At 46.2% G+C, this 61598-nt stretch overlaps 2 protein-coding genes across 2 annotated transcripts; both read left to right on the forward strand.

Annotated features, from left to right (window-relative positions):
• Positions 1-11677: 11677 nt before the first annotated feature.
• On the forward strand, positions 11678-19466 carry LOC311116343 (LON peptidase N-terminal domain and RING finger protein 2-like). The gene is made up of 10 exons (XM_084191435.1): positions 11678-12692; positions 14021-14139; positions 14251-14373; positions 14491-14788; positions 14963-15080; positions 15175-15289; positions 15427-15548; positions 15697-15855; positions 16402-16714; positions 16973-19466. The coding sequence occupies exons 1-10, from the start codon at positions 11993-11995 to the stop codon at positions 17171-17173; spliced, it is 2268 nt and encodes a 755-aa protein (XP_084047561.1). The 5' UTR covers positions 11678-11992; the 3' UTR covers positions 17174-19466.
• A 714-nt stretch (positions 19467-20180) lies between these two features.
• Positions 20181-60588, forward strand: LOC311116344 (mitogen-activated protein kinase kinase kinase kinase 4-like; the record flags this gene model as incomplete). Its single annotated transcript, XM_084191436.1, has 28 exons — positions 20181-20601; positions 20964-21029; positions 38500-38556; positions 43429-43554; positions 43737-43847; positions 44092-44182; positions 44366-44496; positions 44708-44762; positions 44935-45013; positions 45523-45698; positions 46186-46258; positions 46563-46773; positions 47334-47495; positions 47603-47689; positions 52135-52290; positions 52984-53226; positions 53888-53994; positions 54114-54241; positions 54354-54451; positions 55231-55406; positions 55774-55885; positions 56125-56418; positions 57970-58087; positions 58353-58523; positions 59347-59490; positions 59738-59872; positions 59998-60098; positions 60184-60588. Exons 1-28 carry the CDS (start codon positions 20545-20547, stop codon positions 60586-60588), a joined length of 3870 nt encoding a protein of 1289 aa, XP_084047562.1. The 5' UTR covers positions 20181-20544.
• Positions 60589-61598: the final 1010 nt, after the last annotated feature.

Here is a 61598-nt window from a genome sequence, read left to right on the forward strand (position 1 = left end):
CCATCAGTGCCAACACTGACTCCTGTCCCGCCCATCAAAGTGCTAAGAGGAGCAGACAGTTCCAGTGTTTGTGTTCGTTATAATTTCTATGAGTTTCTAAGGTTGGTTATTATATATCATGGCAGTGCCTCATGTAAGAGCCCGGATAGCTCAGTCGGTAGAGCATCAGACTTTTAATCTGAGGGTCCAGGGTTCAAGTCCCTGTTCGGGCGATACCATTTTCTCTTCAGGGTTGCTAGAATCTTGTGACCCCTCATAATTGGTCATTCAATTACGCAAATCACGTGCCGTACAATTCTCAAAAGTCCCTGTTCGGGCGAAACCATTTTCTCTCCAGGAGTGTTAGAATCGTATAAACACTCATAATGGGTCGTTCAATTATGTAAATCACGTGCCGTGCTTGTGCATATCTGCCTCATTGCGGTAAGATAACGTGTTTTTGTAAAAGTACGGCATTATTATTATTATTATTATTATGGTATTTTTTTATTATTGTTTTTTACATCAACTTGCACCAATTCGCTTCATGGGTATTCTTAGCTGCACGTGCAGTCAAGGTGTGCAGACCAAAATAGCATTCATGGCCTTTACCATTTTACATTTACATCATTTAGCAGACGCTCTTATCCAGAGCGACTTACAAATTGGATACAATTCCTTTAACATTTAGACACAATACAGTATATTCCCCTTCAAATGGCAATAGTAATGCACGGAACAAATTTCACCAACAAATATTCATGAGTTCCATTGAAAATACACAGACACTATCCAAATTCATCCATACAGTGTTTTCAAATCATGAAAGGCCTTGATATGGGGCTGAAACATTAGGCCTGGATCCTGTCCTATATAAACCTTTCTTCTGGCATATCATTGTCATCAGTGCTACAGGGGATGTGCTTACTGAAATCTCATTTAGGAGTGCTCATGCAGCGTCATTGCATCTCTAGCGGTTTTCTTGATAACACAAACGCACAGGGTTCCCGGTGCACTAGGCTGAGAGGGGTTGAGGTGGGCCAGTGTGTGTGCACTTCCAAGGGGGAAAGAAGAGAGAGAGAGAGAGAGAGAGAGAGAGAGAGAGAGAGAGAGAGAGAGAGAGAGAGAGAGAGAGAGAGAGAGAGAGAGAGAGAGAGAAAGAGAGAGAGAGAGAGAGAGAGAGAGAGAGAGAGAGAGAGAGAGAGAGAGAGAGAGAGAGAGAGAGAGAGAGAGAGAGAGAGAGAGAGAGAGAGAGAGAGAGAGAGAGAGAGAGAGAGAGAGAAACTGTGCTCGTCAACTGGGTCATGTCACTGGAGCAAAACATTTAGCAACGGAAAACAAAACACTGGTAGTCCCAAAAAGGAATTCAATAATGGGTCAGTCTAATGTGCTCATAAACCAACAGTTACCTCCACTACCTGTACTACAGACTACAGTTGAGCCAACTTGAGGGAGTGGATATCCATCTAGCAGATTACATTGAACTATTTTCTAAGTCATGAACGGGTTTCAGTGCACACAGCTCAAAAGGGTACGATATCAAACACAAGGGCAATAAACAACAAATACACTTTGGGGATATTTTTTTTTATCTCTGGGGTTGAATACGTATCTAGTTAGTGGTGATTGGAGTAGATTTGTCATTCTGTAACATTCAGAGCAGTTAGTAACTAAACAGCCACAACCCCTGGGAGGATAAACACAACAGACTAAACCCAAATTAAACCAGTCTGTTTGTCAATGTAGCAGTATAAAATAACTGTCTGTCACACTACTCTCGCCTCGGCTGCGTCTCATTACTCTGAAGTGGCTTCCTCCCCTCGTCTCCTTTCCTTGATCTACAATGATGACTGGTAGGCTCCCCACCCCTTATTCCATCCTTTCAGACAAGGAAAGGAAGCAACTTTGTAGGACTGAGACGCACCCCTCACCATTATCTCTCCCTAATCAAATCAAATCCTAAAGCCTATAACAAACATCGTAGTAAACAAACAGGGACCACCCATACACAAAAAAATGTATGCATGCACGACTGTAAGTCGCTTTGGATAAAAGCGTCTGCTAAATGGCATATTATTATTATTATTATTATAGGTAAATACAAAAATAAGCATAAATATAATATTATCTTTGCCCGCTTAGCTGTACTAGCAGGTTCCAGCCAGCAGAGGGGGCTGGTCTGTGGTGTGTGTGTGTGTGGTTGGGTGGTCCTACAGGTCTTTGTTGAAGAAGACTGTAGCAGTGTGGGGACTGCTATGTCGTATCCTCTCCTGTAGATCTGGCTCCAGGCTGCTCACAGCCATAGAACTATTCTGTGGGAACAGGGCACAGCACAGAGGAGTGGCAAACACCAGGCACAGACCCACCAGTCCCACCTGTACTGGGGCGTTTAGGACTGGGAACCGCTGAGGAGAGAACAAAGTGAGAGAGAAAGTACCAGAATTGAAGGGCAACTCTTGCCATGTGGTTTTCATGTTTTGTAGCCCACTACTGCACCATTGAAATCTGCATTGCGTTGACCTTCCATTGTCTGTCCTTACTTGATGTGCGCCCTCTGCTGCCACTGGGGTTCACTGCAATTTTTATTTGAACGTGAGTGGAACGTCTATTTTAGGTCATGGCTAGAAGGGATCCAGCTTTTGTCAAATTAACGTCAGATTTGACTATTCGTAGCGGGTTAGGAGAACGTACTCAGCAGGGTAGGATAATTAACGTAGCAGGTTATGAAAATTAGGATAGGGTTAGCTAAAATACAAAACTCAACTTTTGATGTTAATTCGACAAAAGATGGAGCCCTTCTAGCCATGATCATTTATAGAAGGTTTATAGCAGTGGTTCTCAGTCCTGGTCCTGGGGACCCAAAGGGGTGCACATTTTTGTTTTTGCCCTAGCACTACACACCTGATTCAAATCAATCTGAGTGAGGAGTTGATGGTTTGAATCAGGTGTGTAGTGCTAGGGCAAAAACAAAAATGTGCACCCCTTTGGGTCCCCAGGACCAGGATTGAGAACCGCTGGGCTATAGTGTCATGTTTATGGTGTTGCAATAATCTTCAAATCAAAGTTTATTGGTCGAATACACAGATTTGCAGATGTTATCGCAGGTGCAGTGAAATGCTTGTGTTTCTAGCTCCAACAGTGCAGCAATACTTAGTAAAAAAAATACAATACACATGTAGTCCATACATTAAGAAATATCAGAAAGAGCAATGTCAGAGACTGGAATATAAATATACAGTGTACAAAACATTAAGGACACCTTCCTAGTATTAGGTTCTTGACACAAACCGGTGCGCCTGGCACCTACTACCATACCCTGTTCAGAAGCACTTACAGTGAGGGAAAAAAGTATTTGATCCCCTGCTGATTTTGTATGTTTGCCCACTGACAAAGAAATGATCAGTCTATAATTTTAATGGTAGGTTTATTTGAACAGTGAGAGACAAAATAACAACAAAGAATTCCAGAAAAACGCGTGTCAAAAATGTTATAAATTGATTTGCAATTTAATGAGGGAAATAAGTATTTAGGTTTTGGCAAACTCCAAGTGGGCTGTCATGTGCCTTTTACTAAGGAGTGGCTTCCCTCTGGCCACTCTACCATAAACACCTGATTGGTGGAGTGCTGCAGAGATGGGGTTGTCCTTCTGGAAGGTTCTCGAGCTCTGTCAGTGACCATCGGGTTCTTGATCTTCTCCCTGACCATGGCCCTTCTCCCCCGATTGCTCAATTTGGCCGGGCGGCCAGCTCTAGGAAGAGTCTTGGTGGTTCAAAACTTCTTCCATTTAAGAATGATGGAGGCCACTGTGTTCTTGGGGACCTTCAATGCTGCAGACATTTTTTTTTGGTACCCTTCCCCAGTGCATCGACACAATCCTGTCTTGGAGCTCTACAGACAATTCCTTCGACCTGATGGCTTGGTTTTTGCTCTGACATGTACTGTCAATTATGTGACCTTATATAGACAGGTGTGTGCCTTTCCATTCAATTGAATTTACCACAGGTGGACTCCAATCAAGTTGTAGAAACATCTCAAGGATGATCAATGGAAACAGAATGCACCTGAGCTCAATTTCGTGTTTTCGCTTTGTAATTATGTGGTATTGTATGTATATTGAGGATTTATTTATTGATTTAATCCATTTTAGAATAAGGCTGTAATGTAACAAAATGTGGAAAAGGTCAAGGCAAGGGGTCTGAATACGTTCCAAAGGCACTGTACATATAAAGTGGGTGAAGAAGTATGTAAACATTATTAAACTGACCAGTGTTCAATGTCTTTGTACATATGTATATCGTGTGAGTTTATTGACATGCACTGCCGTCTAGTATACAGATGCAGTATACCGTCTAGTAAACAGTTCCATAGGAACAGATGGTTCCCTGTCTCCAGAGCTTCGATGACAGGGCCTTCTCCGGTGTTGCTCTGGAACTCCCTCCAGCCATCCGTGACTCGAAGTCTTTCAGTCCCTCCTAAAGCCCCACCTCTTTGACAAGGCCCACCCTTAAGCCCCCACAAAACAATATCATGCCAACTGACCAGCCAGACCAGGTAAGACTACACCACCAGGTGGCAGGCCACTCAACACTAACGCCTGTCCTCCAGTCCCACCCATCAAAGTGCTGAGAGGAGCAGTCAGTTCCAGTGTTATGGTTGGTTATAATTTCTGACAAATAGCTATCATAGTTTCTAACACTGAACATTTATAATGGCAGTTTATAATGGCAGTTCCTCTTGCAGGGGAAAGAGCCCGGATAGCTCAGTCGGTAGAGCATCAGACTTTTAATCTGAGGGTCCAGGGTTCAAGTCCCTGTTCGGGCGATACAATTTTCTCTTCAGGGGTGCTAGAATCTTGCGTCCCCTCATAATGGGTAGTTCAATAACGCAAATCATTGCTGTACACTTTTCAGTGGAGTGACCTCGGTTGAACAAGTAGACCTGCAAAAGAGATTTTTGGACTGACAAAAACAAGATGTAATTTGTCCTAGGCTCTGAAGTTTATGCATTTGTTGTTGCATACTTTAAATTTGAAATGCATCCCGTAGCCTACCAACGTTTTTTTTAAGGGGTTGCTTGTCCGATGAAGGACAGGTATGCAATAGTAGGCCTATGGCGCTAATGGCTGACCTCAAATTGGGCCTATGGATCGAAGTCGGCTATGCTCGGCTATAAGCTGTTATTAAACTATCTGCTATTACACACAGAAAATAAGCGGATCATCACAAATAATATAGTAGTCAAGAATTGTATTTATGTACAATAAATTAAAGGTCATTAAGGAGTTGCAAGACTAGAATTCAGGAAAAACAGCACAGCTGGCTTGTGCATATTTGCATCCTGGTAGTAAGAAAAAAGTGTTTTTGTAAAAGTTGGGGAATATGTTTGTGTCTTTGTAATGGTGCAGATACATCAACCTGCACCAATTCGCTTCAGGGGTCACTTAGCTGTCCACCTGCAGTCCAGGTGTGCAGCCCAAAAAAAGCATGCATGGGCCAACTGTTGCTCGTTATGAGTCTCATGAAAATGGACATTGATTTTATGTAAAATATGTAGGCATATGTTTATTTAGGCTCACAAGCTTGTTTTTTTCAGAATTTTTTGGTTTATTAAAGACCATATTCTAATGTCTCTTTTTCTGCTCATATTGACAGATTGGCCTTGGCGAGAGAAGGCGAGGCTGTTGTGTTCAGCATTAGTAACTCTCACTCAAGACAGTATAAATGGTAAGCCATGCGGTTTTCATGTTTTGTGGGCCACCACTGCACCATTGAAATCTCCATTGCAATGACCCTCCATTGTCTATCCCATTGGTGCCCAGGAAGTCGACCGCGAACTTCTTTCTTGTAGACCGCATAAAAGTTTTCAAAATGTACGCAGTAAAAATATACATTTTGGCAATTCACAGTGTTACCATAGAGTCTGCTTAAAAATAATGAGGTCCACAGTTCTGAAGCACCGTATGCTTTGCTTACAGGTTAGGTTCTTTGTCGAATATTACTGCACAGCCAAAATATTTTTTTAAACTGCTTGATTGACATAAAATTGGACCAACCCGTGGCACTATAGTTGCTACACTTGTTTTCCAAACTGTCGCTACCACAGCAACCGTCTGCAGGTAGTACGTTTACATTTCCACGCTTGGGAGACCTGTTACAGAATATTCTTTGTTGTTCCAGTGGTAGTTGTTTTTTTTACAACGTTTTTTCTATGAAGTTGCGGTTACGTTTTTAATATGAGTGCTGGACCAAGCAGCAAGAAACCGAAAATCTACCACTTTCACAGTGAGTGGGAGGAAGATACTTTTTTCACCACAACAAATTCCAAATGTGTGTGTCTGATCTGCCATTCAACTGTGGTCGATATGTTGAACAGGTGAACAACATTATCGCAGACTTTGACTGATGCTTTCCAGACTTTGCGTAGAAGAGGGTGTAAAAAGTAGACTAAAGTCTGGGCACGCCTGGTCTAACCCATAGAGAATGATAGAGGACTCTAGTGCCCAAAAGCCAGTTTTAGCATGGGTGGTGCCATTGAGACTTTAACCATTTTAAAGTAGTAAACTGTGTGGTACTTCCTATGGGTTAAGGAAGGAACACATAATTCAATGTGAGTCATTCGGAGGGATCGTCCAATGAATTTATACTCGTGAGCAAACATTCCATAACTGCAGGTGGAGGTAAATCGCCAACCTTGGCTTTATACCTATTCAAACAGCACACTCCAGGTGACAGTATGTACCCTTTTAGTTTGTTTACCAACTCATAGAAGTAGTAGAAGAAGAAAATGGACTACTTCAAAATGGAGATGGACTCAATGGCGCTGTCCAAGGGGCCAGGGTTCCGATCTAGAGGCACGGTTTCCATTGTTCCTACAGATTTGCTTCGGTACTGCAGTTTAAGTGACCGCCCGGCCCAGAAAGACAAATTCCATAGAAGGCCACATAGAGAAGTCAGATTAAAAAATCTGAGTAATGGATCGACAGTTTTTAGTCATCACCTTTTTGCACAAAACATACAATGAATTATTCAAATAATTGTCCATGAGGCCGATATTTTTAATTTTTCATTACTCACAGCTGAAGATATTTACATGTTATATTCATCCAATGTCTGCCATGTTTTTGGATGACGTGATGATGTGATGTTGGTCCGTATAAACCGTTTGCAACACAGAAATAGAAGGCGCTGCCCTGCAATCACAGACACCATAATGGGACAGATACAATGATGAGTCCTCTGTCATTCTCTATGGTCTATCGTTGACGCGCTTCTCTGCTGCCACTGTGGGCTACTGCAAGTTTTACTTGAATGGGAGTGGAACATCTATTTTAGAAGAGCAATACAGTGTTTATGGTGTAACAAAGTTTATTGAAAGAGCGTTTGTCTTTACAAACCATGGTATTTACATGTGATCTTCAGGCCTCGTTGGCGCAGTAGGCAGCGCGTCAGTCTCATAATCTGAAGGTCGTGAGTTCGAGCCTCACACGGGGCAGAATGCTTTTCTTGTGATTTTACTGTTGAGACATGTTTTTATAAATTTTACAATATTTTATTTTGAATAATGTTTATGGAGAATCATCACTATGTATGCCTCTGTGTTTGACAGTAGTAGAGTAGTTGAAACTCGCATGCTGAATTATTCCTAAACACAGTGGAGGCCACTGAGGGCAGGACGGCTCATAATAATGGCTGGAACGGAGCCAATGGAATGGCATCAAACCATGTGTTTGATATATTTGATACCATTCCACTAATTCCCCTCCAGCCATTACCACGAGCCCGTCCTCCCCAGTTAAAGTGCCACCAACCTCTTGTGCTGGGATCCCATTTGGCTATTGCTATTTATGTTGTGCTGTCTTTTGTCCCAACTCTTCTTTGTGACCAGGCCCCACCCATACTCTTCTTTTATTATTGAAGTAGGAGTTACTGGCATGGCCAATAGTTTTAAGCTCTGAGGAAAGCGATGGTACTCAGTGCCCGGCTAGCTCAGTCGGTAGAGCATGAGACTCTTAATCTCAGGGTCGTGGGTTCGAGCCCCACGTTGGGCGCAAAGCTTTTTGTAGGGACAACGGCAGAGAGGAAGTGAACCTGGAATTTGTGTAACATGTATTTTACTAAAATGAAAGTATAATTGAGAGCACCCTTCACAGGAGCCATGGCAGACGCCAGTCTCCCGGCGCTCTCTGTTCTGGGTGCTGAGATTATGGTAGACGGAACAGCACTCATTCTGTCATGGCAGTAAATTACCGGTATATGTGTTTAGGGAAAGAGGTTTGCAAAAGCTTAGCTGAATCTCCAGCATGTTGTCACTGATTTTGTAAAAAATATTTGTAGGAGACAACTAAAAGATTTCGTCCCTGGGTGGGCTCGAACCACCAACCTTTAGATTAACAGTCTAACGCGCTAGCCGATTGCGCCACAGAGACGGTGAAACCACTTACAATAAATTCGTCCTAAAAATCTGCATCGTCTGAGGTCGGGTGACTTTGTCAGATCTTTGTTAGAGTTTAGAGAGCACCGGTAAGGGATGATTTGTATTTCAGGTAGTCTCAGGATGTTGACACTGATCTCTCATTAGCACAGCCAACTATGGGTGCTGCCGTGCTGGAGCAAGGCACTGAAAAGTGAAAAGCAGAGGCTCTGAAAAGATTGTTACTGGTGCAGGTCTTCTCAGAGCAGTGCATGTGTAGCAAAGGAAGTCACTTAGCGTTGAAAAGCACCCCAAGTCTGACAGAGTTGGTCTGGCACGAGGACAAGGACATTCTTAATAACGGTCACTTAACCTTGGTGGAATCGTCTCTGTGGCGCAATCGGCTAGCGCGTTAGACTGTTAATCTAAAGGTTGGTGGTTCGAGCCCACCCAGGGACGAAATTATAATTATTTTGCCCCCGAATAAATAGGTCCTTGCAATCCAGAATCCTTGGGACGTCCCAACACCATTAAACTTGAAATGTAAAATGGTTAAGGATAGGTAAGGGTTACGATTACGGTTAGGGTAGGGTTTAGGGTATGGACGTCCCAAGGATCTCGGATAGCACTAACCAAATTAAATAGGGTAGTGTTTCTAAACCTTTTTTGGTTACTGTACCACCAAATGAATTTTTCTGTCCGGAGTACCCCTGAAGTACCTCATGTGAGTTTTACCAGTAGGCCTATGGTCTCATGAGCCTTCTCAAATACCCCCTGTGGATAGGCCAATTACCCCCAGGGGTCCTAGTGCCCCTGGTTGGGAACCACTGGGGTAGATCTCTGACAGCAGCCTTTGTAGGGGCTGATTAGTTTCCTCGAGTTTGACGCTGTGATCTTGAATGCGCTCAGCCTACAATGCACGCTAATGATGATGAATGTTGGTCATCCTAACTGTTCATGGCGAGAAATGACAGCTTCCAGTTGACCTCCTCCTGTTGACCTTTTATCGCATGTTTGGGTCAGTCACATGACAGATAAGTCACCAATAAATGGTAATAAATGTCATGTAAAACATAACTTGGCTTTGTTCTCTTTCAGATCAGGGATCGCTTGTCTACATGGCGCTCGTCCGTCAAGACGCAATTGTCCCGCTTTCTAACATAAAACAATGGATCAGTGATATGATATGGCCCAATTAAATAGTGCAATGAGAGGGGAGTAGACATAACAAAGAACAGACACCTTGTTGCTCATTGTTCAGATATCAGATTTCAAAACCTAACCAAGCTTTAAGTTGCATTTCTTCACAAGGCTGTCATACTGAAGACAAACAGTGTTGCCATGGTAAAACAAGCTGCCCCAGCACGTTGCTCAACTGAATTGGAAAATTAAATGCTGAGTGTTCACTTCTACTAACTGCTATTAATAGTTCAATAAACACATTGTTCCATTCAGTGCTTTCTTGTAAACCCCCCACTCCCCACTCTCTGCCTCTGCTTTGATGAATGGTGAGATTGGCACGTTTTTTTTGGTGTGCCCTGAGCATGTGCCACTGTTTGGCAGACAGATGACATTAAATACTATTCTATGACAACGTTATGTGTATTTTATGCATTGTAGACTGACGGTGACCCAGTCAGCACATTTAAGCAAATCTCATAACGGAACTGAATACATATTGAACATTACAGGCATTGTATTGAACAATATATATTTCCCATATCTAAGGGGCCATATGAAATCTGGAGGGAGTGCAAGCTTCAAAGAGCTCGGGGAACATCAAGTTGTTTAGACAATTGAGGTGCACCCAAGTGCTGCCACTGGGAAAGTTTAGGCAAAGTATGAAAGGGTGGGCCCTCTGAACCGAAGCGACTTTATATAACATGGCTCTTTTTGTAACGTTTCAGACTAATGGCATCTTGAACAGGTCTCTCTTGCGAAATAGATTTAAATGCCTACCGCCGTTGTGCTATTGATCAAGGCACTTTACCCCCCCAAACTGCTCCAGGGGTGCTGCACTGTGGCTGTCCCTGGCTCGGACCCCAACTACTCTCTGTGTATATACAGAAACCACAGCTATGTGGAAGCACCTGCTTTCAATATACTTTGTATCCCTTATTTGTGTTTCCTTTATTTTGGCAGTTACCTGTATGTATGTACGTACTGTATGTCAAATAAAATTGTATTTGCCACATGCTTCGTAAATAAGTGTAGACTAAGAGTGAAATGCTTACTTATGGGCCCTTTTCCAACAATGCAGAGTTAAGATAAAGATTTTAAACGATATATAGAAATAGTGACAGGAGGAATAAAGACACAGTGAATAACAACAACGAGTAAAAATAACACGGCTATATACAGGAAGTACCAGTACCTAGTAAAAATAACACGGCTATATACAGGAAGTACCAGTACCTAGTAAAAATAACACGGCTATATACAGGAAGTACCAGTACCAGTACCGAGTCGATGTGCAGCGGTATGAGGTAATTTAGGTAGCTATGTACATATAGGTAGGGGTAAAGTGACTAGGCAACAGGATAGATAATAGACAGTAGCAGCAGCATGTGTGGTGAGTGTGAATGGGTGTGAGGCGTGTGTGTGTTGGGATATCAGTGTTTGTGGGTTATATATCAGTTATCAGTTAGTGCAAAAAAGTATGCATGTCTACCGGGGAGAATGGGATATGCAACGAAAAAATCTGTTGCTCATGTAGTAAATGGACCATGTAAAGTAATCCTTATCTTAAATTGATCTATTTTTTTTTTTTGAATAACCAGTATGAGTAAAAGTTTTAAAAATAAAACATAACAGCCTCCAGTATCTAGACACTGGGGTTCTAACATAGATTACCCTTTGAGTTAAGCTTTGGCACACACAGTAACAAACAGTCATTAGCCTACCAATAATGACATCTGATAATAAATAACCATTATGTTTAGTTTATAATCATTCAGTGACCCACTTTCTTGTTTCACATACTTATGTAAAAACAATATGCTTACATCATTTATTTTTATTTTTATGAGGCTTTGTAAGCTACTGTGGACAAATATAGAACCTTTGCATTATACTCCTCGGCTCTAGAAATAAATAACTTTATCTTAGTTATAAGTATCCATTTCATCATCTCCAAGAAACTGACCTTTTCCATTCATCAGAAATGTTCACTTACACAACCTCTGGTCCATTATAAAACGAACCATATAACACCACCAAAAAAAACATAACACACCAATGGGCGTGCTCCCTTTAAGTCACATGCCATTACCAAATTCAGCGCAGTCACCTAGGTCGCAGTAAAATTAGGTTGACAGAAAGAGGTGACCGTCTACCTTTGCCGATACGTTTGGAACTAATGGGTCTTATTTTATTTATTAGGCGTTGTTGATTAATTTTAAGTCGAATATGCATTGAGAATGGCTAGCCAATCGCGCGTTGCCTAATTCAGGAGGTTATACAAACTTTCAGTGTAGCAGGTTACATAAAAACAACCAGTTATTGGACAAAGTGAATTCTCGGTCTGTCTCTATTGATCAATTCATTTATTTTATTTGAATAACATTATTTATTTTTTTACATAGACGTTATAGACTTCACTGATATGGATGTTCTTTTGGAAAACCACTTGGATTATTTTATACACGACAATACTGCTGCTACGGGCTTGAGTCCAGAAATGCTTGCAGTTACACGGGAAGCCTTCGGTGCTGGGGACTTCAACCTCCTTGCTGAGATCTACAGCTCCCAGCTGGCGGATATCCGACACCCGGACCGGAGCCTCTGCCTCCTGAAAGCGGACGCGCTCAGCAGGGCTGGGCGGATGGCGGAGGCTCTGGATTCATACTGCAACGCCGCCAACTTGGACAGGTTACGACCAAACGAACTAGGGTCTCTCGTTGACTGTATTGCGCACACTTTGCGGGTAAAAGAATGCCTAAAAGAATGCACAGACTACAATGGGGTTTCCGAGGATGAGCATTCGTTGGAACTGTTCTCATGTCGGCTTTGCAAGTGCTTGTTAATCGAGCCAACAACTTTGGAATGCGGCCATACATTCTGCAAACCATGCATTGAGGATGACGGGATCAAAGAATGTGAAATCTGTCGTTACAAACTGAACAAAACAAATAGAGAATTAAAACCAATCGGTTTTAGAGTGAATGTAGTACTCAGGTGCCTGTTGGGTAAATGGTTTTGCGCAGAGAGTGAAGCAAGACGATGCTGGCTTGAAGGGGATAGAATGCGGAACGAACGGGGCTTTATCAACGCTCTTGAAAAATACAACAAAGCTATTGAAAAAGGTAAAATAACAACGTATTTAAAGGGACAATCCGCAGTGGAGACAAAGCGTATTCAGCGACACTGTTTTCGTAAAAAGTTTAGGGATGGGGCTGGAGTAATGTAACCACTCAAATTCATAGACAGAACTAACATTGCAGTAAAACAAGCTTACATTTTGGGTTCTGATAAGAGTACAACAGTTGAACTAAGCTCATGAGACATTTAAGATATATTCTTTAAGAATCAATGGGTACATAACATACATTTTAAGTCAAAATGAATGTAGCAACTGAAGAGTTCCCCTTTAACATTACATCATCACTCTTTTCTCATGATCTTTTTGTGCAAATTGAAATAAAAGCCTGTAACCCACTTCTGTGAAGTGCATATGCTTGTAATAGGTTATGTCAACCCATAAGGTCAAAGCCATGTTATCAACATCACCGATTGAAGGGGAACAGCCCCAGTCTGCAGGGATTATCCCATCACTGCCACCAATGTAGCGATTGGGTGAGGGAACCAGTGGTTATGGGATAAGTGCTTTACCACCCGTGCCACGTTCATAACACAAACTATACCAGATATAGGTTGGGATACATTGGCATCATCACACCATGATGACAAGTTCAGCTAAGGCATGAGTTGTGTAAGGCATGAGTTGTGTATGCCTGTGGACTTCGAGGGAACTCTAGTCTAGGGATCAGAGTAGGCAGAAAGCTAGCTTCTACCTTTATTTCATGGATAGGTAGCTAGGGTAGGCTTTCCAAATAGGTCAGGCATTGCATTGACAAATACTTTGTGGTGTTAGACACAGGCAGACATTTTTGTCTTGACTCACACAAAACATTTAATGACAGGGCGTCTGGAAATGACACTCCTTCTCTAATCTTGACCCATCAGTAATGTAGTCCTCAGGGCGAAAGGTAATAGGATAGAGGTATTCAAAGTTCTGTGGACTGAAAGAGGGCAGGAATGGTGGAATTGCTTCAACTCATGGCCTGACCGAGCCCAGAACTAGTTACATATGACCTGGATCTTATGAAATAACATTCTGCCCTACATACAGCTTGTCATCATTTGTGTAACTGCATGTGGGTTGAATATTTAGGTAACACATTACCCTTTCAGGGGGGTTGTAAAAGGGTTATTAATACAGTTATAGCTGTTAAGTAATGACTTCTAAATTACATACTAATAATTAACTGTCTTCAAACCCATACAGCATGGTTTTATACTGGGTTTAAGGCATTAACACAATGGACACGAGCAATGGAGGGTGTTGGAGATATGTGAATAACTTAAGCTGAATCTGACTCTTAACTAATGTTTGCATCATCTCTCCTCACAGCCCCCTCTATGTGTAGGCTGCTGGGCCGACGCGCAGAGCTACACATGGAGATGAACAACTTCAGACAGGCCATACAGGATGGAGACACCATGTGCCGACTGACGCCCCTCTCTCCCAAGGTAAGAAAACACGCAACTGTTTCCTGATATTAACACATTTACCCAAATGTTTTTGTGTAAATAACCTGAACGATACTGTGGTACTTGGGTTTTGTGTGTTTGTGCTCTCAGGCTCACTACGTGAAGGCCCTGGCTCTGAACAAAGCAGGTTATAATGAAGAGGCCCTGCAAGAATACTTCTACTGTCTGGCTCTGAAGCCAAACTGGACCTCAGTCAAGCTGGAAACGCAAAAGTTAAGCTACAACCACTGTGTTTAATTAGTTAGTTCACCGAACCAGATACTCAACCACTTGTGTGCCTGATTGACTGCGATGACTGCCAGTCACTGTCTTATCTCTTTCCCCCTGTAGATGCTGAGTGAGATGTTTTTTTCCGTGTTCAAGACGGACGGTCTCCCCACGTCATCACTCCGCCCCCACCAAACAGGTCTCGCTTCCCACCTCAAACCAGCCTCCCTTCTCCTCAGCTCCCTCCATTCCACCCCTCGTAGATGGAACCAAACCGCTACGGCAGAGACCAAGTCCTCATGTGAGGACTCCAAGACCCTGGCGTCTGTCCTGGCTGCCTTGCCTTTCTCCCCTGGCCTGAAGAGGAAGTTCTCAGGCGAGCCCCAAGGCTCTGCACCGCCCAACAAGCTGCCCAGAAAAGGTACCCAACCCCTCCCATTCCAATTGGCAATTATTTATTGTTGCCAAAAAGTAGATTTTTAAAGTAATACTAGTGAACAAAAACCTTGCAAAGTATCTTATTGTTGCTTGAATGCAATCATTATAAATGTATAGAAACCTCAGCAACAATAAAATGTACATTTCTTTCTTTGAGTCTTGTGTTCAGATGAGGCAAGCTCATCCCAGATGCCTGCAGCTTGTTGCAGTGGGAGGAGAGAGGTGCCCCCTCAGCTCCTGGATAGCGCTGACATGGAGTGCTCTGTTTGTATGAGGTAAGTCAAACACACACACACATACACACACACCCTGTCTGTAGGTCCAGTTGTCCCTATGTAGTTATTAAAACCCCCCTTGTGTTTTCTCCAGGCTGTTCTACGAGCCAGTCACCACCCCCTGTGGACACACCTTCTGCATGAATTGTCTTGAGCGCTGTCTGGACCACAACCCCAAATGCCCCCTGTGTAAAGAGAACATTACAGAGGTAAATAGTCACCACACAGACCTGCCTTCACTACTATTGGAAATGAACACCAATTACTGAAAGACAACATGAGGTAAAAATGAGTTATGACCCAGATTCCCCTTGTTATCTAATTGAACCTGTTGTTGTAATTGCAGTACATGGCCACTAGAGGGTACCATAAGACCCTGCTGATGGAGGAGATACTGCAGCGCTACCTGTCTGAGGAGCTGATTGAGAGGAGCAAGGTGCACCAGGAAGAGATGGCAGAGCTGTCAAAGTAAGTCAGGCCTCATTATGTTTCAGCCCCTAACCCCTTCTCAAAACAAAATGGCTGACCATTTTTTTGAATCCATCATTATGATACAATATTAGGTGGGCAGAATATCATATTTAGTGGTTTAACCCACATTTTATTCTCTCTGCAGCTTGACCCAGGAAGTGCCCATCTTCATCTGCACCATGGCATTCCCCACAATCCCCTGCCCCCTGCAAGTCTTCGAGCCGTGTTATAGGCTGATGATCCGACGCTGCATGGAGACGGGAACCAAGCAGTTTGGAATGTGCATCGCTGACGACATCAAAGGGTGAGTGGAGGTTTTACACCTGTGCCCACACAGCCATCAAAACACTTTGACACTAGTTTAACCAAAAGGGTAGCAAACCTGTGTTTGCGACTCAATTCAAGACCATGTTAGGCCACTGAACTAAAGCCTACCCTAGACATTTTATCTGGGTGCTAACAGGTTTCCGGCTTAGTTACTCATCCACACAGGCGTAGCTCTGTGAGCTACCTCCACTACACTAGCCTATCGCTCACACTTTCACTCCAGCAGATTCACGTGAGCAAATAGCTAATACAGATGTAGGAACTTAATTTGATCTTTCTTTTGTTGCGGAGAATTTCCCTGCACGGCAGGAAATGCAAACTTATAGTGTATTTGAGTTTTAAAGAGGCTTCTAAAGTTTGTAATTTTGACGAAAAAATTGATCAACCCCTACAACAATGTCCATTAATTATAATCCACATAATAATTCACATTTCCTGTTGCTGCAGAATTATTTTTCTGCTGTAGCAAACTGGCTCAAAATAAGATCCTACATCTGTATTCCCTGCGTTTCCCTGGCCACAGCTTTGCAGACTACGGCTGCATGTTGGAGGTGAAAGACATGAAGTTCCAACCAGACGGGTGCTCGGTGGTCGACACGGTCGGAGTGTCCCGCTTCAGAGTGCTGAGCCACGGCCACCGTGACGGCTACAACACAGCCAAGATAGAGCACCTGGAGGACCAGAAGGTGGATGGAGAGGAGCTGGCCGAGCTGCAGAAGCTCCATGACTCTGTGTACGAGCAGGCCAGCGCCTGGTTTACCTCCCTCAAAGACAACATGAAGAACCAGATCGTCAGCCACTTTGGACAGCTGCCCGAAAAAGACCCTGACATGCAGGTAAGAAACAGTCAGCAGATACGTACAGTAGAACTAGGCTTCAGAGTTTATCCTGGTTTCGTTGCCTGCTCAGGAAACTCAGACCCTTTAGAACCACCCAGATAAATCTAAATCCCCATATCTGTTAATCTAAGATCTGATTAAACTAATAAACTGTGGAATATTGGCAATGGACACTTTTTTAGCTGTAATATGGAATAATTCTCTGTGTCCTGTTCTCTTCTCTAACCCTACCATGCTCTGCCTCTGTGTTCTCAGGGGAGTGCCAGTGGTCCTGCATGGTGTTGGTGGCTTCTGGCCGTACTGCCCCTGGAGAAGAGAGCCCAGCTAAGCATCCTGGCCATGACCACCCTCCGAGAGCGCCTCAGCACCACCCGCCGCGTGCTCAGCCTCGTCACACGCAAACACCCGCCACCACGGCGACCATCTTCATCAGCAGCAGCATCATCATCACTGTAGTGGCCTCCCTAGAGGTGATCAGTTTAGAATCATCTGGGCCCAGTTTGTCAAAAGTTATCTATCTGGATTTCACCTATCGGTTAGGATTAAATGCATACAAATATAATTAATAGAACGGGAGTCCCCGTTGTAGTCAATGATTTGTCTGTTCTATTCATTATATTTCTATGCATTTAATCCTATCCGATAGACTAAATCTAGATAGATAACTTTTGGAAAACTGGGCCCTGGAGAAGAAGGGAAACGATACTAAATTTTCCTCAGAAGCGCTAGCCTCAGATAAAGAGTTTCAACATTGGGAATGATTTACCAGTGTTGTTCATAATCTCAGGAATGGGTTCTACTTGAGTCTTTAAAAAAGGATCGATGGACTAGTCCTACCCAACCAAAACACATAAATGTGTCAGGTTTGCGCACATATATTTGGGTCAATTCCATTAAGTCCAGTTTTGTCATGTTTGTGTGTGGTACATTAGGTTATTATTGTCCTCTTGTCTTATTATTGGCCTGTGTACAAATGAGGCCTTAACTTATTTTTGCAATGTTTTTTTCTACTATTTGTCATGTAAAGCCAATTTTCATGTACAGAAATGTAGCATTTTTCTATGGGACATAATGAATAGAATAATGCACCCCATCCCTTACTGGAAAAATATGTTCTACTGTATATTGGTAATCATGTCAGGAGGGAGCGCTTAATGCAAGCAAGTGAAAAATAGCAGCACAAGACATTGCAGTAGCACAGAACATCCACAGGGTGGCAGTAAAAGTGTGAACAAAGAGGATCAACGCAGACAGCCTTACATTTATTTGAACAGGTGTTTTTTGTGGAGGACAGATCCACCCCTTTCCTTTCCATCACAAAAACAATGGACAGTAGGACAACACCCCTGTGATTCAACAGCCTATTTTTAGTTGAGTTCAATTAATCAAAGCTTGATTAAATATAGTAAGCCTAACTCATGTCTTTATAAGTCCACAGAGTGTATACTTCGGCTTCATAGCTAGTCAACCATCTTGATAAATTAACCAATGATTTTCAGCTCGATTAATTCCCCAGATGCACATCAGAACTAATGTTTGCAGCCTCGCCATGGTGTTTTCCCAGCAACTGCTGTGTACTCCTGGTCTAGCCAGACTGGTCACAGGAGCTGAAGTTGGTTTTAAAAACCGTATCTTTGTCCCAGGTTGAAGTTCCTTAAGGGAAATATCATCGTTGGATGCTGTACAGCAGGGGTGTCAAACTCATTCCATGGAGGGCCGAGTGTCTGCAGGTTTTTTGTTTTTTCCTTTCAATTAAGACCTAGACAACCAGGTGAGGGAAGCTCCTTACTAATTAGTGACCTTAATTAAGTACAATGGTGGAGCGAAAACCCACAGATACTCTGCCCTCTGTGGAATGCGTTTGACATGCTGTACAATAACAATGAGGCCAAGTGGTGTTTCTTTCCACTGTGCTGTTGTGAGGCATGCATAGACACTCACCTTCATAGTTATCTACATGAGTCTATTCCAAAAATCACACAGTGGGTCTCTTTCCCCCACAAACAGAGGTTGTCAAGAGGCCTGGGCAAAGGCACAAAATATGCCATATCCCAAATTGTAAGGACTGGTGTACTCTGTGTGGGCACCACATTAAAAGCTTCTGTGACTTAGCGTATTTCACACACAGTCAGATCTAGGAGAAGCAGCCAGGTGAGTCATTTGGGTTACTATGAAGTCAGAACCGTAGACAATGAGTCACCTCCGTGCTCCGTCACCACCATGTTGGAATGATCTGGAATCTCCCCAATTGATTCATAACCAAACCCAATTGATAAACACACACGCCATCATTCTCCCAGACCTGCTGAGGGGAGGACGGCTCATAATAATGACTGAAACGGTGCACATTTTTGGTAACAGGAATGTGAAGATGGCATTTTATTCAATTTATCTTAACTTATACCTTTTAAATGTATGATTTTGTTACTTGTGTGTTAATTGGGCCCAAAACTTTCATTATTCAAACCATTCCATATAGGTATACATTTACCATCAACTTCATCCTCAACAGTCAATTGTCTTTTCAATTTGAGTGTGTTCAGGTGTGTTGGCCACGCCTAGTAATTGGCCACACCTGATCTTAATTGGTTTGTGTCTTGAAAGGGGGTCTGTTTGAACGGGGAATGCTTTGAGGCGATAGACATGCTATATGCTCCTCAGGAAAGGTTTTGGTTGTTTTAATAACCTTTTAGCATGGTCTCTTTAAACCATCTGTTTTATAAATGAATAAATATTTATTGAATTCTGACCATTTCTATCTGTCCAGTTATTCTTTTTTAACCTCTTGATGTGCACGGGGTAAGGCCAGCTTCTTCACAAGGAACCTCGTTGCTGGCCATTTTGTATAGAATACACACAGATCACATGATCTATAGTCGGAAAGAACATGTTATATGTGTGCGTTACCGCACTGATGTTATGAAACACGTGGCAACCATAGAAAGGTGTCTGAATATGAGGCTAATATCAGGCGGCCTTTGGCCAGATGCCCACTGACTGAGACAGGATCAGCTGCATACATATCAGTAATGACAAAAAAGGGAAGTGAGCAAAGGCAGTAGGTCCCTGAAAAACCACCCCGGGATAGTGCTTTAGGATGAGGGGGCGAGACTCACCTAATAGAGTACACCGTCCGCTGTACCTTTTCCTAATAACTAAACAGAGACAGCACATGGAGTTCAAACGACAATGTATGAACGCCTCTCATTGAGGGTAACCTAATGCGGTAGCTCTACTTATGGCACATATTTGCAAATAATGACGTTTCAGTGCACACTCCGCTTAAGCTCGTTCGATTGTTCCTTTGCCACACCCATGATTACGAATATTGACACCGATGGCTCACGTGCGCATGTCCATGATTCCGTGAGATAGAGGCCTGCCTCGCCTTTTCTCGCGCATCTATTCTTTACAGAAATCCTTCGTTTTATATGAAAAAAGTTGTTTGTATTATTTTGGAGGGGCCGTTGACTAGATGAGGCAGAGAAGAAGAGAAATAGATTTGTATCTCTATTTCTTTACTGAATAATCACCCACTCCCCGGTTATTGCATCAAGGCCCTGCCCCTCCTCTGTGATTCCCGACCGGCTTCCTGTGTTTGTGCGGTTCTCACAAGCCAGGGAGTGAGGAGGATCAGAACTGGGAGTTGAGCGAGAGAAGGGCCGAGCTGCCACCTCAACATGGAGTAGCCTGGTGTCCTCGACAACAGTAGCGGACCACAAAGAGGAATACTCGAGGGCTATTTTTCTACAAGGAGGCACCGCAAATGATACCACATCAAAGATTCCACAATTAACGCGAAGGAAGGATCGGTTTATATTTAAAAGATGGCGAACGACTCTCCGGCTAAAAGTCTGGTCGAAATAGACCTGGCTTCATTGCGGGTGAGCGGTGGACAAGGGCAGTGTCTTTTATTTCAAGATTAGGCTACCCCCAGATGTAATCTATTCCAATACCGTGAGATAACGTTATATAAAACAAAGCAAACAGTTTTACCCAATAAAATATGGATACATTTTCGAGGTTAGCATTGCTGGGAGACTTATTTATTTATTATTATTCGGATCGAGAGAAAGCTGTCGTGCTGCCTGGCTTTCCTTTGTTCGAAATGCATTTGGCATGTTGTAGAGATCAGGGCGCAACAGCTGCGTTAATCTAGGTCCCATCTTTGCAACAATTATTAAAAAGCATTTTTCATAAAAAATTTATGGATGTGTAAAACATCTCTCTTTTTGACTCGTTTCAGGATCCAGCAGGGATTTTTGAATTGGTGGAAGTGGTCGGAAATGGCACCTATGGACAAGTATACAAGGTTGGTTCCAAGCTATATTATTTTATTCATCTGTGGCCTTCTCTTTGATACAAGATAGCTACATTGTTGCAGTTTTGGCATTGATCATCGAAATGATCCAGATTTCATGCCTGTGTGATGGAATAGATTCACGTCAACATCTCATCAGGATGTTTCTGTCATTGCACGCCAATAATCGCTGGTTGGATTGGTAAAGATGATGATGATGTCCCTCTGGGTATTAATGCTTGTAAAAACATATTTGGTGAAATATGGAAGTTAACTTGCAATCAATCCATGTACCACTCCATAGGCCAAGCTCCTCTGTTTCTCTTCTTCTACCCAGGCCTGTACGCTCAGTTGATTTGTTTCTAAATTGGAACCATTTTCTCTTATAATTCCCATGAATATTATTGATTGGTTTAGAAGTAAATGGCAACTGGGTTCGCAGACCAGTGTTGCTATGAGTGTTTTTAAAGTGCAGCACATCTCCTACATCACATCCTGCTGTGGAGAGAAGGGCAAAGGGAATTGGTTACTACTGCGGATCCAGACTAGGCCTTGCTTCATAGAGTATTTGGTTAAGTAAAATATCATGTGTTACACAGCAGGCTTTTTCACTCTCTCAACCATCTGTTTCTTGGTGTCATGTTTCTCTGTGAAAATGATCATGACTGTTTAAAGTTGAAATTGACCTTTTGGAGAATTTGGTGGGTTCCTTCTCTTGGACTTTGAGGATGAGTCCGACCCACTATTGGTGACCTGCCTCTTTCTCTGTACCCTCCTGTCCATTGGAAGGCCTGACCTATATTTGACCCCTTCTTTCAAACAGTCAGGCTAGCGACACTTTAGCAGAGCAGCTTGAAAACAACAACTGGAAAGTCTGTTAAGCAGGGTCGTTCACAGGGGCTGCATCAGTGCTCTGTCTATTCTCTTAGCTCTCAGGAGCAGGGTAGCTACTCCTGACTGAGTAGAATCAACAATAGTAGTCTGGATGTTAAAACGTAAAAGCAGAACCATTCATCTGATCCAACCCCGTGGAACGGAGAAGGCTGTTTTCTTTTGGTCATGTGACCCCATTGGTAATGGAAAACTTGGTAGCAAGCATCTTCCTACCATGAACAGATGGCTTCATGGGCCTATGTGGAGAGAATTATTCACTTTGAGGCATTTATCTCTCTCTCTCTTTACTGCTCTTTCTAAATTTCACCAAATAATAGACTACAGAGTTTATTGGAATTGGTGCATTAAAACGTTTACATCAAAGGCTCATATAGGCCTTATGCTATCTTTTGCTATTTATAGTCAGACAGAGCATGAGCCATTCTACCACACTGCATGGAATAGAATGGACATCCAGCAAAAGGGCCCCGGGCCAGGCTGGCTGTGTATGTGCCTGTTGTTTAGTCCGCAAAATGGAGGACATCCTTGGTCTAATGATTCCAAGCAAAGCCAACTTGTCTGTGCTGATTTACATTTTAGTAATTTAGCAGACGCTCTTATCCAGAGCGACTTACAGTTAGTGAGTGCATACATTTTCATATTTTTTTCATACTGGCCCCCCGTGGGAAACGAACCCACAACCCTGGCGTTGCAAGCGCCATGCTCTACCAACTGAGCTACACAGGGTGATTTGAAAGATAAAGAACAAGAACCGGGGGTTGTAGTTTTCTCCTGAAATTCAAAAGACCTCATTTGCTATTCTGCAGATAGTTAGGTCTGCATGCTCTGGTTATTTGTACATGTTCACAACAGACAGTCCCAAAGCCATTGGATGTCAGAGGTTTACTGTATGCCAACCTCTAACCTACATAATTGTAATGCTAAATAAAGGCAGTTTGTTTCAGTCAATTATTCCCCTTCGTCTAGTGAGACTGTACTGTGCACTACACGTTATAAACTAGGCTAATATGTAGCCCAGCTATGTACACTACATTACCAAAAGTATGTGGACACCTGCTCGTCGAACGTCTCATTCCAAAATCATGGGCATTAATATGGAGTTGGTCCCCCCTTTGCTGCTATAACAGCCTCCACTCTTCTGGGAAGGCTTTCCACTAGATGTTTGAACATTGCTGTGGGGACTTGCTTCCATTCAGCCACGAGCATTAGTGAGGTCGGGCACTGATGTTGGGCGATTTAAGTCTGGCTCGCAGTCGGCGTTCCAATTCATCACAAAGGTGTTCGATGAGGTTGATGTCAGGGCTCTTTGCAGGCCAGTCAAGTTCTTCCACGCCGATCTCGACCAACCATTTCTGTATGGACCTCGCTTTGTGCACGGAGACATTGTCATGCTGAAACAGGGAAGGGCCTTCCCCAAACTGTTGCCACAAAGTTGGAAGCACATAATTGTCTAGAATGTATGCTGTATCATAAATATTTCCCTTCACTGGATCTAAGGGGCATAGCCCGAACCATGAAAAACAGCCCCAGAACAGTTTTCCTCCTCCACCAAACTTTACAGTTGGCACTGCATTGGGGCAGGTAGCGTTCTCCTGGCATCCGCCAAACCCAGATTCGTCCGTCGGACTGCCAGATGGTGAAGCGTGCTTCATCACTCCAGAGAACGACTTTCCACTGCTCCAGAGTCCAATGGAGGCGAGCTTTACACCACTCCAGCCAACACTTGGCAATGCGCATGGTGATCTTAGGCTTGTGTGCGGCTGCTCGTCCATGGAAACCTATTTCATGAAGCTCCCGACTAACAGTTATTGTGCTGACGTTGCTTCCAGGGGCAGTTTGGAATGCGGTAGTGAGTGTTGCAACCGAGGACCGACAATCTTTACGCACTTCAGCACTCGGCGGTCCCGTTCTGTGAGCTTGTGTGGCCTACCACTTTGCGGCTGAGCTGTTGTTGCTCCTAGACGTTTCTACTTCACAATAACAGCACTTACAGTTGACCGAGGCAGCTCTAGCAGGGCAGGAATTTGACGAACTGACTTGTTGGAAAGGTGGCATCCTATGACGGTGCCACGTTGAAAGTCACTGAGCTCTTCAGTAAGGCCATTCTACTGCCAATGTTTGTCTATGGAGATTGCATCAAATCAAAATCAAATCAAATTTTATGTCACAGGCGCCGAATACAACAGGTGTGGACCTTACAGTGAAATGCTTACTTACAAGCCCTTAAACAACAATGCAATTTTAAGAATGAATACCAAAAAAAGACCAAAAAAACATTAAATATCTAAATAATAAGGAATAAAAGTAACAAATAATTAAAGAGCAGCAGTAAAATAACAATAGCGAGGCTATATACAGGGGGTACCGGTACCGAGTCAATGTGCCGGTTAGTCGAAGTGTATTGGCTGTGTTCTCGATTTTATACACCTGTCAGCAACAGGTGGGGCTGAAATAGCCGAATCCACAAATTTGAAGGGATGTCCACGTACTTTTGTGTATATATAGTATGTTTTTTTCCTACCTCCCATCAGCTGCCTGACACCAATGCTAGGTCAGTGGTGCAGTAACACGGTTAGTTAGCCTACCAGACAGACGAGTGAGCGTGTGGTCTGAATGAGGGGCGCTAGCTGGGACTGGTAGAGGAAGAGCAGCTGTCCTAGGCTCCAGACAGAGGCTGCATGGTCAGGCAGCTTCATTACAAAGCTGGTTCTGTCTCAGTGTCTCTGGCTCTCTTTGGGACCCGCCACCAGACCCACAGAAAGGATGTGTTTGTCAGTCGGGTCTCAAATGCTGAATAATCAACTAGCCCTGTTCCTTTCTATCTCTTTCTGTGAGGCTTTTCTTTTTCTGCTTTGCAAAGCAGTTTTTCACTCATTCAAAGCTCTCAAAATAAGACAATCAAGCACAGTCTATTTCTTCTATTCAGAAGGCCCAGGCCAATTTCTTGCATTGAATTACATTTCTGAAATGCAGACTACTTTTTGGGGCTACCTCACATCTGTCCCCTTTTTCTTTTGTTTGTTCTTTTCGTATTTCAAACCGTTTGCTTTGTAGGCATTTTTTCTTGACACTGTTTGTCTCAAAAGCAGTCGCCACAGCCTGTTTGATGATTCAGCTAGCCCAGATGACATACAGTACCTCACTGAATGGGTGACCTTTTCATTTGGAGCTTTTGACAGAAGCGGGTTGCAGGCGCTCTATGCCCCGTGCTGCATGATGTGGCTCTTCTGGATGCAAATGCCAGCAGCCAATCACAGCAGCAGAGGCAAGGTGGCAGTGACTGTTGTCTGGGGCTAGTGCCAGGTTTAGACCTTACTGTTAAGCTCAGCGGTAGATAGGGATTTAACTTGGCTTGGCCTACCAGCTGAATGACCTTTGAAGTCTTATCTAACTGTCATCATGTGGGTGTGACAGTCAAGGGAAGGGTTACATCATTTTGTATGCTCACTAGGGATGCAAATGTAGATACATTTTGCTGCAGACTAACTGACCCTCATTAACAGGTCAACAAACGTAAAAAAATTTCCAAACAGTAAAATGAACGTGGACAACAGAAAATAGCCTACTATGTATGCATACAAGGAACATACATTTTTCATTAAGAGCTTAATGGAAACATGCAACAATAGCAAGTCTATCGTTTTACAGTCAAAAGGCTATAGCCTATTATTGAACATGCAATTCCTGTAATGAAGCAACTATTAAATAAAACTTCATTTTCAAACTTTTGCTAAAATGCAATTTGCGGGAGAAAAGTTCTAAACAGCAACCTAATGCGAGCGGATCCATATGTGACAGAGATGAATATCTGTTAGAAACTAAGGGGGCTTTCACACCAAATTGGTTTGGTGCGGTTTTTCTGAATACCCCCTTAGTTCAGTTCGTTTGGACTCGTGTGAACACTATCCGCACTATGGAGCGCACTAAACAACGCACCGTGGTTTGTTCAAAAAGGGTGGTCTCGGTCCGATTCAGTTTGTACCGTGGTGTGGTTAGCTGGAGGTGAGAACGCGGTCCGGACCAAACGCAGAAAAAGAACCAGAGTTGTGCATTATTATTATTATTATTATTGGTTGTTTGACATCACAACTTGACATCTCTAAAACATTCTGTGAGTAGCAGCTCATTTGAGTGCATCTGATGCAGGTTAAGGGAGACTGGGGGCTATACTGGGATATAGGCTACTGAATATAGACAGTTGGAGAGGCAATTTTGCTGTTTCCTCCTTCATGTTGTTGGAATACCAAGCAAAAGTAATATGAAGATTGGGACACACAAGTAATGCGTCATGATGATCATAAATGGATTTAACGTGAGCATATTTGTCCAATAAACAAATGACTTGCATGGACAAGTGGTTTTGTTGTGGAATTTTAGTTCGTTTGACATTTGGCAATGTGAAACCAACCAGACCAAATGGGAAAAAAAATACAATGTAACAAATACTGATTCAAACAATAGCTCAAAACTAGTGTGATAACTCCCTTAGAAAGATGGGGAATCTAATAGCAACCACTAGGATGGGTTGCTAATATGACTCGAATTTTGCCTTTGGCTTCTGGACAACAATTTTTTTTAAATGAAAACCAATAGAACAGTAAAGAAATGATGGTTAATGGCATGAGGAAGTCTTTCAAAAAAAATAAAAAAAATAATTGAGAAATAAAATAGTAGCTCTTTTTACTAGTGGCCAGCCCAAAAAATGTGCATACGATTGCATTTATAATTATTTGTTGCGCAGGGACTGGGGCTGATAAAACCACACGTTACACTCCATTAGCAGCTTTATGAGGTGCTCTCGAGCTGTCTGACAGGGGATGGGCTATTCCGCTCCTCAAACTAGGAGAATGCTATGTGATAAATAAGATACATGACGTCTAACGAAAATAGACACTCGCCAAATTTAATTCCACTAAATTATGCAAATTAACCGATAACCAAGACCAGTCAAATGTAGTTTCAGCAGCGGTTACCCATTAACATCCCTAATCTCACCTTGCACTGGAATGATAGCTATTAGATACCGGTACTCACTAACATTTTTACAAGAGGACCCTTCTCAAAATGGGCAATGTTGTGCTGCTTGCTGCTATAATGTTCCACTAAACATTTCAAAATGGCTGATCCTTTAGTTGTGGATGCAATGGCTTAGGCTATTTCCGCCAATCACATTGTTGTATACCAAATCCTACTGCCAGCGCGCCCCTCCTTCTGGCTCTCAACATTTCTTAATTAATTTCTTATGATAAACCCTGGTACTAGTCCCATTCGCACTAAAAGCATTAAAATAGTAGGGAGGCTAAGGACATGCTTGGAGGTATTGGCTTGCTGCAGCACTACAATCTCCCTAAACATCGTTGACCTAGTATTTGTGGGAACTCAGTCCTCTTCTGAACAATTGGCCATTGTCTCATTAAGGAGAGGGTCATCAGTGTCCATGCTGGTCTCAGTGCACAGCTTTGTATGGTTGATCCCGACTGCATCTAGTAGTCCTACGTCTCAATACAGTTGTTGGATTTGCAGTGTTTTCATCTTACCATCATTTCGCCTACTACAACACAGGCCATGACCTCCTAGTGGTAGGTCGAAGTTGTATGGTGTTTCTATACCCCTGAAAATCCTCTTCCTGCACTGACTCCATAATGGGATTCTCAGATCAGTTTGATCTCTTCTTTGGCTCCAGACCAGCTGGCACTGAGAGACGGGAAGGAGAGCCCTCCGGTGCGTCTGAGATGGGGTTTTTTTATAGTGAGAAAAACAAAACCTGAAGGATTCATTAAGTTCTGCCTTGGTGCGTGGTATGTGGGGGAGGATTCCCTCGGCTGGGCTGTACAGAATGGCCATATATAGACCTAGTTAGCAAGCTACTCAGTCAGTCAGGCCTGCAGTGCTGGTGGTGTCCCAGCGCTCTGCTCCCTGGGATGTGCCAACCTCTTTTAAACATCATGCCCCTCTCCTCCCTCACTACCCACCGGCTTCCACTCTGCAGTCCATGTCAGGCCACTACAGGGATGCTGGGAGAATATACCCATAGTCCCGTGGTGCTGACTCCTCCTGTGACCTCACTCTTTCACACTCCATCGCTTTCCTTCCACCTCTTTCCCTTCTCTCTAGTCCCTTTCTCTCAGTTTACCTGTGTGTAAACCCCTTTACTTCTCCTGTTTGCTCATGTCCTCAAACCCTCCCCCTACAAATCTCTCGCCCTCATGGAATTCCAGCTCTGCAGGCCCATGTCTGCTTTACCAGGGGGAGGATTTGGGGGGTGTGGACCCAGGGTGAGAGGTCTGCTGCAGCTCTAAATAGCTTGGCCCAGTTCTGTGATTTGTAAGAGGCACACTGGGGGTCACTGGTTCCAGTGGGAACCAACACTCTCTGTTTGACACGGTGCCATGACAGAGGCCACATGTACCCCCCCACCCACCCGCAGGTACAGAGGAAAGGTCATAGGTCATGAGTAGCATCAAACCCTCTGTGGCAGTAGCACTGTATAGGATCCATACTGGGATAGCTTCCATATTGTATGTGGGCTATAGCCTTTATACTTGCTTTGCTTTAACATTTCATCTGTCCTAAGATGGCATCAGAAACTTGTAGTTGGGATTTCAATTTCCTCACTTTAAGCTGTCTTTAATAATGGAGACTTATGGATGAAGATAATGTAACAGCGATTTACTTTTCCACGAATGAAAGGTAAACTATGTGAGGATGTTTCCCATGACCTAAACCCATGGCATCATGACGTCACCATAAAGCAGGGTTTCCCAGACTCGGTTCTGCCCCCCCCCCCCCCCCGGGTCCACGTTTTGGTTTTTGCCCTAGCACTACACAGCTGATTCAAATTATCAAAGCTTGATGATGAGTTGGTTATTTGAATCAGCTGTGTAGTGCTAGGGGAAAAAACCAAAACGTGCACCTGGGGGGGCCAGGACCGAGTCTGGGAAACCCTGCCATAAAGGATGTAGATGGGTTAAACAAAGAAGGAGAACTGGTGGCAGTGACGGATGATGCAAGACTGATGCAAGCACACCTGTCTGCCTCCTAATCGTCTAGACATCCCCAGTCTCTGCCCCTCCCTGTCTTTTCCTCCTTCCCTTCTCTCCTCTTTGTACCCCTTGGCCTTCTTTACCCAGGCTGCCTTGTGGGTAGTGGAGGGGGTAGGATAGGCAGGGTGTGGTGGTACTGTCTGTGGGTAGTGGAGGGGGTAGGCCAGGCAGGGTGTGGTGGTACTGTCTGTGGGTAGTGGAGGGGGTAGGCCAGGCAGGGTGTGGTGGTACTGTCTGTGGGTAGTGGAGGGGGTAGGCCAGGCAGGGTGTGGTGGTACTGTCTGTGGGTAGTGGAGGGGGTAGGCCAGGCAGGGTGTGGTGGTACTGTCTGTGGGTAGTGGAGGGGGTAGGACAGGCAGGGTGTGGTGGTACTGTCTGTGGGTAGTGGAGGGTGTAGGCCAGGCAGGGTGTGGTGGTACTGTCTGTGGGTAGTGGAGGGGGTAGGACAGGCAGGGTGTGGTGGTACTGTCTGTGGGTAGTGGAGGGGGTAGGATAGGCACGGTGTGGTGGTACTGTCTGTGGGTAGTGGAGGGGGTAGGCCAGGCAGGGTGTGGTGGTACTGTCTGTGGGTAGTGGAGGGGGTAGGCCAGGCAGGGTGTGGTGGTACTGTATTTGGGTAGTGGAGGGGGTAGGACAGGCAGGGCGCGGTGGTACTGTCTTTGGGTAGTGGAGGGGGTAGGACAGGCAGGGCGTGGTGGTACTGTCTTTGGGTAGTGGAGGGGGTAGGCCAGGCAGGGTGTGGTGGTACTGTCTGTGGGTAGTGGAGGGGGTAGGACAGGCAGGGCGCGGTGGTACTGTCTTTGGGTAGTGGAGGGGGTAGGACAGGCAGGGCGTGGTGGTACTGTCTTTGGGTAGTGGAGGGGGTAGGACAGGCAGGGCGCGGTGGTACTGTCTGTGGGTAGTGAAGGGGTAGGATAGGCAGGGTGTGGTGGTACTGTCTGTGGGGAGTGGAGTGGGTAGGACAGGCAGGGTGTGGTGGTACTGTCTGTGGGTAGTGGAGGGGGTAGGACAGGCAGGGTGTGGTGGTACTGTCTGTGGGTAGTGGAGGGGGTAGGACAGGCAGGGTGTGGTGGTACTGTCTGTGGGTAGTGGAGGGGGTAGGACAGGCAGGGTGTGGTGGTACTGTCTGTGGGTAGTGGAGGGGGTAGGATAGGCAGGGTGTGGTGGTACTGTCTGTGGGTAGTGGAGGGGGTAGGACAGGCAGGGTGTGGTGGTACTGTCTGTGGGTAGTGGAGGGGGTAGGATAGGCAGGGTGTGGTGGTACTGTCTGTGGGTAGTGGAGGGGGTAGGACAGGCAGGGTGTGGTGGTACTGTCTGTGGGTAGTGGAGGGGGTAGGCCAGGCAGGGTGTGGTGGTACTGTCTGTGGGTAGTGGAGGGGGTAGGACAGGCAGGGTGTGGTGGTACTGTCTGTGGGTAGTGGAGGGGGTAGGCCAGGCAGGGTGTGGTGGTACTGTCTGTGGGTAGTGGAGGGGGTAGGCCAGGCAGGGTGTGGTGGTACTGTCTGTGGGTAGTGGAGGGGGTAGGCCAGGCAGGGTGTGGTGGTACTGTATTTGGGTAGTGGAGGGGGTAGGACAGGCAGGGCGCGGTGGTACTGTCTTTGGGTAGTGGAGGGGGTAGGCCAGGCAGGGCGTGGTGGTACTGTCTGTGGGTAGTGGAGGGGGTAGGCCAGGCAGGGTGTGGTGGTACTGTCTGTGGGGAGTGGAGGGGGTAGGATAGGCAGGGTGTGGTGGTACTGTCTGTGGGTAGTGGAGGGGGTAGGACAGGCAGGGTGTGGTGGTACTGTCTGTGGGTAGTGGAGGGTGTAGGCCAGGCAGGGTGTGGTGGTACTGTCTGTGGGTAGTAGAGGGGGTAGGACAGGCAGGGTGTGGTGGTACTGTCTGTGGGTAGTGGAGGGTGTAGGCCAGGCAGGGTGTGGTGGTACTGTCTGTGGGTAGTGGAGGGGGTAGGATAGGCAGGGTGTGGTGGTACTGTCTGTGGGTAGTGGAGGGGGTAGGCCAGGCAGGGTGTGGTGGTACTGTCTGTGGGTAGTGGAGGGGGTAGGCCAGGCAGGGTGTGGTGGTACTGTATTTGGGTAGTGGAGGGGGTAGGACAGGCAGGGCGCGGTGGTACTGTCTTTGGGTAGTGGAGGGGGTAGGCCAGGCAGGGTGTGGTGGTACTGTCTGTGGGTAGTGAAGGGGTAGGATAGGCAGGGTGTGGTGGTACTGTCTGTGGGGAGTGGAGTGGGTAGGACAGGCAGGGTGTGGTGGTACTGTCTGTGGGTAGTGGAGGGGGTAGGCCAGGCAGGGTGTGGTGGTACTGTCTGTGGGTAGTGGAGGGGGTAGGACAGGCAGGGTGTGGTGGTACTGTCTGTGGGTAGTGGAGGGGGTAGGCCAGGCAGGGTGTGGTGGTACTGTCTGTGGGTAGTGGAGGGGGTAGGACAGGCAGGGTGTGGTGGTACTGTCTGTGGGTAGTGGAGGGGGTAGGCCAGGCAGGGTGTGGTGGTACTGTCTGTGGGTAGTGGAGGGGGTAGGCCAGGCAGGGCGTGGTGGTACTGTCTGTGGGTAGTGGAGGGGGTAGGACAGGCAGGGTGTGGTGGTACTGTCTGTGGGTAGTGGAGGGGGTAGGCCAGGCAGGGTGTGGTGGTACTGTCTGTGGGTAGTGGAGGGGGTGGGCCAGGCAGGGTGTGGTGGTACTGTCTGTGGGTAGTGGAGGGGGTAGGCCAGGCAGGTTGTGGTGGTACTGTCTGTGGGTAGTGGAGGGGGTAGGACAGGCAGGGTGTGGTGGTACTGTCTGTGGGTATAGAGGAGGGTGTCCTCCCAGCAGTGCTGAGCAATTAGTGCTTTTTGAGATCGATTCCATTTCGGTTTAAATAGAAAAAAATAAACATTAAATGCTCTTTGCATTATGTGGGTTGAGTGCTGTAACAACACAGAATAAAACAACTAATACAAGTCCCATGATGGTAGTGACTGCCCATTACTGCTTATCACGTATTAACCATCATTTATTCACATGAATTTACTTTTATAAAATATTTCAGTTGTTGTGTATATTACATTTGTTTTATTTGATGACTTTATTATTTCATTCCAAGTCATCATCTCATCTCTATAGAGCTGCTGCCTATGCTGTCTGACAAAATCACTATTTTAGTAGTTCTTCAAAGTAAATAAGGCATACTTTTATGACTGCTTAATACCAACAATCTCTTAGATCATGTATTTTCAGGTAGAGATTCTTCTCTCCATACCCACAAAGACCGGACAAGTAGGCGCACAATGGATTATGGACATTGTAGTCAATTACCGCGTTTTCTGCCCTGAACTATGTAGCATATTGGCTTGTTGGAAACTACAACCCCCTACTATACTGAACAAAAATGTAAACGCAACGGTTTTACTGAGTTACTGTTCATATAAGGAAATCAGTCAATTGAAATACATTCATTAGGCCCTAATCTATGGATTTCACATGACTGCGCAGGGGTTGCAGCTATGGGTGAGATCTTTTATTTCAGCTCATGAAACCTGGGACAAACACTTTACATGTTGCGTTTTATATTTTTGTTCAGTATACATCGCACAGTTCAGGCTTGATCTGATTTATCTCTAGAAAAACTGTGCATTGAGCTCAGAAAAAAATGAACTAAATGGAATTCAAATAATTCTGAAAAATAATATACATTTCGGTTCATCGCTCAGCACTACCTCCCAGGACAAGCTGTGTAATGCTGGTGCCATATGGGAGGAGCCAGCACACTGAAGACTGTCTGGCCAACCCAGGAGGAGGAGTTAGAGGGAGCATCGGAGCAAAGCGGCAGGGAGGATGCTGGCCTGGGGTCCATTTTGGCTCCTTGTTACATCCACTAGGCCCTTTGGTGTTCCCAGATCCTCCCAGTCCGCTAATAGTTCTTCCATCAGATCTGTTTAACGCCAAAGTGGTATGGGCGAGGGACCAAAATGGAACCAGTATGAAGAAAAGTGAAAGATCCTCTTGAACATCCAATCTCCTATACACAGATCTGTATTTTGGGTAGCTTTGGAAACATCATGCCTCTGTGAGGTGTTCACAGCAGCAGTGTTGAGCTCCAGGACACAGGCCTGTTAATGTTAATGTGCGCCATGCAGCAGGAAGCTAACCGGCCTGCACACCGTTAAATGGTGCTAGCTGTGGGTTAACCGCTATTTATAGCCTAGCCTTCCACAGTTAGTGGGAGGCACAATTGTAGGTTAGTATGTTGGGAATGGGAGTGGTGGGCCATAGGCAGTAGGCATGTCTCTGTGGGTTAACCCCATGCTGTCTACACAGACTATAGTCTAGCTTCTATTACCGTCTCCGTACAAAAATGAATGTACCAATCACAGATCGCCCCCTTTAATCTCTGCTCTAGCAAGGTAGTATTTGGTACTACGCTGGAAACCTTGCCTTCAATTCCATTTGAGTGCGCAGACCAGGATGGTGACAGCTACTGAAGCCTATCCCAGGCCTAACTGCCTGGTGGGTGTCTGGCTTCTGGCCCTCTGGGGTCAGCTGGTCTGGTGTTGAATGTGTCACCCACTCTGTGGCAGGGCCAAGGTCTCACCCTGTGTCACAGTGGCTGTGTCTAGGCTTGACAGTTCATGCAGCTTTAGTATTCCGATCATAGAGTTCTGATCATGGTATTCCGAACGCGTCATGCATCTATACCTACATTTAAATGTGTCTACCATGTCCACAATGTGTCCGGATTCCCTTTTCCTGCGCTTTATTCAAATGCCAGTATGCATTCTACAAACGGTGGAATAGGCAAAATATGATAAAACAACTGATGGCAGTAGCTAACTACTGTAGCTAACTAGCCAGATAACCTCAGTAGCTAGCAAGCAACTCTAAATGGATTGCAAACAGGTTAGCATAACTCTAGCCAAACAAAAATATAGTTTTTCTAAATATTAGCTAGCTGGCTACCTTTTTATGAGGCCAGCAAACACGTTATTAAGAAAAGGTGTCTAGGTTCCAAAACAAAAGGCTTCTGGAGACTTCTGGGAGGAGTGCTGATGACGTCACCCACTGTATGCGCTTTCGGTAGCCTGAATGCGTCCAGACTGAGGAGAAATCCTCACACAGTGCATCCCTGTCCACTTCCTGAAGTGTTCAGCCAGATCTGAACACAATCAGACCACAAAGCATCTAGACCCGTCTTTTCAATGCGATCTTCGTATTCTGATAGCAGAAGGCGCATGTAAGTGTCAAGCGTAGACCTGACCAGACACACCTAGTAGTCACCTTCAGACACGGTCTGTCCCTACACTGTGGCCTTATCTGTCCACGTGCTCACACTTTGTGTGTGTGTGTGTGTGTGTGTGTGTGTGTGTGTCTTCCCTACACACAGTCCAGTGAAGCTCTTTTGTCTCCTATCACCCCCTACACTGGCCCTCGCTCTAATGGCTGTCACAAGACCCACACTGCCCCTGGGCTGTCCACACCACTGCCTGAACACAACTCTGCTTTGTGTGTGTGTAAGTGTGCATGAGGAGCGACCCGTTGAGCCACCTCATTATCATACAGGGACACAAAAGCCCCCCGCGATCGAGACAGCGTTCCCATTCAGGGCTGCAGCCCAGTCTGAGCTTTGTCCAACAGACTTTCCGTTCCCTTCGGTGTCAGGTTTCTCACTTAGCACCTCGTCGGTTCTATCCACAAACAAGCAGGTGAAATAGACCACGCTTTGGGTATATCGAACGCAACTCCGTTTTTATGGTAGATACACTATTAGGAACTGAAGAGTTGCCTCTTCCCTTGAGACCACATCCCATTCTCTCCAAGCGCTGAAGGAAAACAACTTGTTTTGGGTCGAGTAGTGTTTCTTCAGAGGCCGGTACTGTAGCAGCTGCACTCTGATCAAAAACAGCTGCATTATTGACTGGTCTCTCCTCTCACAGCCCACTCAGCCTGGCTGGCTTCTCTGGTCTCTCCTCTCACAGCCCACTCAGCCTGGCTGGCTTCTCTGGTCTCTCCTCTCACAGCCCACTCAGCCTGGCTGGCTTCTCTGGTCTCTCCTCTCACAGCCCACTCAGCCTGGCTGGCTTCTCTGGTCTCTCCTCTCACAGCCCACTCAGCCTGGCTGGCTTCTCTGGTCTCTCCTCTCACAGCCCACTCAGCCTGGCTGGCTTCTCTGGTCTCTCCTCTCACAGCCCACTCAGCCTGGCTGGCTTCTCTGGTCTCTCCTCTCACAGCCCACTCAGCCTGGCTGGCTTCTCTGCTGGCCTAAAGATATTCACAGACCTCTGCTGTCTGAAAAGGTAACCTCTTTATATTGCGCTATGTTTGACCAGGGCCCACAGGGAATAGGGTCCCATTTCAGACACCGACCAAGCTTCAACTCCTCTCCTTCAGTCTCTCGCTGACTGTCTCTCACATGTGTTGCTCTATATCAGATCTGAGAATGCACAGACTTCTTGGTGGTTGTAGGAGGTCTGGTCTGTCTGTTAGTGAGGTAGGGGCAGCAGTGGGTCAGTTGGCTGGTATGTGTAGTAGATCCAGTATAGGACAGACTGCCTCTGCCTGCCTGGGCTGTCTCCTACTGCTGCTCACAGGCCATTTCTCTCTCACCACTGCTCATCTGGTTTGTGTTGAGAAGAAGAGGGGGGCATCAATATACCTTCCTGATCTGTGTGTGTGTTTATGCTTTCTGTGTATTTGTACAAACTGATTTATCTGTGTGTGTAGCCTAGCCTAGACATTGCCTGCCCCAAGGTGGATTAGCTCGTCACCCAACGCCTGTACCCCCTCTACCCTCCCACTCTCCCTGCTCAAATGTTACCTTACATCTTCATCTGACCCCTCCCCCCCGGGGCTATCAGCCCCCCATTACCAGCCAGCTCACCTCCCTTTACACTGCCTTTGATGTGCTAGGCCAACCTTTATGGCAGCTAGGCTATATGCTTTAGCATTGTGTGGGATAACATGGATGGATAGCAGTAACAACATGGATGGATAGCAGTAACAACATGGATGGATAGCAGTAACAACATGGATGGATAGCAGTAACAACATGGATGGATAGCAGTAACAACATGGATGGATAGCAGTAACAACATGGATGGATAGCAGTAACAACATGGATGGATAGCAGTAACAACATGGATGGATGGATGACCATCCGTTAGAGCAAGCCAGTTTGTTGTGAGCCATCTTATTACAATGTAATGATGATGTGAAGTGATTTCAGCATTCTGTCATTCCTTTGGGCAGCTCCGCCTCTTGTGGGAGATAGCCTATGTGTTGCCAGGGAATCGTTGAGAAGGATGACTAGGAAGGAATGGGAAAGTGGTGAGATTGGCTTCTGGTTTTACTGGATGAATGTAGAAGAACAGAGGAGAGGGTTTCAGTGCTGTTTAGAGATATTGTGTAGAATGGCCTACTAGCTAATAGTGTGTCAGTGTGATTTGTCTTCTTCTGGTTGTAGTCTAAGGAGTGGGGAGGTCGTATGTACACCTAGTGAGCTCCGGTCTGGAGTGGGGAGGTCGTATGTACACCTAGTGAGCTCCGGTCTGGAGTGGGGAGGTCGTATGTACTCCTAGTGAGCTCCTGTCTGGAGTGGGGAGGTCGTATGTACACCTAGTGAGCTCCGGTCTGGAGTGGGGAGGTCGTATGTACTCCTAGTGAGCTCCTGTCTGGAGTGGGGAGGTCGTATGTACACCTAGTGAGCTCCTGTCTGGAGTGGGGAGGTCGTATGTACACCTAGTGAGCTCCGGTCTGGAGTGGGGAGGTCGTATGTACACCTAGTGAGCTCCTGTCTGGAGTGGGGAGGTCGTATGTACACCTAGTGAGCTCCGGTCTGGAGTGGGGAGGTCGTATGTACACCTAGTGAGCTCCGGTCTGGAGTGGGGAGGTCGTATGTACTCCTAGTGAGCTCCTGTCTGGAGTGGGGAGGTCGTATGTACACCTAGTGAGCTCCGGTCTGGAGTGGGGAGGTCGTATGTACACCTAGTGAGCTCCGGTCTGGAGTGGGGAGGTCGTATGTACTCCTAGTGAGCTCCGGTCTGGAGAGTTGGAGAGAGGCCATAACATCTGGCTGTGGTTAGGGGCTTTATGGAGTGTCTGGAGCTGGCTGCTCAGTGATAACCCCCTGCTTCAGGCAACCTCTCCAGGGCCACAGTATCAGACCAGGGACCTCAGTGGCCCGCTAAATGCCCCTCAGTCAGTCTGCTCCTGCCCTGGCTGCTGTGTCCGGACAGGGCCTCTGTAGCTCAGAGCTCCAGCAGGTTAGGGTTGGAGGATGGGGCTGAAGGTGAGGTGATTGTTTGTGTTGTGTGATAGTGGAGGGGGGTTTAGGACTGAAATGGGTGAGGGAACTGGCTGGAGCAATGGGGACCCTCCTGAAGCCTTATCTCACACCGATTGGTTGATAGATCATCTTCCACTTCCTGTCTATAGCCTACATTCCTTCCTGCTTTATTTTCTAGTCCACCCCACCCCATGACCTGAATCTGAGACATGAGAAACCAGTGGGCACAAAAAGACATTCACGTCACAAGTAGTGAATTGACCTACATATCCAACAATGTTAGGATGGATTCCTCCTCATTTTCTGGATAAAATTGACATTTTCTTCCAAAGATTGTCACCCAAGCATCATGCTTAAGGACTGCGTTCTCTGGCCTCACAGAGGAGTGGGGGGACACAGGGGGTGAAAACTGAACCTCTCCAATGCACCTGTGACCTTTCACCTCGACCAAAGGCTTGTGTGTCTCGACGGGGACTCGAGTGATAAGTAATGTCACTGATGTTTTTATAGACAGCGGCCCCGGGATCAAAGTTGAAAGGATTATAAGTCCTGAGAGTGAAGGCATGAAGGCTTTCGTCTCCTCCTTAGCTGGAGAGAATAAGCTGCTTGGCTTTTGTCATTAACCACGCATATTTTCAATTGACTGTGGAATGTTCACTCATAATAGGCTAGATGGAGATGGTCCAGAGATGGTCGTCAAGTGTGTGTGCGTTTGTACGCGTCTTGTTCAGATACACCGCTGCTTCTGTCATCAAACACAATACTGCTGTATCCATTATAAAACACACTGTAGCCCCACACTAGTGGAAATCCCCATTGTGGTTTCGATCCAGATAATTATTAGCAGCTTTTATCTCTGTTTTGAGGGGTTGGAGACTGAGGGGGGGTAAGATACTATTTCTGTCTGTTTATGTAAGGAGTGAGTGGTGCTGAGGGAGAGGGGAGAACTGTGGGAATGTTTGTTCAGCACAGAGATTGTAGCCTCAGTCCATGTCTATGTCTGTTTGGATGCTAGTGATTGTGCTGTATCTATGCTAGGCTTAACCAGCCACATGACATTACACAGTGGAATGAATCAAAGTGATGATGGTTGTCTATGGAAATAACTCCTATGGTTGGTCACCTGTTCCGCTATGTACACAGCTAACATGGGTTTTACTGTGAGAAGGCATGTTTTGCAAGTTCAAGTGACACACACAGACTTATTAACCTTAACCCAGCTGATCAGTGTGTTATTGTTACCATCGGTTGACCTCGTGATTACTGACCTGCTATCCTTTCTCTTCATCTCTACAGGGGAGACATGTCAAAACTGGACAGCTGGCTGCCATCAAGGTCATGGACGTCACAGAGGTAAAGAAGTTCAGACTAACTGTAACACCCCTGTGTGTGTGTGTGTGTGTGTGTGTGTGTGTTGTTCAAGGAGGATGTTGCGTGGCCGGGTCTATTGGTGAAACAATGTAGTCTGAAGCCGAGCTGAGATGACCTTTCACATTTCAAAACAAAACAAACTGCCCACTCTGCCTGTTTATTTGTCAACCAGGTCTTTCAGATCAGCCAACCATTGTCTTATTTGGGCCTCAGATTAAAGGGTAAATGGCCTAACGTCAGGTGGTTTTGCAGGGTTATTACATTGACATTGACGCAAAGGGGCTTACCCAAGGTTGTTGAAAGTGTGTTATATAAATTGTTCTATTTCTGATTAGGCTAAATGTTTATTTCTGGGAGAGAGAAAAATGCTTTGAAAATGCTACCTTCGATTGCTTGGGGGAAGTACAAGCTCTTGACTTATTTTTAGCCTTTGATATACACTATATATACAAAAGTATGTGGACACCCCTTCAAATTAGTGGATTCGGCTATTTCAGCCACACCCGTTGCTGACAGGTGTATAAAATCGAGCACACAGCCATGCAACACTCAATACAGAGTTTCAAACTGCCTCTGGAAGCAACAAGCTTCATGAAATGGGTTTCCATGGCCGAGCAGCCGCACACAAACCTAAGATCACCATGTGCAATGACACGCATTGGCTGGAGTGGTGTAAAGCTCGCCTCCATTGGACTCTGGAGCAGTGGAAACGCATTCTCTGGAGTGATGAATCACACTTCACCATCTGGCAGTCCGACGGATGAATCTGGGTTTGGCGGATGCCAGGAGAACGCTACCTGCCCCAATGCATAGTTCCAACTGTAAAGTTTGTTGGAGGAGCAATAATGGTCTGGGGCTGTTTTTCATGGTTCAGGCTCCTTAGTTCCTGTGAAGGGAAATCTTAACGCTACAGCATACAATGACATTCTAGACGATTCTGTGCTTCCATCTTTTTGGCAACAGTTTGGGGAAGGCCCTTTCCTGTTTCAGCATGACAATGCCGCCGTGCACAAAGCGAGGTCATACAGAAATGGGTTGTCGAGATCGGTGTGGAAGAACTTGACTGGCCCGCCCAGAGCCCTGACCTCAACCCCATCAAACACCTTTGGGATGAATTGGAACTCCGACTGTGAGCCAGGCCTAATCGCCCAACATCCGTGCCCGACCTCACTAATGCTCTTGTGCCTGAATGGAAGCAAGTCCCCACAGCAATGTTCCAACATCTAGTGGAAAGCCTTCCCAGAAGAGTGGAGGCTGTTATAGCATGAGTTAGCAAACTCATCATTAGAATAGGCTAGTCCACATGGAAATTCCTACATGTCTTCGAGGTCCCATTTACATTTCAGGAAGAAAACTTTGACTTCTCCATAATCAGCTGCTCGTAAATCTCAGTATAATAAGCAGAGATCATTACAGCTAAAGCCAGTAGGATGTTTTATGGTTAAATTACGTCATTTTCAGGCAGGCAGGAGGGCAGCCCTTTGCTCTCTCTATGGCATTCTGCTTTTATCTACTGAAAGAGGACCTCCCAGTGAATATAGAACTAGCAGGGCCACACACACAGACCCTAATGAGACCCTCCTCCCCCCCCTCCCCTTAACCCAAGCAACTTGTGGTTTGTTTTATGATATAGCCTTTGCAGTATAGGCCTGCCATGTGGCCCATGTCGTTTTAAGATAACGTTTACTGTTAAACATTGCCGAAGTAAAATTCCGTCGCCCTAATTCTCAAATGCCAATGTGGTCATTCTGGTTCTAGACCAGTTTCTCTATGCTTATGCCCTGACTTGCCCCCTGCCTGCCACTCCCTGCTGACAGTCATGAGTAAGACTCTGATGGAGTGTTGCCCAACCGTTTCCTGCCATGGGTGTCATAGGGCATGTCTCACCTGGTTTCCACTAGTTACCACAGCCACAAAGTTAAGATTGTTTTCATGAATTGTTACGATATAGATAGGTCTTAATTTAAGGTTGGGGTTAGGCATAAGGTTAGCATTCTGGCTAAGGTTAGGTTTAAAATAACATTTTAAGAACAGAAATGGTAGAAATAGGCGAGGTTTATGACTTTGTGGCTGTGGTAGCTAGTGACGACCCACTCACCCCCCGTTACGTCGTCATACACCTGCCCTGATATAGCCTCTAGTCTAAGATATGAGGGATAGATATAGTGAGATTTCACCACCATCGGCTAGATTACATACACAGACAGAAGTACAGTCATATGTAGCTTCACCCTGCCAGGTAGAAGAGCACCTGTTATCTCAACAGCTCTCTGTTGTCCTGGGAAACCATTACACTGTAGCTGAGAGAGTGAGAGGTGAGCATGGCAGTACTGGGCTCTACTGTTAGTCAGCTCTCTGCTCTGCTCTCCCAGTTTAAATGCCTGGCTGTGCTACGCTTTGTTGTACCCTTCGACCTACATGGTGCTGCGTTAACCGCTTGAATGATAACGGCAATGAAATTAAAATGTCCGCCTAAAGAGACAATGACATAACCGAAAGTGAATCCCCCCTCATTTCTGTCCCAGTGATTGTCAGGAGTGCTCAGCCAGCCCGCCTGTCCCTGTTCACGTGACACGGGAGCTAACGACCAGGCTTTCACAGCTGTGAATAATGATCCAAACAGCTGCAGGAAACATGGGAAAGAGAGAGGAGAGGGAGAGTAGCAATATGGCTGCCAGCACAGCCAACAGACAGCCTCTACCTGCTGGCACTGGAAGCGTCTGGTGGAAGAACTGTGTTCGCATACTTACGTGCATCTTTAAACACACCATCACTGTAACTGCGTTGCTATTCACGAATGTCCCCATCATTCAGACTCCTCCCTTTCCAACAGGGGTTTCTGTAAGACAAGGGGAATTACACTGGTTGAGTGTTCAGTTAGTGTCACTGTTAATCAGTGTCAAGTTGTTGCAACGGAAGAGATCAAGCTAATGGTGGGGTGACCTTTTGCTGTCCTCCTCACGGTTTTCAAGTGAGGTGGGGGAGGGAGGCTGTTTGTGGTGGGTCTCACTTGAAGGGGTTAGGCGTGCTCAACTTTACACTGGAATAAGCGATGTCCGCGTTTGTACGCGCATCCAACAAGTTTCATCTCCGAGGGGCAGAAAGCAAAAACACCAGTGATTTTGAGGGGTTGTGTGTGTATAGGTCATTGCTGTGTAAAACACCAGTGATTTTGAGGGGTTGTGTGTGTGTGTGTGTGTGTGTGTGTGTGTGTGTGTGTGTGTGTGTGTGTGTGTGTGTGTGTGTGTGTGTGTGTGTGTGTGTGTGTGTGTGTGTGTGTGTGTATATAGGTCATGGATGTGTGGAATAGGGATATCACATTGTAATCATTCTACTGCTGAAAAGCCTGATTTTAAAATACATCTCCTCTCTCCTGTAATTGTACATATATAATGTGTAGGCATGGGCTCTAATGGAATACCAGTTGTTTAGCTGGGGGGTTTCACGTATACATGTACAGTCGTGTTAGGGATGTGACAATTTGTTAATCGGTTTGCCATAAAAATGATACGAAAAATGTATAACATTTCTCGTCAATCCACAATGCAGCTACGCTGCTGCCAGCAACGGTTTGGGCCTCACGGTGCGTCCCTTTCAGAAGGTTAATCATTTCACCTGGACTACATTTACTGTACCTCAATTCCACCTCGCAAAGTTTGCATTTCCTACTCATTTAACTTCTCAAAGTATTGCCATACACGACTTGGCTGCTGTCGCTTAACGTGATGAGGTAATGTTGGAGTATCGACTCCAAAATAATTGATTCCTCTACTCCTGGCACGTTGACTCCAATTTCTGTTTGTCCTTGCACGTCGACTCCCATGTCAAGATTCGATTCCGCAAAGAATCGACTCCTAAGATTCAGTATTTTTGGAACGGAGGAGACCTATTAGTTGCCATAATTCCTAGAAGACAAACACTCTTTCATAACGAGGGACGGAGAGAGAGGGGAGGGGCACAGTATAGGCAGGTTGGCCACCAGGCAGACAGTCAACCGTGCACTAGGCCCATCTCACAGTGGAATGCTGTACACACTCGCATCATTAGCGAAGAGAAAGAGCAGGCGAGCCAGCGTGAGGGAGACGGCGGAGGGGGCGGAGGGGGCGGAGGGCGGAGGGGGCGGAGACGGCGGAGGGGGGAGGGGGCGGAGGGGGCGGAGGGGGCGGGCAGAACCGTGCTCATATGTCTTGGTAATCTGTCTCTTGTCTTGCCTGATTCACAAATTCACCAAAGTAGCCTAAAGTTCGCCTCTTCCTCTCTGGTTTTATTTAAATTACACAACTTTCTCCAGGCCTTTTATAGACTATGGTCTAGTTACGCTATAACACAGAAAATAATATATAACTGAACTGTGATTTTAATTTTGTGGAAAGAAACAGTTTTTCTGTTTGGGATTTTTCTTAATGTTAAGGATCTCAATTTCGTTTAAACGTTCACACCCCTAAGTCGAATAGAGAGATGGGTTACAGATAGCATAATGGATTCTGTCTGCCATGGACCACACACAATCACACACACACACACACACACACACACACACACACACACACACACACACAAGATACACACATCATTAATACCCAAACAAAGAAGTCGTTAGAACAGTGTGTGTACTGCGTAGCCAAGATGTCACATTGTTTAGGGGGCATGGATGAATGAGGGTTTAATTCTCCCCTACAAAGGCACTTATCAACCCCCACAAGACTTGACGTTTGTGGAATGTGGGAAATGATTGACTATTATCCATCTGTAACCATCCACACACGATAGTGATTTTCCTACGAAGTCTTCCTCCTGCGGCATTCTCTATTTTTTTTCTCTTTATCTAATGACTAATGGTTTCTGTGTCTGTAGGATGAAGAGGAGGAAATCAAACTGGAGATCAATATGCTCAAGAAGTACTCCCATCACAGAAACATTGCCACATACTATGGTGCTTTTATCAAGAAGAGTCCCCCGGGGCATGATGACCAGCTATGGGTGAGTGTCTAGCCAGAGGGTTTCCCAGTGGCTGTTTAGTTAAATCATCGTAGCTGGTATATCTACAGCATCATGAATCAGAGCAATATCCCTAACTCTTTTACTGTTTTGACACTCATTTAGCCTTAGAAGTGCTTATCTATGTGTCTGACTCTGAGTATTGTGTGTTTTGTGTCCTGTAGCTTGTGATGGAGTTCTGTGGGGCGGGCTCCATCACAGACCTGGTGAAGAACACTAAAGGCAACCAGCTCAAGGAGGACTGGATCGCCTACATCTCCAGAGAAATCCTCCGGGTGAGCCTCTCCTCTCCTCCGTCCCCCTCCATCCCCTCCTATTTCCTTTAACTTACTTCTCCTGTCTTCAGTCTCCTTGTTCATTGCGTAATACATATGTTAAAGCTATTCAGTAAATAGAAAGGGGACAAGTCTTTACCCGCCACTACATCAATGCTCAGCTCTGGCCTTAGACATGTGGTCTCATCTCTACACACCTCCCTCTCCTCCTCCTCCTCCTCTTCCTCCTCCTCCCCCTCTTCAGGGACTGGCCCACCTGCACGCCCACCACGTCATCCACCGTGACATCAAGGGACAGAACGTCCTGCTCACAGAGAACGCCGAGGTCAAGCTTGGTGAGGGACATCATGTTTTGTATGTTACGGACAACAACCCTGATTGGTCTAAACCCTGCAGCTGCCTATCACAGAGCTCCAAAATCATGGCCATTTTAGCCAGTCACCTAGTCTAGATGTTTACGGCAATGCAGTTGTATATAACTCGTTTCAACTAGTCTCTTCTGATTGGTTGTCTTGCAGTGGACTTTGGCGTGAGTGCCCAGTTGGACCGGACGGTGGGGAGGAGGAACACCTTCATCGGGACACCCTATTGGATGGCGCCCGAGGTCATCGCCTGTGACGAGAACCCTGAGGCCACCTACGACTACAGAGTAAGACCCTCTTCCACACAATACTAAGATGTTGGAACCCAGGTTTTAACCTGCCACCTATGTCCTCCTTGAGATCTTTAGCTACTGGTAACTTTAGCTACTGCTACAATGTGGGGTAGATTACAAGTGTCTGCTTGGTAGAGTATGTTGCTCTTCAGTATCTGATGTAGTGATTGTTTTCGCTATGTCTGATGTCTCTCTCCTCTTCCAGAGTGACTTGTGGTCCACTGGAATCACTGCCATTGAAATGGCTGAAGGAGCTCCTCGTAAGTACCTGCCTTCCACATGTCACACCTCGATCTCTTTTAGCTCGACCTCTTTTCTCTCACGTTAAATGGCAGATCTATTGGTTCCTTCTGCCCATGTCTTTGCTTTTCTCCCTGTCATGTGTATACTGATTCCCTCCTTTTATGCCTTCTGATGTGTGTTCACTTTCAGCACTGTGCGACATGCATCCGATGCGAGCACTCTTCCTCATCCCAAGGAACCCTCCCCCGCGACTCAAGTCCAAGAAGTGGTAAGTTAGAGGTCTCCTCTCCCCCTCCTCTCTGAACAGCTGTGGCACACTGGGAGGAAGACCCGTTGGCTTACTGCGAGGCTCCTCAGCCCTCGTTCTGGGGGAAAACGCAACCCTCTGAGACTTTCCACTGGCACGGGTGAATTTACCATTATGACCGCTTTTCTTCTGCGACAGGCTTTTCCCAGAATATTCATTGTATATAAGTTATGAAAGGCTCACTGGATTTCTGTCCAAATGGATAAAACAGGATCTTCCTATTTCAGACACTTCAGTTCTTTCAGTAACTTCTCAGGCTCTTTTGGTGGTTAGTTTAGTTTCAGTCTGTCAGATTTGTTGTCTTGTCAGTGGGTTGTAGAAGATGGATTTATTTTATGTCAGACAACAAGCCCCTCAGACTACATGATTACTGGTGGTAATACAACTATCAATTTCATTAGAGGCCTCATCTGTCTTGACCCCTCTCTCTCCCTCCCTCCCCCTCAACAAACCCCCCCCCCCCCCCCCAGGTCTAAGAAGTTTTGCAGCTTCATCGAGGGCTCCCTGGTGAAGAACTACAACCAGCGCCCCCCCACCGAGCAGCTGCTCAAGCACCCCTTCATCAGGGACCAGCCCAACGAGAGGCAGGTCCGCATCCAACTCAAAGACCACATTGACCGCACCAAGAAGAAGAGGGGTGAGAAAGGTGAGTGTGTGCCTCTCTACCTGTTTAATCACAGTCTTAAAGTAATACTGTGAAAATTATGATAAAGCACTTTTAGTTTAAGAGCTGTTTGAAAAGACCGCCTGAAATTTCTGCCTGTTTTGGTGGGATGGAGTTTTGGCCTGCCTGGTGAAATCAACAGGCGGTAAATTAGTTAATAGACCAATGAGAAAGAGTTCCAAACCTCTCTGCCAATAATGGCAAGTTTTCAGTTTTCCCCTCCCCACTCCCAGACACTTCTAGAAAAATTATTGCTTGAGAAAATTATCTTTGCTAAGAAGCTATTTTTGTTTCTTTTTGACAATTTTAATTGAAAACAATCACAGTAAGGTACTTAATTGTTACCCAGAAATGATTTGATATGGAGATAAAAACGGCTGCATTGGGTCTTTAACATGCTTTACATTTACATTGAATAGCCCATGTTTGTTTGTACGTCTTGTCACACTATCCACGTATTGTTTTTCAGACGAGACTGAATATGAGTACAGCGGGAGTGAGGAGGAAGAGGAGGATGCTGCAGAGCAAGAGGGAGAGCCTAGGTAATGTCTTAGTGTTGCACCTTTATGTACACTGTTCATTTCGCAATTCACAATCTAGCGGGATAGCTCGGCTCACTTTCCACCAGTGTAGCGAACATCCACCTGGAATCGCTAAATACAACTCCACCCATCTGACACAGAAACTAACTAACTATTCCCTTGAACTAAATCATGAACTAACTCCCTATTCCCTTGAACTAAGTCATGAACTAACTCCCTATTCCCTTGAACCAAATCATGAACTAACTCCCTTTTCCCTTGAACTAAATCACTATTCCCTTGTATCCGCTCGTCCACCCTGCAGCTCCATCGTGAACATGCCGGGGGAGTCGACGCTGCGTAAGGACTTCATCCGGCTGCAGCAGGAGAACAAGGAGCGCTCCGAGGCGCTGCGCCGACAGCAGCTCCTGCAGGAGCAGCAGCTCCGGGAGCAGGAGGAGTACAAGCGCCAACTACTGGCAGAGAGGCAGAAACGCATTGAGCAACAGAAGGAGCAGAGGAGGCGACTGGAGGAGGTAGAGTTAATAAACATGAACTCATTGATTTTGAAGTAAAACTTGTATGTAGAATTTAGCGGTGTGCCCAGTACTTGGACAAAACGAGGACAGTGTGTGGTTCTGCATGCTCTGAATAACTCGATTGGCTAGCTCTGCTTTGTGTAAAGAAATGGGCGGGGTGTAGGTTGATCCTGCAGCAATGATTGGACAGAGCGAAACTGTGATCACCCCATAGAGGTAGATAGAGGGCGAACTTGGATAGCCCACAGTGGTGCAGACCATGCTGCCATTCAGAGAAGACTGCCATTACAAGGATAAAAGGTGTACTATATTTCTAGATCTATGGACTATCTTCTCCTCCTCGCTTGATAAATTCACCAAAGCCTGTATTTGACTTCCCATCCTCTCTTGTTTTCCTCAAATCATTCAGATCACTGCTACTATGGACAATCATTGCCCTAGTAGCAGTGATATCTCATAATATCTTTGAACAGGGAATCCCAACTAGAATTTCAGCTCTCCCTGTGTGTCGTATCCCTGAGGTTCTCTCTCTGTCGCCCCCTCCTGGTGCCTCACAGCAACAGCGACGCGAGCGCGAGATGAGGAGGCAGCAGGAGCGCGAGCAGCGCCGCCGCGAGCAGGAGGAGAAGAGGCGCATGGAGGAGATGGAACGACGGCGGAAAGAGGACGACGAGCGCCGGAGGGCGGAGGAGGAGAAGAGGAGGAGCGACCGTGAGCAGGTAGCTCTTTTAAATGAAAGAAGCACTCAAGTTTGCCTACATGCTGCGTAGTTTTGTCACTTCCTGTATTTCATCCAATCACAGAGGCCGTTGTGTTTGATTGACAGGAGTACATTCGTCGGCAGCTGGAGGAGGAGCAGAGGCACCTGGAGATCCTGCAGCAGCAGCTCCTCCATGAACAGGCCATGCTCCTGGTAAGCAATCTGCATCCTACCACTCTTACTCTCCAGGGGCGCGTTCAGGAGGGCGCAACGTTACAGAACATTCAGAAATTGGTTACGTAGAACACCCATGAGTCTTTGTCATGTAGAACAGGGAATGGTTTCAGGAACTCTATTCTATTACATTTGTATTGACAACGTTCTAAATGTTGCACCCCACTGAGAAAGCCCCTGTTTTCAAGACTGGATCGCACATTAAGAGCAAGCTCTTTTCTAGAACATAGATGGTAATCAAGGCAAGGTGTAATGCCTATATTGTATGATATATGGTTGATATTAGCTGTTACATAGATTGTCTTTGAGTCATTCGGATATACCCTACAGGAAGATGGAGTTCCTATGTTTCTCTGGTTACATTCACATCCTGAGGAAATAAGTTATATATATACACACACAGTACCAGTCAAAAGTTTGGACACACCTACTCATTCAAGGGTTCTTCTTTATTTTTTACTATTTTATACATTGTAGAGTAATAGTGAAGACATCAAAACTATTAAATAACACATATGGAATCATGTAGTAACCAAAAAAGTGTTTCACAAATTTTGAGATTCTTCAAATGGCCACCCTTTGCCTTGATGACAGCTTTGCACACTCTTGGCATTCTCTCAACCAGCTTTACCTGGAATGCTTTTCCAACAGTCTTGAAGGAGTTCCCACATGCTGAGCTCTTGTTGGCTGCATTTCCTTCACTCTGCCGTCCGACTCATCCCAAACCTTCTCAATTGGGTTGAGGTCGGGGGATTGTTGAGGCCAGGTCATCTGATGCAGCACTCCATCACTCTCCTTCTTGGTCAAATAGCCCTTACACAGCCTGGATGTGTGTTTTGGGTCATTGTCCTGTTGAAAAACAAATGATAGTCCCACTAAGCCCAAACCAGATGGGATGGCGTATCGCTGCAGAATGCTGTGATAGCCATGCTGGTTAAGTGTGGTTTGAATTCTAAATAAATCATAGACATTGTCACCAGCAAAGAACCCACACACCATACACACACCTCTTCCTCCATGCTTTATGGTGGGAACCACACATGCGGAGATCATCCGTTCACCCACACCGCGTCTCACAAAGACACGGCGGTTGGAACCAAAAACTCTAATTTGGACTCCAGACCAAAGGACAAATTCCACCGGTATAATGTCCATTGCTCGTGTTTCTTGGCCCAAGCAAGTCTCTTCTTCTTATTGGTGTCCTTTAGTAGTGGTTTCTTTGCAGCAATTCTACCATGAAGGCCTTATTCACACAGTCCCCTCTGAACAGTTGACGTTGAGATGGGTCTGTTACTTGAACTCTGAAGCATTTATTTGGGCTGCAATCTGAAGCTGGTAACTCTAATGAACTTATCCTCTGCAGCAGAGGTAACTCTGGGTCTTCCTTTCCTGTGGCGGTCCTCATGAGAGCCAGTTTCATCATAGCTCTTGATGGTTTTTGCGACTGCACTTGAAGAAACTTTCAAAGTTCTTGAAATGTGCCATGTTGACTGACCTCCATGTCTTAAAGTAATGCTGGACTGTCATTTCTCTTTGCTTATTTGAGCTGTTCTTGCCATAATATGGACTTGGTCTTTTACCAAATAGGGCTATCTTTTGTATACCCCCGTTACCTTGTCACAACACAACTGATTGGCTCAAACACATTAAGAAGGAAAGAAATTCCACAAATTAACTTTTAAGAAGGCACACCTGTTAATTGAAATGCATTCCAGGTGACTACCTCCTGAAGCTGGTTGAGAGAATGCCAAGAGTGTGCAAAGCTGTCATCAAGGCAAAGTGTGGCTATTGGTAGGGCCCTGTGTAGCTCAGTTGGTAGAGCATGGCGCTTGCAACGCCAGGGTTGTGGGTTCGATTCCCACGGGGGGGCAGTATGAAAATGTATGCACTCACTAACTGTAAGTCGCTCTGGAAAAGAGCGTCTGCTAAATGACAAAAAATGTAAATATTTTGAAGAATCTCAAATATAAAATATATTTTGATTTGTTTAACACTTTTTTTGGTTACTACATGATTCCTTATGTGTTGTTTCATAGTTTTGATTATTCTACAATGTAAAAAATTAAGAAAAACCCTGGAATAAGTAGGTATGTCCAAACTTTTGACTGATACTGTGTGTGTGTGTGTGTGTATATATATATATATATATATATATATATATATACAATTCACCTTTTTGTTTCTTTATTGCTCAGCATTCACCATTTTATCTTGCTTCCCATAAATTGAACCATTCCACACTATTCACCCAATCCTCAACTTGATTTCTATTACTCGCTAAAGAAGGTTGTAACATTCATTTATTTGTGGGTAATGAAATGAAATCATCTACATTTTTAAGGAAGACTTTATTTGTAGGTTGTACTTTATCAATCTTCCTTCATCTTTATAGAATCAGTCTTCATTTAATAGAATTCCTCCACAAGTGCTTCATTTAATAGAATTTGCCCCAAGGTAGCATTAGCTTATACATGCCATTAGCCACTTTCCCCCATGTCTAATGTGCCTCAACTCAGCCGCGCACTCTGCATCAGGAGTTCAAATGGCGGGAGCTGGAGGAGCAGCGGAAGGCAGAGCGTCTCCACAAGCGTCTGCAGCAGGAGCAGGCCTACCTGCTGTCCCTCCAGCACGACAATAAACCCCCGCAGCAGACACAGCCGCCGCAGCCCTGCGAAAAGATGAAAGACCCCAAGAGAATGTCCCCCGACAGTACTAGTAAAGCCCCTCAGACAACGTGCCCAGGCCCCGATGGCGATCGAGCCCCAGCTCCACAACCCCAGTTCCTCAACAATGTTAATGCTATCGCTTCATGGAGAACGTCCTCCGATAACACTAGGTCCCCACAAACCCAGTACCTGGACAATGTTACTGCTAATGCCCCACGGAGAATGTCCTCGGATACCACAAAGTCCCCACAAACCATGTCCCAGGATAGTACTACTAAGGCCCCTCAAAAACTGTCCCCAGACAGTGTTGATAAAGACTCAGAAAAGACCCCCCCTGACAATAGCGATGCCCTAGCCACCCAGTCCACAGACGTTACTAAACCCCCACAAACCGAGGGCCCAGACGGCCCCAAGTCCCCACAGACAGACCGCTCGGAGCCTAGCGACGCTCTCTGTGATCCTCAGCCAATCAGAGAGGTGAACCCCAACACGACATCACTTCCTCCTGCTGCCTGCTGCTTCTATTCTAGCTGCCTGCCCTCTCTCCACACAGCGTGCTATGTTAGTCCTGGTGGTGTGAGCTGTAACTATGGTTTTCTTTTTCCTTTCAGTTATCGTCTTAAAATAGGGTTTAATACCTCACATAGTCCAATGTACCACTACGTTTAATGTGTGCGACACAAAATAGCCTACGTCTGTTCATATTGGACTAAGTAACTGGAGGTCTATAATGTTACTGTACTTGGAGAACCACATATTGTCGTTGTCTGTTTCTGATTCGGTGGCACTACACAAAATGATTAGTGAATAGACCACTCAGCCAACCATTTTGTTTTACCTTTCGGCTAAGAGAAGAGGACAGTCAGAGAAAAGAAAACCAGTCGCTCACTATCACCGCCTCTCTAAAACTGAACTAAAACAGAGCTGTGTTTCTTCACTTCTGGCTCTCGTGTCTGCTTGCCTCTCTGATGCTTCTCTACTAAAACCTCTGAGGATGACGTGTCCGAATCTTGAGAGGACTGAGCAAGAAAAAGACTAAGTATAGACTGAAGCGCTGCTAGCTGTATCTGTCAACATCATTTTGCGTTTAGGACCAAATAGTTTACAGTTTCTTCAGTTATAATTTATTTCATGAAAAATCATCTATTTTTCTTTCATATGCATTCATAGTTGAGTTGCCATACCTGAAGGTAACACAAATATTTTAATAAATGGGCTTCAATTGATGTAGCCTTCAGCAGTAAAGTTTGGTGGTGGTGAGTCGAAGCTGTCAGTACTTGACATATTCTTGTGAATTACCAGTTGTATTGCTGTCTCTGCTGCAGTGATGAAAAGCATATAGTCAGGGTTCCAGCGCTTGTCTTCGACTCACATACCTACTAAATAAGCGTGATGGTTTGTAATGCGGCTGTGCCTTGTACTCTTCAGGTAAGTAACTGGAGAGGGTGTCATGCATGTGGTCAGCTGAGGCCCACACTAACGTATGTGTGCTGCTGGGTCCCAGAGAAAGACTGCTCTCTGGGATGACTCCCCTGGAGGTGTAGGATGTCATTAACTGACTGTCTGTGTACAGCTGCCTTGAGGTGGGCTCGTGTGCATGTCAGCAGACTTTCCCTCCCTGTCGATAACAAGGCGTCGGCTTGTCGGCTTCAGTGTTGACCCTTCCTCGTTCTCCTTGAGTTAATGCCTCAACCTTGACCCCACTGATCCTCACTGACTCCGTCTGTCTGTCTTTGTCTGTCTGTCCTGCGCTCCCAGGCCGACGAGCGCTTCCGAAAGAACATTCAGGGCTCCCCCCAGACCGCCCCACCCACCAAGCAGCCCCCCGTCCCCCCCCGCTCCGAACCCTTCTCTAACGGCAGCTCCTCCTCCGAGTCTGTCCCGCCTGCCATGCACCGGCCCATGGAACCACAGGTAAACCCCTCATCCTTCCTTTCCTCCTCTCTCCATCTCCCTCCATCTACCTCTCTCCCAACAGTAGGTTATCTGACAGCAAGGCAAGACATCTAGCACACATACAGACATGGAATGATGCGTCTCTGTGGATGAGCTAGTAGAGGTCCCAATACAATGAGAAGCTCCACCATGTCAGTAGATCTACTTATCTGTTATGATGTTATATGTCATAATGGGTTAGAATGGGATTTCTGGAACCTCCCATGAATTGGCCTGAGCAAAAGGTTGTCCCTTCAGTGGTGTGATAAATGGTTCATAAACATTACCCAGGATGCCAGAGGAGGATGCATGTGATTGGCTGCTTGGCTCCCCTTCACTCATCTCTGTGCCCCTCTCACCCTCTCACTGTGCCATTTAACTATCTGTTGTCCTGTTATTTGTCTTCTCTGTAAGTTTCAATGTTTATGTGCGTGAACCTTTTTGACTGTTTCTGTTGTCACTTTTGTACGTATACGTCTGACTGCATGACGTCTGTGTATGTGCAATGCATGTCTATTATATGCATATGTTACATGTATATGCATATGTTTTTAGCCATGCCCATCCTCATCTCTGTGCCTTCACTCTGTGGTCTGACCTTCTCCCCCTCCCCCCTACCTCCCCCCTGTTCTCTCCCCTCTGTGTGTCTCTGTCTGTCTGTCTGTCTGGAAGGTCCAGTGGTCCCACCTGGCCGCTCTTAAGAGCAGCAGCGTCGCCCCGCCCCCCGTCGTGTCTCGCTCCCATTCCTTCAGTGAACCCGTGGTTCCTAGTTTTGCACATCTCCATCTGCGCTCCCAGGAGCCCCACAACCACCACCATCACCCCTCTGCTGCTGCACCATCACCTGCACGCACTGACCCCCAGCCCCCGACCCAGCCCCCCGCCTCGGGCCCCAGCGACGAGGTGCCCCCCAGGGTAAGAAAGGACAGCCCAGGGGACCCCCTTTTCCAGCCCTTATCCGTGGTCCCCTCTCAGGGGCAAGATAGCCATGTCTACAGCCTCTCTGGGTGTCCCATCCAACACCAGTGGGATTGCACTTTAGGCTTTTGCCTTCACCATTATCAGGCCCACAGCATAGTGTAGATCTACAATAAGGTAGGTTAGACTAGTAGTCTGGTTCAGTAGTATATCAGTGATTGATAGCCATCTTCGAGGAATAACTCCTGTTTGTAGCTGCAATTGTCCCTGTGTACGGTACTGGAGTCCCTATAGTAACTAGCTTAACTCAATCAATGCTGTGCTTCCACTGGCTAACTACACACCATATGGTCCTGCACAGCATCATGAGTTGTTCCTCTTCTAATACTTCACTGTGTACAGCATGCATGCCCATCATGTTCACTCTGTTCACTAATGTAACAGAGCCCCCCCCCCCCCCCGTCCTGAGTTTATTACCGATATCCATGTCTTCTCTGTAGAATTAATAAAATGATCCATTTGTTGTTGGAGGGTAGAATGCACATTTGGGAAGAGGGATTGGGGCTATGCAGCGGTGCCAGGATCTGCTCTGTAGTGGTAGTGTTAGTGTATGCTCCTGTAGCCAGGTGTGTGAGGACGTCTGTCTTGTCTACCACAGGTTCCAGTGAGGACAACGTCCAGGTCCCCTGTGCTGTCACGCAGAGACTCTCCTCTCCAGGCCTCTGCCCCGCCTAGCAACCAGGCAGTACAGAGGAGCGCCGGCAGGTAGGTGGTCAACCCTGTGTGGTGTTTGGAATAAGTTCAGTTGTTTGCGGGGTTGTTATGGGGAAGTGTGTGTGTGTGTGTGTGTTTTTCATTTCTCTCCTGTGTTGTGTGTCTTCCAGTAATGCGGAGCCACGTCTGCTGTGGGACCGAGTGGAGAAGCTGGTTCCCAGGCCCGGCAGTGGCAGCTCCTCTGGCTCCTCCAACTCCAGCTCCCAGGCCGGCTCTGGGGAGAGGTTCAGAGCACGCTGTGAGTACACACACACACACACACACACACACACAGCATACTGGATGCACAATACTGCATTTAGTATCGTGTATGTCTTCCACTGACGTTTGTTTACCATCCTCTCCTCCAGCATCGTCTAAGTCTGAGGGCTCCCCACTGCAACGCCCCGACAACGCTGCCAAAAAGCCTGACGACAAGAAGGACTTTGCCCGACCCAACCGGCCAGCCGTAAGAACCTGTCTCTTATGACTGTAAACACATCCTGTTGTAGTACTGGTCCCTGCAACTGGCTGGAAACCAGGCCAGCACTGCAGCCTGCTACAGTAACAGTGTGGTGGAGTCTGTATGACTGACTGACTTTATCCCCTTGTCTTATCTTTTGGTGTTCCCTATGGGCCATGACACGACAACCTGTGGCATCCCATTACTCCAACGATGTGATTATGGGGGGAATTGTATAGGGTGACGTGGTAAGCGTGTGTAAGAATATGACATGTCATGCTCTGTCGCTATGCTTATTTCCACACTGCTTGGGGCACCATGTATGTTAAACCGTTTCAGAAGGTTTTCCTGTGAGAAGCTCAGGGCCCAATTCCATCGCTCTTCCATTTGCCTCCCAGTCATTGGTCCTCCTCTCCTTGGCTGCCATGTGATTGGCTGACGATGCACCTCTGACCCACCCCTCTCCCTGCTGTCTTCTTGCCTCCTGCCTGCTCCGTCCCAATCCAGTTGCTCTTACTCTATCACCAGTCCAGTCTTCACCTGCCACATCATACGTTGACTGTTTTCAGCAGCCTGTGTTGGCTAGCTCTTAACTGAGGTTAATGTTATGGCCTTAATGTATGGGGAATGATTCTCCCCTCCTTGCCTCGGTTCAATCCTTTGACAATGCATCCCCCACTCAGTAAGACTAGTAGTCAGGGATCTGACATGGTTTAGATCAGTGACGACATTAGGAAAGGGAGTATTGAAAATATTCAGAGCCTTATTTGACCCCTGACCTCCAGGACCTGACGGCCCTGGCCAAAGAGCTGCGGGCGGTGGAGGATGTGCGGCCCCACAAGGTGACCGACTACTCCTCCTCCAGCGAGGAGTCCGGCACCACCGACGAAGACGATGATGAAGAAGTGGACCAGGACGCAGCAGACGAGTCCACCTCGGGAGCAGAGGATACCAGGGCCGGGTATGTAACAACTCTGACCTGGGCCTGTATTCACAAAGCGTCTAGGATCAGGTTCCCCCCCGTCCATGTAATCTCATTCATTATGATCTGAAAGGCAAAACTGATCCTAGATCAGCACTCTCTGACGCTTTATGAACTCTGGGCTTTAGTGATAATGCCCTAAAGAAAGGCTTTCAGATGGATCGGCGGCATACCTTGATGTTATATCAACATGAAAAGTCAGTCATATAATTTATACTATATAGCATAGAAAGACTTGTAATGAGGTGAGTAATTTGGGTAATTGAAAAGTGTGATATATATATATATAAGTCCCATGTATTTTTTATAATTGGAGTTTTAATATGAGACGTACTGTTTACACCAGGAGAGGGCTGAGTAACGGAGAGACTGCATCCCTGAAGACCTTGCTGGCCCACGACGACTCGGAGAACGACCTCACCACACCCTCCAAGGATGGCACCTTGGTCATCAGACAGGTAGGACTGCAGAAGACCCTCTGGTTGTTATCATGTCTCCTCTTTTGTCTGTAGTAGTAGTAAATGTAACTCATATATCCCCCCCCCCCCCCCACCCACTTCCCGTTTCAGTTGTTATCATCTTGTTTGATTTCCTTTAGTTATTTTGAGTCTCTTTGTTTGCTGGTAAAGCACACTATCATGTACAGTTAGCTAGGGGAAAACAATGAGATACAAGTTGAGGTTGTTCTTGGTTACAGAGCGTGGGCGACAAAAAACGCCCGGCGGTCAATGTCTCTTCATCCTCCTCCGGTCCCAGTGCGGCTCACGGTCAAGCCGTTCAAGCACACACTCCTCACGGTCCTGGTAACGGTCACCAGGAGAAAAACGGCTTTGCCGGCCGCATTCACTTGCTGCCAGACCTTATTCAGCAGAGCCACCACTCCCCCACCTCTTCCACCTCCTCTTCAATCTCCAACTCCCCCTCCTCCTCCAGCCTTGTCAGCCCAGCCATGTCCCCCCAGATCCCCCTGGACAAGCTCACTGCCATCGAGGTATGTCCCCTGCCTCCTGCTCTGTCCCCTGTCACTTAAGCCGTCTACTCTGTCCCCTGCTGGCTGGCTGACTGAACTGAACTGACTATCTCTGAGCTGCTGCACCTTCTGAATATTACTCACAGCACTGCCTCTAACACTAGCGCCTCCTAGTTTGGGACCTTAGCAATGAGCAAGCGGCTTTACAAGTCTAGAGAGCGTTTGTAAAACACTTTGCCCAGGTGCAAGCTGGGAGGTGAAGTCTATATAGTCCATGTTGTCAGGGGTTGAGAGGTTGTGGAACACCTCGTTGGACTTCATCTCCCATCTCTCCATGGCCCTAGTGCTTTGATGCCATTTCACTCTAGCAGTTTAGTAGTAGGCTGTGCCTGGGTGGTAGCTAGCATGCTTGGTGTGCGGTGCTTTTGGACAACCCTAGCTGGTATGGATTTTACTACCCAACTAAAGCAGGATAACTCTACTATCATGGAAGACACTGAACAACGCGGCTACTTTTAGCCCAATGATAAACTGCTGCGTTTTGATGGTGGTGTTTGATCAAATCTGTGTGCTTTACACTGGCAATTTGACTTTTTCATATTTCATCACATTTTATCCCATTTCTCTCTGAATTTCTGTTTCTTTCCTGAACACACCATCTTTGTTTTGTCTTCCATGTTGGTTCTACTTTCTAGTTTCCTTTTAAGTCACTAACCTTGTTTTTCGTATTTGCTTCCAACAACATAACTGCATGTCAAATCTTCCCATGCATTTTGTGTGTTTTATGGTTTTGTTTTTGCCGTCCGTAGAGTAGTAGATGTCATGTTTGATTACCAGATGATGAGAAATGTCCTGATGTACAGTGTATCGTAACAGAACCCAGTGTAGATACTGTTTTATGAAGCCCTATGACCTGTAACACAGGTCTGAGTGGTTCTTAGTTTTAGATTGGTAAAGCCTGCAGGCCCTTCCTATTGTACTGTTAATGGGCAACTATAAATCCTATTCAGCCTTATGACGTTATTGTTAGCCCAGCAATAAACATGTCTACCATTAGAAAGTCATGAGTGCAGTAAAATGGATCCATTGCTGAGATCACTGCAGCTGCCATAGCTCCCCCTGTTGGGTTAAAGTATTATACAATAAATAATATTGTAATATTTTACAGTATGAAGCCAAGAAGAAATAGGCTCAGGCAATACTGATAGTGTAGCAGAATAGGTTGAGTTACAGGTAGATGGGGATATTTTAGGGCGGCAGGTAGCCTAGCCGTTGGGCCTGTAACCGAAAGGTCGCTAGTTCGAATCCCAGAGGCGACAAGGTAAAAAACATCTGTGCCCCTGAGCAAGGCACCTAACCCTAATTGCACGACTGATAATGGCTGACCCTGGCCGTGACCCCACTCTCCGAGGGTGTCTCAGGGGGAGTTGGGATATGCAAAAAACTCATTTCCATTTCACACATGCGTACAATACACACTTGAAACAGGACAAAAATAAGCACCCAACAAATTGTTATTGTATCTATCCACTGTGTGTGTTATTCTCTCACTCTCCTGCCCTGTGTCGCCAGACCCAATCGGCCAGCAACACCATGCAGAAACACAAGTCTTCCTCCTCCTTCACCCCCTTCATCGACCCGCGCCTCCTGCAGGTCTCCCCCTCCAGCGGCAGCTCCCTCAACAACATGGGTGAGTCGCCTCCTCTTCCTCCTCTACCCTACACAGCTGATTTAGGATCAGCTCTCTTTTCCCAAGTCCTCATCTTATCCATTATGTATTAAACAATAGAATCATCTCTGGGTCAGTAACTAGGAGTTGGTATGCCCTGAACTATACATAGAACATGAAGCCACTGCTTGGCACAGGGAAGTGTAATACAGGGCATGATCATCAAGGGATATTAATGTCAAAGCAAAGCCACGCCCCTTCTCCCTCTGACCTTTGGTGTCCACAGCGGCCTTTGGGAACGACGGGCGGCTGGCGGACGCCCTGAGGGCTGACCCGTCCCGTAAGGGCTCCGTGGTCAATGTGAACCCGGTCAACACACGCCCCCAGAGCGACACGCCGGAGATCCGCAAGTACAAGAAGAGGTTCAACTCTGAGATCCTGTGTGCTGCACTATGGGGTATGTACCTGAGAGGGCGAGGGAGAGGTGGGTGGGTGGATGAGTAGAAGGATAGAATTGATAGATGGATGGGTGATATACTGATTTGGATGGATGAATGGATAGATACAATGATAGGAAATCCATCATAGGTTCATTGAAAATCATGGCAGACCTGCCTCTCCCTGGGTTCTGACTGTTGTGTGTCCCTGTCCTCTCCCTGGGTTCTGACTGGTGTGTGTGTCCCTGTCCTCTCCCTGGGTTCTGACTGGTGTGTGTCCCTGTCCTCTCCCTGGGTTCTGACTGTTGTGTGTCCCTGTCCTCTCCCTGGGTTCTGACTGGTGTGTGTGTCCCTGTCCTCTCCCTGGGTTCTGACTGGTGTGTGTCCCTGTCCTCTCCCTGGGTTCTGACTGTTGTGTGTCCCTGTCCTCTCCCTGGGTTCTGACTGGTGTGTGTGTCCCTGTCCTCTCCCTGGGTTCTGACTGGTGTGTGTGTGTCCCTGTCCTCTCCCTGGGTTCTGACTGGTGTGTGTGTCCCTGTCCTCTCCCTGGGTTCTGACTGGTGTGTGTGTCCCTGTCCTCTCCCTGGGTTCTGACTGGTGTGTGTGTCCCTGTCCTCTCCCTGGGTTCTGACTGGTGTGTGTGTCCCTGTCCTCTCCCTGGGTTCTGACTGGTGTGTGTGTCCCTGTCCTCTCCCTGGGTTCTGACTGGTGTGTGTGTCCCTGTCCTCTCCCTGGGTTCTGACTGGTGTGTGTGTCCCTGTCCTCTCCCTGGGTTCTGACTGGTGTGTGTGTCCCTGTCCTCTCCCTGGGTTCTTACTGGTGTGTGTCCCTGTCCTCCCCCAGGTGTCAACCTGCTGGTGGGGACAGAGAGTGGTCTGATGCTGCTGGACCGTAGCGGTCAGGGGAAGGTCTACCCCCTCATCAGCCGACGGCGCATCCAACAGATGGACGTCCTGGAGGGACTCAATGTCCTGGTCACTATATCAGGTACGGACCACGGAGGTACACGGACACACACTCCTGACTCATCCTTGTACTCCAAATCATTCTCAATTTCTCTTGTTTTTCTATCTCCCTCTCTCCCTCACACACACACACACACACACACACACACACACACACACACACACACACACACACACACACTCCTGACTCATCCTTGTACTCCAAATCATTCTCAATTTCTCTTGTTTTTCTATCTCCCTCTCTCCCTCACACACACACACACACACAGGGAAGAAGAATAAGTTGCGTGTGTACTACCTGTCATGGCTGAGGAACAAGATTTTGCACAACGACCCAGAGGTTGAGAAGAAGCAGGGCTGGGTCACTGTAGGAGAGCTGGAGGGCTGCGTGCACTACAAAGTCGGTACGTTCCACTCCCCCTTTACCATCAGGAATGACACTTTTCACTTGTTACAAGGCTGTAGCAGGTCCAAGTCCAATCTTTGACGAGCGGTCAGAAATAAAAACATCTTGTCTCTTTGATTTCAGTGAAATATGAGAGGATCAAGTTCTTGGTCCTTGCCTTGAAGAACTCTGTGGAGGTCTATGCATGGGCGCCCAAGCCGTACCACAAGTTCATGGCCTTCAAGGTACAGTAAACTGGCACAGGCTGTAGTCGGACCACCATGGCATTGGTTTACATTCACGTTCTGTAACTTTGTCTTCCTCCTGCAGTCGTTTGGTGACCTGGTGCACAAGCCCCTGTTGGTTGACCTGACGGTGGAGGAGGGTCAGAGGTTAAAGGTCATCTACGGCTCCAGCAACGGCTTCCACGCCGTGGACGTGGACTCTGGGGCGGTGTACGACATCTACCTGCCCACACACGTAAGAGACCCATCTATTATCCATCTCTTTCTGTCTCGTTCCTCTGCTTCCTGTTTTTCTCTGTTCCACCAATCCATGGCTGAATCTCAAGCCGAACACTTTGACCACTCGATATGCGCGTTCCAAAGTCAATCGAGCCAATCTCAAACGCTAATCATCGAGGGCTCCACTGCGCCCTTCGGAAGCCTCTTTATCAAGTGGGCATCCTATGCCGACTCTGCGCCCTTGGCAGCAACTTCTTCCCATGAATCTTAGCATGTTACCTAGCAACAACAGTCACTACTTCCTCGCCCTCAAACAATTTCTGAATAAGTCAAGCTAAATCAATACATTTAATAATTTTGTTTTAATTTAATAAAGTTTAATTTCGAGGAGGTCTTAGTCACAGGATTTTACATCTGGAGTTTAGTGTATTTCTGAAGTTTGATCATGTACACAAACTTGTCCATTATTAACTTGCTAGCTAAGCCTGAGCCAGTCACTTCATATGAAACGAAAGAGAAGCAAACTAACTAGTTAGTACAACACTAAATGCAGTGCTCCTTCCATAAGCAAGTTAGCTAGCTACTGTAGTAACATTTTATCACAATGAACAAGTTTTAATGCTCTGTCGCAGCCGGCCGCGACCGGGAGACTCATGGGCGGCGCACAATTGGCCCAGCGTCGTCCAGGGTAGGGGAGGGAATGGCCGGCAGGGATGTAGCTCAGTTGATAGAGCATGGCGTTTGCAACGCCAGGGTTGTGGGTTCGATTCCCACGGGGGGCCAGTATAAAGAAATATGTATTCACTAACTGTAAGTCGCTCTGGATAAGAGCGTCTGCTAAATGACTAAAATGTAAAATGTAAAATGTTAATGAAGCAGCAAACGGCATGCTCTGCCCCGAGTCAGTCCATTTATCGAGTCTGCTGCTGCGCTGTGTGTTTAGCTGACCCAACGTAGCGATTGGTGCTTTGGAAACATGCTAAAGTGCGAACTGACTACTGGGAACATGTCTACAACTTCATCATTCAGCAAGCTGTCAAACTATCGCAGGAGACAATGCTCGCAATTGGATTTAGAAAAGTTGCAGTTGGGACTTCGCGTGTGTATTGTCTCGATGCTCATTTTGGCCAAAACACTGGCAGACTCTAGTGATCACTGTCGAACACAACAGCAAGTGGCCACTCGATAAAGGAATTATGGGCCAAGTCTTCGGTTTGCGATTCAGCCCATATATCTGGGGGCATATTCATTAGGTCATACTGTAGCAAAAAGATTTAAAAC

Source organism: Coregonus lavaretus (genome assembly GCF_964263955.1).
Source record: "Coregonus lavaretus genome assembly, contig: HAP1_SCAFFOLD_3480, whole genome shotgun sequence".
Taxonomy (NCBI): Eukaryota; Metazoa; Chordata; class Actinopteri; order Salmoniformes; family Salmonidae; genus Coregonus; species Coregonus lavaretus.

Bases quoted from the DNA above. Each gene is read 5' to 3' on its own strand.
- LOC311116343 (XM_084191435.1), top strand. From the start codon at position 11,993: ATGGATGTTCTTTTGGAAAACCACTTGGATTATTTTATACACGACAAT. The intron at 12,693-14,020 runs GTAAAATAACAA...CTCTCCTCACAG, and splicing joins CAACAAAGCTATTGAAAAAG to CCCCCTCTATGTGTAGGCTG. The intron at 15,549-15,696 runs GTAAGTCAGGCC...TTCTCTCTGCAG, and splicing joins GAGATGGCAGAGCTGTCAAA to CTTGACCCAGGAAGTGCCCA.